At 36.9% G+C, this 72,089-nt stretch overlaps 4 protein-coding genes and 1 non-coding gene across 11 annotated transcripts in view; all 5 read left to right on the forward strand.

The window, feature by feature from the left end:
- LOC148575851 (U1 small nuclear ribonucleoprotein 70 kDa-like) overlaps nucleotides 1-5,051 on the forward strand; it is a 5,799-nt gene extending 748 nt beyond the window's left edge. For both annotated transcript variants that reach the window (XM_016329484.3, XM_016329491.3), the window contains exons 4-11: nucleotides 21-100; nucleotides 1,091-1,166; nucleotides 1,251-1,315; nucleotides 1,403-1,465; nucleotides 2,772-2,853; nucleotides 2,929-3,088; nucleotides 3,633-3,701; nucleotides 3,911-5,051. In XM_016329484.3, coding sequence (XP_016184970.1) covers nucleotides 21-100; nucleotides 1,091-1,166; nucleotides 1,251-1,315; nucleotides 1,403-1,465; nucleotides 2,772-2,853; nucleotides 2,929-3,088; nucleotides 3,633-3,701; nucleotides 3,911-4,598 — 1,283 coding nt within the window. In that variant the 3' untranslated portion in view covers nucleotides 4,599-5,051. The remainder of the gene's footprint in view (nucleotides 1-20; nucleotides 101-1,090; nucleotides 1,167-1,250; nucleotides 1,316-1,402; nucleotides 1,466-2,771; nucleotides 2,854-2,928; nucleotides 3,089-3,632; nucleotides 3,702-3,910) is intronic.
- Nucleotides 5,052-8,758: 3,707 nt separating this feature from the next.
- LOC148575852 (uncharacterized) lies at nucleotides 8,759-9,574 on the forward strand. The gene is made up of 2 exons (XM_088502585.1): nucleotides 8,759-9,302; nucleotides 9,363-9,574. Exons 1-2 carry the CDS (start codon nucleotides 8,759-8,761, stop codon nucleotides 9,572-9,574), a joined length of 756 nt encoding a protein of 251 aa, XP_088358711.1.
- Nucleotides 9,575-30,897: 21,323 nt separating this feature from the next.
- Nucleotides 30,898-31,005, forward strand: LOC148575853 (small nucleolar RNA R71). Its single transcript, XR_015903182.1, has one exon. It is a non-coding gene; the product is annotated as a small nucleolar RNA R71 (small nucleolar RNA).
- Nucleotides 31,006-51,799: 20,794 nt separating this feature from the next.
- Nucleotides 51,800-57,826, forward strand: LOC107626594 (U1 small nuclear ribonucleoprotein 70 kDa). Of its 2 annotated transcripts, none has more exons than XM_016329508.3 (11): nucleotides 51,800-52,099; nucleotides 52,313-52,422; nucleotides 52,607-52,721; nucleotides 52,808-52,887; nucleotides 53,890-53,965; nucleotides 54,057-54,121; nucleotides 54,209-54,271; nucleotides 55,541-55,622; nucleotides 55,699-55,861; nucleotides 56,391-56,459; nucleotides 56,670-57,826. In XM_016329508.3, exons 2-11 carry the CDS (start codon nucleotides 52,321-52,323, stop codon nucleotides 57,346-57,348), a joined length of 1,494 nt encoding a protein of 497 aa, XP_016184994.1. In that variant the 5' UTR covers nucleotides 51,800-52,099; nucleotides 52,313-52,320; the 3' UTR covers nucleotides 57,349-57,826. The 2 variants fall into 2 exon arrangements, with proteins under 2 accessions (XP_016184994.1, XP_016184988.1); XM_016329502.3 differs by having other exon boundaries at nucleotides 51,818-52,099; nucleotides 52,284-52,422.
- A 4,265-nt stretch (nucleotides 57,827-62,091) lies between these two features.
- Nucleotides 62,092-69,625, forward strand: EMB506 (Ankyrin repeat family protein). 5 transcript variants are annotated; one of them, XM_016329517.3, is made up of 9 exons: nucleotides 62,121-62,521; nucleotides 63,748-63,819; nucleotides 65,634-66,044; nucleotides 66,519-66,598; nucleotides 66,679-66,777; nucleotides 66,854-66,952; nucleotides 67,043-67,141; nucleotides 67,234-67,332; nucleotides 69,009-69,625. In XM_016329517.3, the coding sequence occupies exons 3-9, from the start codon at nucleotides 65,645-65,647 to the stop codon at nucleotides 69,111-69,113; spliced, it is 981 nt and encodes a 326-aa protein (XP_016185003.1). In that variant the 5' UTR covers nucleotides 62,121-62,521; nucleotides 63,748-63,819; nucleotides 65,634-65,644; the 3' UTR covers nucleotides 69,114-69,625. The 5 variants fall into 5 exon arrangements, with proteins under 5 accessions (XP_016185007.1, XP_016185003.1, XP_088357298.1 ...); XM_088501171.1 differs by having other exon boundaries at nucleotides 62,383-62,521; nucleotides 66,679-66,781; nucleotides 66,858-66,952; XM_088501173.1 differs by having other exon boundaries at nucleotides 62,389-62,521; nucleotides 63,748-63,796; nucleotides 66,679-66,781; nucleotides 66,858-66,952.
- The last annotated feature ends 2,464 nt before the right edge of the window (nucleotides 69,626-72,089 follow it).

Below are 72,089 nucleotides of genomic sequence, written 5' to 3' on the forward strand. Positions count from 1 at the left end.
TTTATTTTATTTTTCACAAGGGATGGCGCAATTTGTGAGTAAGTTCGCAGAGCCTGCCGATCCGGAATATGCTCCTCCTAAACCAGTAGTCGAGACTCCTGTAATGTTCTGTTCTATTGAACTAATGAATTCTGATCAATATTATTGTGTTGTACATAATTTCATGTTCTTGGGTGGTTGTTGCACCTGGTATGTATGGACGGTTTTATGCAATGAGTTTCTGTTTAGTTTTCTTTTATTACTGGTGTGTTTGAAGTTGATTTCTGTTTTGTGTTAGTTTGCCTTGCCAAGAAGTGTTGTCTAATGCTCGAGACAATCTCTTCTGTTACTATTATTTTGTAACTAATCTGTATCCTGAGTCTTGTTTAATCAATTAATCCACTATCTGGTCATGATCTACAAGTTTTTTTAATTTAGGTTATGCAATGCATTTTGCAAGACTTCGAAATATGTTTGTTAGATATATAGTCATTCTTGTGTCTTTACGTAAGAATTTAAGCATTTGGAATAAGTGGTTTTATGAATGATGAGATGATATAATATCTTCTATGACCAAATGTCTAGAGTTCAATCCTTATTATCACAAAAGATTGAATTTCAGCATAAGGCAAAAATGGGCCTATGCTGATTCACCCTTCAAAATTCAAAAGAGGCTCTTGCGTGAGGGGGCGTATTAAATATATAACTATTCGTGTGCTTTGTCCTCTTCTAGTTGTAGCAAATTGGTGTCTTGCATGGTGATGTTCCGAAACAGCATTTGCTTGCATCATAAATGTTAGGAACAAAAATTAGCAAGGCTTGAAGCCTTGAATACTGCAACAACTTAATAACAAAAAGCATACCCTATCAATTTCTGTCTTGGCATGCTTCTTTAGTTCATATTTATATATAAACAAGTGACTGATGATTATTATAATGTTTAGTGGTTTGACATTATATAATGCATGCTTATTGAATATCCATTGTTTTTGTTTATAGAACTTGAATGTCCAAATTGGAGACTTCAAGTCGTAGAATACTTTAAATGTCATTATATATTTTTCCAGAGCGTAATGTGTGATAGGTACTTGATTGATTTTGATGAACTCAGGCGCAAAGAAGAGAAAGGGTACACAAGCTAAGACTAGAGAAAGGAGCAGCAAAGGCTGCTGAGGAGCTTGAGAAATGTGATGATTTTACACTGTCTTGACTATGTTAATTTTGTTGATTTGTATTCTTTGAACATTGCTCTTATATCTGCTTCTTTGCAGATGATCCACACAACGACCCAAATGTATCAGGAGATCCATACAAAACTTTGTTCGTGGCCAGACTTGTAAGTTATATTTTCCAGTGTAGTATCCTTGTGGAAATTTTTGCTTAGCCATAATTGCCATATCTCACTAGCTCTCTCTTCTAACAGAGTTATGAGACCACTGAGAGCAGAATCAAAAGGGAGTTTGAGTCATATGGTGCAATCAAACGGGTAGGTATTTTTCAGTATCCCCAAAGGGATTTGGTAAGAGTAGCAAATGTTTTGGATTCTCAATTTATTTTTCTTTCTCTTTTTTTTTTCTTGTTTTATATCTTCTGTTTGACAATTTTGTATGTTATGAACTTTGAAAAATCTAATTTTAGATTCACAATTTCTATATGCAAGTATATAATATAGAATTCCTAATTAACTTTGAGTAGGATATCTTTCACAACCGTTTTCTCTCTTTTGAAGAAGCTATTTCTTGCAATTAAAGTTGTCTTGTGAGTTTTGGCAATTTGTGTAATGAATTTAATCAGTTATACATTATTTTTAGCCTATTCTGCCCATGTCCAAATTTCAAGCCTTCAGTGGTATAAATATGCATCTATCTGACTTAATTTGTCATTGCTGAGGTACTTTGGAACGATAACAACATTCGGCCAAAGTTTTGTTGAACCCTTTTTTCTTTCTTTCTTTTTTCTTTCTATTTATTATTATTATTTTTTTTGGGTGGTTTCCTTAGTTCTTTTCTACTTGGCCCCCCTGTTAATATATGTGGATAGGTATCTTCTTAGTTCCTGATGCTTGGGGGTATATAGAAATTACTTTAGCAGCAACTAAGTATCATCCTTGGTAAGGGTTGGTCATTGTCTTCTACAAATGGTAAACTATTTTAAAACTCCAACCAACTTCATTTCAAGCACTTCGTCCTGCTTTCCTGCACGGTATTTTAGTTGAGCAGAGCAATGATGCAAATTTGAGCCTTTGGCCTTGTTTTCGAGCTTGAAAAGGAGACTGACAACTTCTGTTCTTTCCCTGCACTGGGTAAAAATATGTCGGGAGTATTGTAATCTCTTCCTCTTTTGTTTAAGCTCTTAGCCTATTTTTGATGTTGCTAAAACTTTCTTTTTGGCTTTAAAGGCAATGAAAACCAAATCAGCTGTTGAGAAGATGTCATGGTATTTTCTATATTACCCACGGTTGTTTTATTTTATCAATTTTAAAATAAATATCCCTGGTAAGGGGATGCTAGTCAACTACTTGTTAATTGGCCCCCCCAAAAGATCAGTTTATCTGCAACTATTCCTGGTGGTGATGCATCTTGCGATGGGAGCTTTGTGATTCAAAGGTGAGCACGGCTAATTAGGCAATGTGCCAGTCTGCCGTGCCATTTAGGATTATAACGTTAGTCTTTCATTTAGTTGTAATTTAATTAATTTGTAGGTGAGGGAGCATCATTTTACTATTTTCTTTAGATCTGAATGCCAGAAAGCTGTCTTACTGTTTTTCTTCTTTCCGGTTTCTTGCGATTTAGGTTCGATTGGTTACTGACACTGTGACAAATAAGCCCAGGGGTTATGCATTCATTGAATACCTTCACACAAGAGACATGAAAGGTTCATACTGGTTTTATGCTATCGATCTGTCATTATTGTTGATATTACATTTCATTGACACTGTTAATTATACAGCTGCTTATAAACAAGCTGATGGTCGAAAAATTGAGGGCAGAAGGGTGCTTGTGGATGTTGAACGTGGGAGGACTGTTCCCAATTGGCGACCTCGCCGTCTGGGTGGTGGGCTTGGCACTACTAGAATGGGGGTTGAAGTTAATCAACATGACTCTGGACGGTAAATGGTCTAATAAGACAGCATTCATTGTTTATTTTTTCACCTCTTTGGGCTTCTTTAAGTGTCCTGATATAGAATATCAACCAGTGTAAGGTGTTTCAACTTTTCTTAGTTATAAATTTAGCGGGTATTGTATTTGATAGAAACTGTCTGCAGTTGCCACTATGAAAATCCTCCCCTGGCCAGACATTGGAATTCTATGATTTTCTAGCTTGGAATTTTTTGTCTTTCTTCACATGGTTACATATCTGAATAGACTTCCAAGTAAAATTTCTATCTGACAGTACCCATAATTAGCCATTCCTCCTCAAGAAGTATAAGTCGACTCTTTTCCTGAAATTAAAAGATCTAAGCAACTCAAGAAATTTTCTGTAGTTAATATTTTTTGCTGACTTTTGTATTGCCATACCTGATAAGTTACACTATTTTGAACTTGTGAAAACCCGAGATTTCAAATAATCATACTTGGCCTGTCTTTTTTTTAATGTCACTTTTTATATATCCTTGTTGAAGTGAAACCCTAATATAAACTTTATTTGTTCAGGGATCAGCTGCAGTCAGGACCTTCTCGTTCTGAAGAACCTAGAGTGCGTGAGGATCGACATGGTGATCGGTAAGAGTTTCAGTAGTGTTTTGCTATGTTTCTGCTTTATTCCTATCCTTTTGCTTTTGGCATTTGATAAATTACTGCTGATCACACATTATCTTTTTGGTAAGGCAAGGATGCTGTTGTTTCTTGGCATATTTTTTAAAAATTCTTAAGTTCAAAATTTTTATACCCCATTTAAATTAACTGCAAGTCTGCTACTTGCTGATGTTTAGGGACAGAGAAAAGTCGCGTGAAAGAGGTAAGGACAGAGATAGAGAACAGGAGCGGTCGCGTGAACACTCTAGTGATAGGGGAAGGGATCGTGATTATAGAGATGATAGGCACCACAAAGACCGGGATAGGCATAGGGACAGAGATAGGGAGAGAGAGAGAGATCGTGGGCGTGATCGAGATAGAGGTCGGGATCGTGATCGTGGTCGGGATCGTGATAGAGATAGAGATAGAGATCGCGACCGGGGTCGTGAGCATGATCGTCATCGTGACAGGGATAGGGATTATGAAGTTGGGGAAACTGATAGGGGACAGTCACATGACAAGGAAACAGACTATGATCATGAATTGAAACATGATATAGATCATCATAGTGAAAGAGATCGTGACTACGAACCTGAGGATGATCGTGGGTGGTCCAATCAATCTGCACATGGACATAGGCATGCAGATCCTGACCATAATCCTGATTCCTATGACCACTACGAGCATCATCAAAGACGCGGGCATTATGATGATGGGGATGATCGCGGTAACCATTACAGTCGATATCCCGATCATGATAGGATGGAAGATGACTATCCCACTGAGAGGGCAACATCTGAATCCCGTGAAAGGGAGAGAAATCGAGATGTGGACCGTGAATACCATCGATCAGTGAGGTCCCATTCTAGGGAGTACGATTACTAGGAATTTGAGCGTCATGCATCACAACTTTACTGGTAATATTCATTGCTTTCAGTTCAGTGGCCCTTTTAGCTAGTTATGGTTACTTGGTGTCCATCTGGTTGCCCTGGTTGGCTTCTTTGCAACTATTGATGGATTAAAGCTTGGAATGATTTAAACACATCAGAAGAACATGTGCTGCTTTTATCCATATGTATTTTGTTAATTTTCTTGTCTTAGATTGAAAGCTTTACAACTGCTGCCTTGATTTCCAAGTGTCTTGTTGAAGTGGACTTCAAAATATTAGTACTTGTTGCTTTTATTTTTGTTCAGACATTTTAAGAAAGCCTAGTTTTATTTCAGTTTTTGTGGGAACAGTTGTTTGAAATTTTTATTTTGGCACTTGTCTGTAGACATGCTTATTGCTATATTCAGTTAACTGCATCAATTTGCTAATGTATGGAACCTAAGAGCTAAGATGTTGCTTAAATTATGTTGTCAATTACCAGAGACGATAATGACTAACGATAGTTTTGTAAAGTTTTCAACCGGTTTAACTTAAAAGCAATATTAAAGCTACCAATTTATGTATGGTTTGGGACAATTGGCAGTCTGTTCTGTCTATCTTGATTTTAGTTCCCAAACATGAGTAATGACCCGTGCAAAGTTTAATCCCGTAGTTCAAATGACAAACTAATTCAAACATATAATTTAATTTAAGGTGAAAATTTAAGTGCAGTTAATATTATTTAAAGTTTGAATATTTTTATCCCACGATTTTCAACTATAAAATTTACATTAACTGCACGATTTTTTGCATTATTTTAATGAATATTACTTGATGATTTGAAAAATGAAGATACGACAATTTTGATGACTTCTGAAAAATAATGCAAAATAGTTGGAGATAGTCACACTTTTATCAACTATTGAAAAAAAGGTAAAAGCTAATATAATAAACTGAAGAATGCAAAACTAAAGAAAAATGGAGAAAATAATGGGTTAAAATTAAGTCAAAATCCTTATATAAAAAAATGATATTAATAAACTAAGTAATGAAAAATATATTTGGATAACGAATAACAAATTTATGAGTCAAAATCAAACAAGGGAATATTAAAAAAAAATTCTTAAAAGCACAATTGGCTTTTCAATACAAAATTTTTTTCAAACATATCATAATCCAAAATAAAAAAATAAAAAGAAAATAATGCATTTTACTTATTGATATGGTCGTTACACCTACAGAACTCGGCATCACACGTCACACCTCGGCCATAAATACACATTACAAATACGGTTTTCATGAGCAATAACTCGGCAAAACCGACGTTATGGATCAAAACCGCCGAATAAAGGACGACATAATGACCAGATACGTTATCAATCCTCACCAAGACAGACGTTGAGGAGAAGCCGTTACTGATGAAGAACTGATCATATAAAATCAAGGTAGAAGTATCTTTTTCAGACACTTCCGACTTGAATCTCATACTGACTTAAGCATTGGAGTGCCTTTGCAGGTACACTCCCCCCCCCCTTTTCTTCTTCATTTTCCACACTTACGCAAGTTGAAAGGAAAAGCTCGGAACATACGAGTTAGCAGTGCAGCCTTCCAAAGATATAGCTCGCTGACGTTCCGTACGAGGAACCGACCTATTCTACAGGCAAGAACAACTGGCGCCCACCGTGGGGCCGAAGAGATAAATTTTTTCCTCTTCTGGTCTCGATTCCTCCGCCTATACCTATGGCTGACGCGCTACCTCCTACCCCATCCGAACTTCTCCGAATGGTGACCGAGCTGCAACAAGCAAATCAACGTATGGCAGAAGAAAATCAGAGAATGGCCGCTCAGATCACCGAATTGAACAATGGCCGAATTGAAAATAACAACAATCGTCAACCTCAGCCAGAGGATGCCGAACATTACTCCAACCCTACTCATGTATCTGAGACCATTCAAGTCGAGGATGCCCAGCCATGGGACGAAAATGAGGAACCAGACGAGCTCGTAGGCCCTTTCACGGCAGACGTGATGAATTTCGAATTACCACGGCGATTCACTTTGCCATTGACCCTCACACCTTACGATGGGCTCGGAGACCCAAAGAAGTTCATCAAGAAATTCCAATCAATAATGATCGTCAATGGTGCATCTGATACTGTTTTGTGTCGTTGTTTTCCAAATTATTTGGACGGCCCTGCACTTGATTGGCTTTGTGCTTTGCCTGTAGGTTCAATTTCGCGATTCCAACCGCTGACCAAGCTATTCAAGGATCATTTCGCTGGCTCCGCAATTTATCTGCATGACTCGGATTATCTGAACACAATTAAGCAAGGACCAAATGAAAGCCTGAAAGACTATATGACTCGTTTCACGAAGGTCGCCATAAGCATCCCTGATCTCGACCCTGAAGTTCACCTCCATGCCATCAAAAGCGGACTTCGACCTGGGAAATTCCAAGAGACGATCGCCGTATCCAAACCAAAAACACTCGCTGAGTTTCGAGAGAAGGCAAAAGGCCAGATTGATATAGAAGAGCTAAGACAAGCTCGGAAACCCGACAAAACAAACTACAGAGACGAGGAAAAAGCGCACAACAGTAAGAAAAATTTTAAACTAACCCTTCGTTTTGATTCTTATACACAGTTCAACGCTAAACGGGAGGACATAATCAAAGAGATCCTGAACTCCAAATTAATCAAACCACCAAGAAAAGCGGGGACATATCAGGATACAAAACATGTTGACAAATCTAAGTACTGTGCCTTCCATCAGAAGCACAGCCACACGACCGACGAATGTGTCATCGCCAAAGACCTCTTGGAACGTTTGGCTCGGCAAGGGCACCTTGACAAGTATATTGGGGGACACATTCAAAAACGTACTCCAACCTCGGCAGGCAACACTCCATCCGACCAACCAAACCGAGGAAAAGACAAGCCATCCTCGACCCAATATGACCAACCACGAGGTATCATCAATTGTATTTCAGGAGGAGGTGCTAGTGGAGGCTCATCCAACTCGGCCAAGAAAAGATCTTTCCGAACAATATACTCGGTAGAAGGGATACAGCAGGACCACCAGCTAATCCCTCAATTCCCCCAAATGACGTTCACACAAGCAGATTTCAAATCCAATATTTAAAATTTGGACGACCCCCGTGGTCATTACGAATACAATAAGAGAGAACCCACTCCTTCCCTTCCTCTTTGACTGACTGAATAGGGTTCGCTCTTCTCTCGATGTTCATTGGCCTTTATGATCTCGGCTCATGATTCAATTGCCATGTATTTAGCTATTGAGCCTCAAAGTTTATGTTTTTATGTGATGGCAGCATCAAAAAGAAAGTCTGAATTTTCCACGGAAGCCGGCCTTTACTTGATTGATAGGAAAGTTACCCTTGGCTATCTTACGAAGAGCCTAACTCTATCATAAAAAAAATTGACACTAAGCGAAGAATGCAGACTGGACCAAACCAATGGCACTTCTGGAAAGGTTCCTTTGATAGAAGATCGGTACTTGAAGTCAGAAAGATCCACGAGTCAATCGATTGCACCATGTCGAGATTTTCTTTCACCCAAAAATGGCAGCAGTAGTCATCAAAAGATTAAATCAATAGCTGTTGGAATAGTGGTAGCGGTGTGACTGTGACTTTCTTCTTGAAAAGACTGCTTTCCTTGGCTAAAAGGTAGTGAGTGCATTGATGCAGAGAAGTTGGAATAGAGTCAGTGTGCCACGAGCCCCTTTTTTTCACCTTGAATTGGTCAAAGCCAATAATCTGATAAATAGAAGGCAGAGAGATCAGAAAGATACGCGGACGACTTGACTATAGTATAGGTCGGATGTTTCAAAAAAAAAGAGAAGTAACCGGGCTATTACACCAACAAGGAAATGGGACCTTACTAAGACGATAGGCGAGGACCTTGAATCAATCAAGCAATGACTTTCTTCGAGAAAGAAGAGAAGGCAATAGCTAGATTTCTTTCTGTTGTGCGCTATACGCCTAAACCATATCATCAATCAGTTTATGGGCACGCCTCTTTTTTTTTTGGGAGAGTATGCCAATATGATCTTAATGAGGTGCGGGGCTTTGCATCTGACATTCGTTGGGCTTCCCTCTTCCTCCGGGCTTTCACGCCTTAGGCCAACAACTCTAATCACTGACTGACAAATCCCCAGCATGGGAGCGGATTACCCAAAAAATTTGGGAGATCTACTAGTAAAAAAGGTACTCTTAGATCCAGGGAGCAGCGCCGACGTTCTGTTTTACTCTACATTCCAGAAAATGAAGCTAAGCGACAACAACCTGCAGCCAACAGGAGGAGACCTTGTCGGTTTCTCAGGTGAACGAGTCCCAATACTGGGATCAGTGTGGTTGAGAACCACACTGGGTGAGTACCCTCTATCTAAAACATATGATATTCAATACTTAGTAGTGGATTGCTTCATCCCATACAACCTTATCCTTGGCCGACCTTTCCTAAATAAGTTCGGTGCAATAGTATCCACAGTTCACCTTTGTGTCAAGTTTTCTGTGCAGGACAAACATATCGTAACCATTCATGGGGATCACAAAGAATCACGACATTGCTATAACATCGGAATGAAATTTCAAAACGGACCAAAGCAACCTCAAATCAACAACGTTCTCGGCACAGCTAGCAGCTCGGAGCTCGCCGATCTAGATCATAGAGCAGACTTCCTAGAGCGACCTACACCAACAGGTGAGCTATGAAAAATACATTTCAACAAAGATCCTAACAAATACACCTTTGTTGGTACAGCAATAAGCAAGGACAAACTACCTGCGATAGAAAATTTTTTACAAGCAAATGCCGACCTATTTGCCTGGACGCCCTCCGATATGCCCGGCATCGACCCTAAGATCATTAGCCACAAGCTTGCTATCAACCCTTCTGTCCGACCAATTCCACAAAAGAAACCTCGGCGAAGAAAAGAAACGAGCATCATTGGAAGAAACTCAGAAGCTGATTAATGCCAACTTCATCAGAGAGATCAGATTCACTACTTGGCTCGCCAATGTCGTTATGGTAAGGAAACAAAATGGTAAGTGGCGCATGTGCGTCGATTTTACTGATTTAAACAAAGCATGCCCAAAGGATTCTTATCCTTTACCATCCATTGACTCTTTGGTGGATAACGCCTCTGGCTATGCCACCCTAAGTTTCATGAACGCTTATTCGGGTTATAATCAGATACTTATGCACCCTTCTGACCAAAATAAAACGGCATTCATCACTGAATTTGGTAACTATTATTATAAAGTTATGCCTTTTGGACTAAAGAATGCAGGAGCAACCTATCAGCGCCTCATGGATAAAATCTTCGCTAAACAAATCGGTCGCAACATAGACGTCTACGTTGATGACATGGTCGCCAAGACCAAAGTCGGCCACAGTCACATCGACGACCTAACCGAGATCTTCGGCCAGATCCGATCCTACAACATGCGCTTGAATCCCGAAAAGTGTGCTTTCGCCGTTGAAGGTGGCAAATTCCTCGGCTTCTTACTCACAAGTAGAGGTATCGAAGCAAACCCTGACAAGTGCCGAGCTGTTTTGGAGATGGCGAGCCCAAAGACATTAAAAGAAGTTCAACGCTTAACAGGAAGACTTGCTGCCCTAGCAAGATTCATCCCATGCTTAGCCTTAAAATCTATTCCTTTTTTTTCAAACCATGAAAAAGAAAGCTATTTTTCAATGGAATGACGATTGTGAGCGTGCTTTTGCTAACCTGAAAACAACTCTCTCACAACCGCCAATTCTACAAAAACCCTTGCAAGGGAAAGATTTATATTTGTATTTAGCAGTTACTGACTGGGCAATAAGCTCTGCTCTTGTTACAGAAAGGGACAAAACTCAACATCCAATTTACTTCGTCAGCAAAACGCTACAAAACGATGAAATCAACTATCCGAGGATAGAAAAATTAGCATTAGCATTGCTATTTTCGGTAAGACGACTCCGACCTTACTTTCAGAGCCACGTCATCCATGTTCGAACCGACCACCCATTACGTCAGGTGCTACAAAAACCAGAAATTTCGGGTAGACTTGTAAAATGGTCGGTAGAACTATCCGAATTCGATATCAGATACCAAGCCAGAGGACCAATCAAGTCCCAATTCCTTGCCGATTTCATAGCAGAATTAATAATGCCCACTGAAGACGACCACAAAATACAATGGACATTACATGTTGATGGTTCATCTAACATTCAAGGGTGTGGAGCAGGAATTCGACTGGAGGGGAGTGATGGATTTATCCTAGAACATTCTATACATCTATCCTTTAAAGCCAGCAACAACCAAACGGAATATGAAGCCCTCATCGCTGGCCTTCGACTTTGTTTAAATCTCCAAATCTCCAGTATTAAGGTATATTGTGACTCGCTTATGGTAGTACAGCAGGTAAATGACCTATTCCAGGTAAGAGATCCGCTTCTTTCTAGATATCTTAAACTCGTCAAAGATTTAAGTTCTAAGTTCACTGAATTTGAAATAAATCACATACCACGAGAACAAAATCACAGAGCAAACATTCTTTCTAAACTCGGCAGCACACAATCCGACTTATCTATGTTACACCAATCCACAATAACATCTCCAAGTGTTACTCTAACTGATGTTGTGAGTGTTACACAGGAAACAGATTGGCAGACACCTTTTATACATTATCTGCAAACAAGAAGCATACCAGAAAATATCGAAAATACGAAACAATTTCGTCGACAGGATTCCTTTTTCACTTTAATAAATGGCTCCCTATATCGCCGAGGATATTCCAGACCACTTCTGAAATGCCTCAACAAAAGTGAGGCAGAAATAGCATTAGCCGAAGCTCATGAAGGAATCTGCGGAACCCACACAGGAGCTCGAAGTTTGGCCTCCAAAATCCTCCGAGCAGGCTTGTTCTGGCCATCCATCAAAGAAGATACCAACAATAAAGTAAAGACATGCAACAGTTGCCAAAAGCATGCGCCATTAATACACACCCCAGCCGAACAGTTACATTACTCAGACATCAGCTGGCCCTTCAACCACTGGGGGCTCGACATCCTCGGCCCATTCCCAGTAGCACCAGGTCAGGTAAAATTTCTTGTTGTTGCAATTGACTACTTCTCAAAATGGGTAGAAGCCCAACCTTTAGCTAAGATTACTTCACAACATATGACATCTTTCATTTGGAAGAACATTATTTGTCATTTTGGTCTCCCAAGACATATCATTACTGATAATGGTTGCCAGTTTGTCGATCAGAAATTTAAATCTTTTTTGCAGAACCTCAACATCAATCATCACTTCTCATCCGTTGAACATCCACAAACTAACGGCCTCGCTGAAGCAGCGAACAAGGTCATATTACATGCTTTAAAAAAAAAGTTGGATAACGCCAAAGGCCTTTGGGCCGAACTCATATCAGAAGTCCTTTGGGGGTATAACACTACACCTCAATCATCAACGAAAGAAACCCCATTCAGGCTCGTTTACGGATCTGAAGCAATGATCCCTTTAGAAATTTCACAAGGCTCGGTCCGTACACAGATTTTCGACCACGAAGAAGCTCGGCGAGCCGAGTTAGACATCATCGAAGAAGTCAGAGATATGACAAGTATCCGACTCCATGCGGCACAGCAAGCCATAGCTCGGCGGCATAATAAGCTTGTCAGAAACATATCATTTGAACAAGGAGACTTAGTCCTCTGGAAGACAGAATCAGCTCGGAAACCTCCACACCACGGAAAACTCGCCGCAAATTGGGACGGGCCCTACCGAATATCCAAGGTACCCGGCAAAGGAGCATACACATTGGAATCCATAGATGGCACTAGCTTACCTAATACCTGGAATGTTTCTTCTTTAAAGAAATTCTATAGTTAAAAGTCAGGGTCAGGCTAGTACTTTTTTTCCTACTACCAAGATTTTTCCCAAAACAAAGGGTTTTGCTTGGAGAGGTTTTAATGAGGCTAGCCTACCTGCACCTTTGTAAATAAAGGTTCACAATCAAACCAAATACTTTCTAGATATTCACTATTATTTATCAATCAGTAAACCGAGTTAACAATTCGAAAAGCTTTTCAAAAAGGAAACAAGCATTTCCACCAAACAATACTTACAGCTCGGCAAACCATTTCACATCTTAACAAGATGTCCCTATCAACAAATCTACTCTTGTTTTCCATGCATACAACTTACAAAAAGGAAATTACCAAAACAAGGATTATAACTTAATCCATCTCAAAATACAGCACCATTTTTTTCCTCAAAAGCAAACAAATCCACAACACAAAATGTTTCAACATACAAATTCTAAACAAAATAGAAACACACAGTTCGTTTCAAACATAACTAAGTATTCTCAGCCTCATCCTCCACAACACCATCATCATCAACTAGTTTACCATCTCTGACAATCTTCCCATGATCCATCTCAGAAAAATCAACTTTAGGAGCCATAAATTTTGCCTGAATTGAAGCCCTCTCAAATCCTTCAACAAACGAATCCAAGATTTCATTTTGCTTTTTTTGTTCCATATCTTTCAACTAAGCAGTAACCTCAATTAGCCGAGTCTCCGCACTAGCCAAGTCGGCCTCCTTTCTCTTTAAGTCCTCCACATCCTTAGCATAGCTGTCTTTTGTTTCTTTTAGTAGTTTCTCAACATCACCCAATTTAATTTGCAACTCGGAAACTGTACCTTTACTCTGAGATAACTGCTCCTTCAAATCCTCAACCTCCTCTCTCTGCATTGCTAACTTCTTATATTTCACTTCTTGACTACGACCTAAGCTCGCCATATGAAACCCAACCACCTATAGGTTAAAACAACAACCTAATACAAAATTAGAATCACATACAACTCCAAAATAGCAATTAAAAACGAAAAACATTTACTTGCATATACTGCCCGACGGCTATTTCCCCAACCTCATTAGCCAATGAAACATCGACCGATGATTGGCAGATATCATCGGCCACAGACATATACGGAAAATTACCTCCCCAAACCAATAACCCACCACTACATTCAGAAACTTCATGAAGTTTCTTCTGGTTCATCAGAAATGCACGAATTTCTTCCAACGAAACGTCATCCCCCCTTTGACTAGATTCTTCGGATAGGTCAACAACTTCACCTTTCCTCTTCTTCGCAAGAACTTTCCTCCGACCAGTTACAGGCTTGCTGACTTCCGCGGCAACAGTAGTCTTCTCCTTATTAGATGAGGACACTTCTTTTTCCAGATTCTTATTCTTGAACCTGGACCTTAAGGAAGCAGCTGAGACACCAGGATACTTACCTCCTGTACAAAAACACAAAAACAAAGTCAGCAACATTTCAAGCGAAGATAAAGCAAACAAAATAACAAAACTCACCCAAATATTCTATATCCGAATCCCTATTTTCCTCCCACTTTAAAATTTCAAACATAGATATCAAATCCTTCCGATCAACTTGCTCCACGAAAAACTCAATAATGCACACATTCCTCGGAGTTATCACCTCGGGGGCCGAGTATATTTTGAGGCTCCGAACACCACCACAGTGGAAACCTCTCCGCTACAAACTCGTCCATGTAAAAAGGAAACTGCTTCTCCACACTCCTCACTTTCAAATACATCTCTTTGAAATCTTTAAAGGAAGATTTATACAACTTGAAAATGCCAAACCCAGGAGTACTGTTTAGATTAATCCACCCCCTTTCGAAACCCCTTTAGCTTGAAACAAGGAAAAAAAACAAATCCACAGAAGGCCTTTCCTCAAGGATTTCCATTAATATCTCAAAACACCTCAAGAACGCCCACCCATTAGGATGCAATTGCGAAGCAGCACAATTTAGCTGCTTCAGAATCTGGCACTCATATTCTGTGAAAGGCAACTTAACCCTCAACTCCTCCAAAACGCAACTATGCATGTAGAAGTACTCAAACCCCTGACCCCGGTGATAAACCCTATCTTCCACACTACATGGCAACAACTCCACTTGCACCCCAGACCCAACCCTCACAACCTTACCAGCATCAATCTCCTTAACAGCAGTCTCATCACAAAATAAAGATACCCGAGACTTAACATCTTCACTAACCCAATCATAAGACCAATCAATACTTTCCTTTTTATCCTTCTCAAAACTCATAAGCAAACCCAGACAATGAAAACAAAAGAAGAAGAAGAAAATGAGAAATCAGTAAAGGATACAAAGAACATGCATACCTATTTTACTCATACTGTTTCCAAAGAAGCAAGACCAAGGGTCAGGGGTAACCAAATTGAAACTTAACCCTCAAAACTCAATCACATCAAACGGTACAGATTGTGTTGGAAACGTAAAAAGCCATTTAATAAACACAACATCTTTCTCTCTCCTCACTAATGGCTTGACACGACTCCCCACTTTCCTCACTAACATTCTTTTTAATGAAGAACGTTGAACTGGGGGCTCCATAACTAATCAATCTAACCGAGTTATAACTCATCAAAAAGCTCAACCTGCTTCATTAAAAATTTTTCAGGCTAAACTTGGGGGCTGTGATATGGTCGTTACACCTACAGAACTCGGCATCACACGTCACACATCGGCCATAAATACACATTACAAATACGGTCTTCATGAGTAATAACTCGGCGAAACCGATGTTATGGATCAAAACCGCCGAATAAAGGACGACATAATGACCAGATACGTTATCAATCCTCACCAAGACAGACGTTGAGGAGAAGCTGTTACTCATGAAGAACCGATCATATAAAAGCAAGGTAAAAGTATCTTTTTCAGACACTTCCGACTTGAATCTCATACTGACTTAAGCATTGGAGTGCCTTTGCAGGTACACTCCCCCCTCTCTTCTTCTTCATTTTCCACACTTATGCAAGTTGAAAGAAAACGCTCGGAACATACGAGTTAGCAGTGCAGCCTTCCGAAGATATAGCTCGGCTGATGTTTCGTACGAGGAGCCGACCTATTCTACAGGCAAGAACACTTATTAAGAAAAATGTTCTCTTATATATATATACATATATATATATATATATAGATATATATATACATATATATATATATATATATATATATATATATATATATATATATATATATATATACACACACATTGGTCAAGATATTTACAACAAAAAAAAGAATGACAAAAAAACGAGTAAAACTTAAGGAACAAATACTTTGGTAGAAAACTAAAATGAAAGAAAAATTTTGATCAAGGGAACAACTATATTCAATAGTTAAAAAATATAGAACAGATGATAAGAGTAAAAAAGTTTAATACTATTAAATATTCAAAGAATTAGATTAGTTAAAAATATATACAATTATAGAAGGGTAAAGTATTAAATCGGTCCTTACGTTTGAATCTAATTTTGTTTTGGTCTAAGATTTAAAGTGTCCTATTTAAATCCAAAAAAAATTTATTTAGCTTCAATATGGTCCTTTTGTGAAGTCAATATTAAATAATTAACGTCACTGTTCCACCAAACCTTAATGTCCATTCCTAAAAAAGAGGTACAAAAGGCACAGGATCAGTCACGGATACATCACCATGAGCCACTGGCCTTAGTTCAAGCACATGAAGAACATCTTCGAAAATACACTTTTTGTGGAAAAGTTCGCCGGTAGTGATGAGGACAAGGTCATCGTCATCTTTACCGCGGAAAACTCCCCTCAACCGAAGAATTTGGTTATATAACTTTTCCATATAGTTTCGTTAATTATTTAATATTTACTTCACGGCAGGACTATATTAAAACTAAATGAAACTTTTTTATTTCAAATAAGACACTTTAAATTTTAGGGACTAAAACAAAATTATACCTAAACATAGAGGATCAATATAATACTTAAAAAATTTTTAATGCGAAATAACAGTTTCCATTTCAAATAAAGAATTAAAACATTACGACATTTCTTTATATATACGAGTACACGTATTTTAATACTGTTAATACCTTAACAAAATTTTAAGCATAGTGATGTTGAACATCAATAAAATATAAGTAAACGAAATTTCATGTTAATTACAAACCATATTAACTGATTACATAAGAAAGGGATAAGTATGGTTTTGGTCCCTAAAGTTTAGCGCTAAAATCGAAACCGTCTCTCATCTAATTTTCGATTTAAAATCGTCCTTAACGTTTTTTTTCGTATTAAAATCATCATTTTTAATAAATTTTTTATATTATTCCTAAACTACCCCCTATTTTAATAAAAAGTTATAAAATTTAAAAAAAAAATAAAAAAAAAACGTGTTGTTGGGGGGAGGGGAAACGCGTCGGGGAAGGGGAGGGGGAGGAAAAGGGTAAGGGGGAGGGGAGGGGAGGGGAGGGAAAGGGGAAAGGGGAAGCCAGCCCCTCACCGCCGCGCCCAGCCCTCACCGCCGCGCCCAGCGCCTCACCGCCAGCTGCGCCCAACCCTCACTGCCTCACCGTCCAGCCCTCATCTCTTCGCCCAACCCTCACTGTCGCGCCAGCCACCCACGAGAGGAGAGAGATCGGACAAAGAGAGACACGAAGAGGGATAAGGACTCGCGTTGCTGCTTCTTGCCGCCTAGCCGCTGAGGGAAGCCAGCGCCACCGTCGCCGCTGCTCCTCGCCGCCTCGCCGCCTCGTCGCTTCAGCTTCTTGCGGTTATGGGTTCTGATGATGAGTTTGCCGGTGGTCCTGCTTGGCCTTCTGCATCTGCTTCTTTGTGCTTTGAATTTCTGATTTGGCTTTGTGCTTTTCTGTTGAATTTGTTGATTTGGCTGTGTTAATTTGTTGCTTTCTGTTTCTGCTTGTGTTAAATTTGTGCTTGAATTTGTTGATTTTCTGTTTCTACTTCTCTGTGTGGAGGTGGAGGTGGAGGTGGGGGATGGGGGGAAGGGAAGACGGGGAGGGGGAGGGGACGTGGGGGTGGGGTTGAGGGTGGGGGGAAGGGAACGGGGAGGGGGAGGGGACGCGGGGTGGGGGAGGGGGAGGGGGAGGGGGAAGGGGAAAGGGGGCTATGGGGACGGCGGCGGCGTTGGTGGTGGTGTTGGTGGTGGTGGTGGTACTAGTGGTGGTGTTGGTGGTGGTGTTGGTGGAGGTTGTGGCGGTGGTGTTGGTGTTGGTGTTGGTGGTGGTGGTGGTGGAGCATGTAATTGTGTTGGTAGTGGTGAGGGTATTTTTGTCCAAAAAAATAAAAAGGACGATTTTAATACGAAAAAAACGTTAAGGATGATTCTAAATCGAAAATTAGACGAGGGACGATTTTAATTCTGGCTGAAAATCTTTGGGACTAAAACTATACTTAACCCAAAAAAAAAATATTATTTCAAAGTTGACACATAAATTACATTTTTTTAATCAAAAAGCAGTTATTATGTCTAAAATGATTTTCGCATAAAAAAAATACATGATTAAATAGCATTTTCCAATCAACATCATACTAATAAATGAGAAGTAACCTGTAAAGAATTGAAAAATATTTTTCATTGAAATACAGAATCATTCATCACAAAGTTGACCGGTATGTAGTTGTTGAATTTGCTGTAGGATGTTGCTATTTTATGTTACAAACGTATTATTATTGCTTAAAAACTTTTTTTCCACAACATTTATTAATGCTAGATACAATGTGGTGATATTTTTAAATAACTAAACACTATCAAAATAAGACATCGTTAATTTTATAATTTAGTAACAATTTTTTTGTCGACACTTATCAATAACGGTGTAAAGTAAACAAAATTCTCAAATCCAGAAAAAAAATATTCAATACATAATAATAAAAAAAGTTAACAACGGTTACAACAAAAGAATATGACAATAAACAGTAGATATTTTAAGAGAATAAACCATAAGTCTAATAACATTTTTACGTCGAAGCATATAATCATTTTAAGAGAATAAACCAAAATAAAACATTCTCTTGACCTGCTAGGTCTGCATCTAACATCAACAATATATGTAAAACCAGCTTCATCAACTATTTCTAGTTTTCTACGGTATTAGTAGGGGTGGCAAAGTGGCTTGGGCGTTTCAATCTGTTTCGTTCCGTTTAGACCCGCCCCATCAACTAATATGGGTTTAAAATACTAGCTCGTCTCATTTTACGATGGATTGGCAGGTTGACGAGCTAGCTCCGCTTGACTATTTTTTAAAAAAAATAAATTTTATTAAAATTAACAAAAAATTAAATACAAATAAAAAATAGTCAAATTATAATATAATTTTTTTGCTTTCTTTTTTTTTCAATTTTTAACTTCAATAAAATTGTTCAAAATAATATTTGTCAATAGAACCATTTTTATTTTAAAAAATAAGTCACATAGTTTGAGCACATATACGAAATTATAAAATAAAATAAATAAAGTTAATAACTAAAAGAAGAAAAAAACAAAAAAAATAAAAAATAAAAATCTCCGCCCCGCCAAAACCCGCAAATTTGGCGAATTTTTTTTAATTTGATGGATTCTAAATCGTAGTCCGATCCGCCTTTTTTAGCAGATTCGGCGAGTCGGTCCGACGGATTCGACCAATTTTACCACCCGTATCAGGTTTATGACAAAATGTAGTTTTCATAAAACCAATTGGTAAAGTCTATAGTTAAATATATATGAGATTTAAATAAAAAATTGATCATAATATATGATTAATGATGCTCGGAAACTTGTCTCTCAACAAATTTCCCTTCGGCAAGTATACCGAATTGTCGTCAAGTAAAAACTCACAATAGAGTGAGGTCGAATCCCACAGGGATTGATTGGTCAAGCAACTTTAATTAGAGGAATGTTCTAGTTGAGCTGAGCAGAATTTGAGTTGAGTAATTGCAGAAAGTTAAATGGCGGGGAAGTAAATAACAGAAAATGTAAGTATTGGAAATAAATGACAGAATGTAAACGGCATAAGGTAATTGCAGAATCTTAAATGGGGATTTGGGGAGAAGAGCAGAAAAATAAATGGCAGAAAATAAAGAGAATGGCTAAGATCAGAAATGGGAGATTCATTGGGCTTAGGAGATGTTGCATTCTCCGGATCAAGTTCATTCTCATCTCTTCCTCAATCAATGCATTCATTGATCTCCTTGGCAATCTTAAGTGATTGGATTCCAATTCCTTGGCAACCCAATCTCTCTAAGCTTGAACAATTGCCCAATTCCTTGATTTAATTGCTCATGGGAAGAGATGAAGTTTGGTCACTGATTATACCACATGCATTCCCAAATCAAAGTGTTGGTAGGATTATATGTCACTATATCCATCCAAACCCCAATTTGGTCCAATATGAGAAAGCAATTCTAGCATGATCTCATCATCTATTTTCCAAGGCTCAGAGGAGATCCAATTATGGAGAGTTTCTTTTCCAAGACAACTAACCAATTGGATTAAGATCGAAAGCTTTCTAGTAAAATCAAGAGAAAAAAAAGAAGAAGAATAATGAAAACTATTATTGATCCATCAAATTACAACAGAGCTCTCTAACCCAATGAAAGGGGTTTAGTTGTTCATAGCTCTGGAAATGGAAGATGATAAAGAAGAATGCATTCTAAAAATTAAACTAGAAGTTGCAGAGAAAGTAAAATATACAAAGTGTAGTTCTCAAATTCCGGATCCCCTTTTTCAATTCAAAACTATCCCTCTATATACTACTCTTCAGCTCTTCTAGTTAGCTCTTCAAGTCTTGGATATGGGCCTTTGATCTTTAGTTGAAGCAGTTGCAGTCTTTAGTGGGCTCAGCTTTGCTTGCAAAGAAAGTGTGAGTTAGGCATGATGGGAAGTTAGTTAGGACGTTAGTGGTGTTAACGTTAAGTGTAAACTTGGGTTCGAAAGCGTTAGTGACGATAACTTTGTCACTAACGTTCCAAATTAGTTGATCCACGTTAACTTCAACGTTAGTTGTACTAACGTAACCACTAACGTGGCCTCTTAGCCCTTCGCAAGCGTTATTGGCACTCACTTTTACCAATGACGTTGCTCTTTGTCCCTCTCTTCCACGTTAATGGTCCACGTTAGTGTAATACACTAACGTGGCCCTTAACGTGGGCATGCCAAGGCTCGAGAGCGTTAGTGACACTTACCTTTGTCACTAACACTTTAAAACGCCCATTCTTTTCACGTTAGTGCCTCACATTAAGGGTCTTAACGTGACCACTAACGTGGGTGTGTTTGCCATCTCCAACGTTAGTGACAAAAGTGAGTGTCACTAACGTTGGCCTATCATTCATTGCTCCACGTTACCCTTCACGTTAGTGGTCTTAACGTGACCACTAACATGGGCAACCTAGGCTTGGTCTAGCGTTAGTGACAAAGGTGAGTGTCACTAATGCTTGCGACTTCCTCTTTACTCCACGTTAGAGTTCACGTTAATTAGATTAACGTGACTCTTAACGTGGCTTAGTGTGACCTTTTGGAACGTTAGTGGTGTTCACTTTTACCACTAACGTTGGAGCTCCCCCTTTCTTCCACGTTAGTTCCCACGTTAGTGTAACTAACGTGGTAACTAACGTGGGTTGTGATGGCTTTCGAAGGCGTTATTGGTGGTAACGTTACCATTAACGTTACAAGCTCGCTCCCATTCCACGTTAGTGGTCACGTTAGTGAAGCTAACGTGGCTCTTCTTTACTTCCTTTGTCCTGAAATCAAACAAATCAGGTGCATCAAAGCTTTGTTTCAAGTCATGAGATCATGCATCATCCATATTATCATTCAATTCATGCATAATTCTCATGAAATCATGTAAAGTTCACAATGTTTGCTTGAATCAAGATGTAAGTGTATATTCACCCAAAACTTGCTTATTTACTAAGAAAATGTATGAAACTATCCTAAAATAGTAAAGAAAAGGGTCAGTGAAACTGGCCAAAATGCCCTGGCATCAATTAATACAAAACTTCACTAAAAAACTAACAAAAAAAATAACATGGAGATTATGAGAATCACATATAGGCTGTGTTTGTTTACAGAGACAGGACAGTGAGACAGAGACATAGAGACACAAAATCGTGTTTGGCAGAGGAGACATGGACAGAGACAATATGTCCAGAGACACTGAATTAGTGTATTTTGTGTCCATCCTGACAGGAAGGACATGGAGATACTAACAAGGGACACAACTTATTTTTTATTTTTTCTTTCATTATTCTTGTTAATTTTTCATAATTATATTTTTTATTATTATATTTTTCATCTCAAATTTTTTGAATGAAAAAAAATGAGAATAAATTAGATTTTTATAATTTGTTCTAGTTTATTACCAAACAGAATACAATAACACAAAATTTTGTGTCTCTGTCCATCAGTGTCTTGTTCTGTCTTGTTCTCAGTGTCTTATCCTGTCTTGTTCTCAGAAACAAACGCAGCCATATAAGAACATATTCGTCAGATTGATATTTTGATATCTTTCTCTTTATCACAAATTCTTCTCGTTTGAAAAGAAGATTAAGAAGATACCTCGAAGGATGCATGGATAAGTACGACAAAAAAATACGCAGTGCATGAAAGTCAATGACAAAATTGCTAAGTATGTTGTTGTATTTAGAAAACATGGCTTCTAATGTACGACAAAAAAATGGGTAATTAGTTGCCATAGTAGCTAACTGAACCTTGTAGAAGACACATTCTAAAGTAGAACACAACCTCAGGTTATAGTTAAGTGGAAACATTGTAAAGAAATCCTCATTCTCCATTGACTTTGCTGGTAAATTTTCTTCGTTGCAAATACGGCAACAAAAGTCCCAACAGTTAACAATACTCGAGAAGTAACAATCTTGATCTAACAAACCTTTCGGTTCACTAACACCCATCACAATAAAGAAATAACATTGCGCTCCATATTCGACATTAAAGAATATGATTTCTTAATGTTATAACAACTTATGCTGTCTAATTCATCTGTGATTATGCCATCCAAATAAGTTTTTTCTAGCTTTAACAAAAAATGTTAATTGTCCAATGAAATCAAGAAATATGACTTCGAGAGAAGTTCATGTTTAAAATCGTTGTAAAAAATTCTAGGAAGTGAAACAGCGGCCTGGAAATAATTATTAAATCGACAACATTAACAAAATTAGTTTATATGTAGAAAGAGTATATATAAAAAACCAATCAATGTAAAAGACGGAATACAAAAAACAACTTACAACATCTGGGTCTAAGGAGAAAACAAAACTTCTAGCATTTAAACCCAGAGAAGCTTGCATTATGCCACCCATTGAATGATGTAACATCCTAATATTCAAATTCTTATGCTCGAGTCATAAGTCAATGATAATAAAGTGGTACGACTCTCAAGGTAGATTTATAATACATATATATAATTAAAAAGAACTATTATTAAATGAGAAGCCTGAAAATGAATAAAATGAAACGCAATCGCAATCTCTCTCGTATCAAAGAAAAAGAAACATGCACTCTAAAAGCGGGTAAAATAACTAAAACAGTAAAGGATAAATAAAATAAAGGCAGAATATATATAATAAGGTATATATGATAGCCACTAGCCACAACCTACGAAGTTTAGGTCGACTAGGGTTACAGAATTTAAAACAGTTAACAACAGTATTTCTTATCTTTCCCAAAGATACATCACAGCCTCTATAGGCAAATTCCCAAAATATATAATTACATACATCATAAAAGGTTTTAATAAATAAGGGGAGAGAATCTAAGCAAAATGTAAAACAGAAATCAAACTTCGCCGCCTCCTAAATGAATCACAGCTCACTGCTGAGCACCTAGACCTACATCTGGAAAAAACAGAGAGTATATACGAAATGAGAACCTCCGACCCATGGGTTTCCAGTACGGTAAAAGTGCTGAATAAATACAATGTATTATAATAGGAACTCACTAAGCATCTTAAACTTTCTTTCATCAATTATTCACCATAGGTCCTCACTAATTCATGAATTAGGCAACTATCATAGGGGATGCTAAGTCTAATTCAATTTCTCATCTTTCCCAACTTTTCAAACTTTTCAACTTCCAATTTAGAACAAAACTATAAAAACTAGACCCAGTTCCAACCCTCAATATCAACCAACACCAACATGAGGGACCTCTCGGTTGAGCAAATACAAACAATACAAACAAGTAATACACAAGTAAGGCAAGTAAGGCAAGTAGCATTTTGTTATATAACATATTCAATTAGGCAAACTAATACCATCATACAAACCCAAACAAATCAAACAATACAAATGATGTATGTCTGCCCTATGGCCAATGAGTTTATCTGTCGGTTATACAGGCAACCCGACATGTCCGGTAGCGAATCTTGGACAGTCCTAACTTGTGCGCATCTACCAAGAGAAATTCACATCTCTTAGAGGAATAATATCTGAAAATGTCTAAGTGTCTGGCCATATCTTGCGATGCAGGGTTAACAGAGTCTCCACCACATCTCGGAGCAAGCGGAATCACTTCACTGTATTTACCTAGGCAGGTGTATTCGAAACTCAGATCAAATATCATTATCAAAGTATCAAATCCTGGAGCAAGCAGAATCACTCCACTGCATCTACCTAGAAAATCACATTTCAGTCTCAGTCATTTATCACTATCTCTCACTATCATAGTCCTCCTCATTATATCTCAATCATAATAAATCATCTTTACTAGTCATCCTCTTAATCATTCGCTTCATATCATAATCATAATCACATTCAACATTAATTCCATCATCAGCTCACCCTCAATCTCATCCTCATCACGCATCACTTCATGTCTTATTCAGTTTTTTCTCAATTTCACTAACTCAACTCTTTAGATTCGGTCTCTAACTCTTCCATCCTTAATTACACCGGCTCTATGCTCTTATCGGGGATTATAAAGGTTTTAAAAGGCTAAAGAATGGTTAAGAACATAAAAATTCAAGTTTTGAAAATCTGGGTTGTCATGCATACGATGCCTCATGCGAACGCGAGAAATTTGGATAAAGGAGGACGCTCGCGTACGCATGCCATACCAGAATGTGAAAAAGTTGCTATGGTCCAGAAAATCAGTTTTTAGCCCAAATTTCAAACATTCATATCTTTTTTCACAAAATTCATTTTTCAACCATTCTTGAACCGTTGGAAAGATTGAACAAATTTTCATAAAAATATAGTTTTGTAAAATTTTCAACTCCAAGGACCGAATTTGAAGTTGGCCAAAAATCAATTTTTACCAAAAGGCAAAATTTGCCAATTTTCCGAAGATTCACAAGCCTCTTCAATCTCAACTCAACCTAATGACCTCTAACCAATCCAATTCATTCATTCACCATCATTTATACTTAAACCTATGTAATTCACACATTTCAATCCTAAACCATTCAAATTTACAACTCAAATATCCATTTCGGCCTCAAACCATCAATTTCAAAATTCAACCTCAATTATAACTATTCAACAACTTACCGGGCTTACCTTCAGGGCTTCCGGCTCAATTCCACGGCCTCCGACCAACATTTATTAATTCAATATAATGCACATATATAAAATCATTATCCAATATAAATTTCATTCATACATTCACTATACAGACTAAGTCATTCAATCAAACCATTCAAGCTTAATTCTAGGGGCATCTGGTGCACGAAATTGTGATCTCCAGGCTCGAACAAATCCTGGTAATGGCTCCAAAGCTTGGTGCTCTGATCTTAATTCATAATTGTCACAACTTCGATACAACTAACCAGCAAGTGCACTGGGTCGTCCAAGTAATACCTTACGTGAGTAAGGGTCGAATCCCACGGAGATTGTTGGTATGAAGCAAGCTATGGTCACCTTGTAAATCTCAGTCAGGCAGATATAAAGTGATAATGGTGTTTTCGAATATTAATTAATAAAAGAGGGATAGAGATACTTATGTAGATTCATTGGCAGGAATTTCAGATAAGCGAATGGAGATGCTTTTCGTTCCTCTGAACCTCTGCTTTCCTGCTATCTTCATCCAATCAGTCTCACTCCTTTCCATGGCTGGCTTTATGTGATACATCACCACTGTCAATGGCTACTTTCGGTCATCTCACGGGAAAATGATCCAATGCCCTGTCACGGCACGGCTAATCGTCTGGAGGCATCACCCTTGTCAATGGCTTCATCTTATCCTCTCAGTGAATAATATGCTCACGCACCCTGTCACGGCACGGCTATTCATCTGTCGGTTCTCGATCATGCTGGAATAGGATTTACTATCCTTTTGCGTCTGTCACTAACGCCCTGCAATCGCGAGTTAGGAGCTCGTCACAGTCATTCAATCATTGAATCCTACTCGGAATACCACAGACAAGGTTTAGACCTTCCGGATTCTCTTGAATGCCGCCATCATTCTAGCTTACGCCACGAAGATTCTGGTTAGGAGATCTAAGAGATATTCATTCTAGCTTAATTCATGTAGAACGGAAGTGTTTGTCAGGCACGCGTTCATAAGGGAGAAGGATGACGAGCGTCACACATAATCATCACCTTCATCACGTTCTTGGGTGCGAATAGATATCTTAGAAGAGAAATAAGAAGAATTGAATAGAAAACAGTAGTACTTGCATTAATCTTTGAGGAACAGCAGAGCTCCACACCTTAATCTATGGAGTGCAGAAACTCTACCGTTGAAAATACATAAGTGAGAGGTCCAGGCATGGCCGAGATGGCCAGCCCCCTAAACGAGATCACAGGATCAAAATACAATCCAGGATGTCAAATACAATAGTAAGAGGTCCTATTTATAATAAACTAGTTACTAGGGTTTACATGAGTAAGTAATTGATGAATAAATCCACTTCCGGGGCCCACTTGGTGTGTGTTTGGGCTGAGCCTGAGTGTTGCACTTGCAGAGGCCATTTGTGGAGTTGAACGCCAGTTTCTGTGCCAGTTTGGGCGTTCAACTCTGGTTTTGGATCCTTTTCTGGCGCTGGACGCCAGATTCAGCCAGTTTACGTCGTCAATTCTTGGCCAAAGTATGGACTATTATATATTGATGGAAAGCCCTGGATGTCTACTTTCCAACGCAATTGGAAGCGTGCCATTTTGAGTTCTGTAGCTCCAGAAAATCCACTTTGAGTGCAGGGAGGTCAGAATCCAACAGCATCAGCAGTCCTTCTTCAACCTCTGAATCAGATTTTTGCTCAAGTCCCTCAATTTCAGCCAGAAAATACCTGAAATCACAGAAAAACACACAAACTCATAGTAAAGTCCAGAAATGTGAATTTAACATAAAAACTAATGAAAACATCCCTAAAAGTAACTAGATCCTACTAAAAACATACTAAAAACAATGTCAAAAAGCGTATAAATTATCCGCTCATCACAACACCAAACTTAAATTGTTGCTTGTCCCCAAGCAACTGAAAATCAAAATAGGATAAAAAGAATAGAATATACTATAAATTCCAAACTATCAATGAAACAGAGCTTCAATCATATGAGCGGGACTTATAGCTTTTTGCCTCTTGAATAGTTTTGGCATCTCACTTTATCCATTGAAGTTTAGAATGATTGGCATCTATAGGAACTTCAGATTTCGAATAGTGTTATTGACTCTCCTAGTTCAGTATGATGATTCTTGAACACAGCTTCTTTATGAGTCTTGGCTGTGGCCCTAAGCACTTTGTTTTCCAGTATTACCACCGGATACATAAATGCCACAGACACATAATTGGGTGAACCTTTTTAGATTGTGACTCAGCTTTGCTAAAGTCCCCAATTAGAGGTGTCCAGGGTTCTTAAGCACACTCTTTTTTTTGCTTTGGACCTTGACTTTAACCGCTCAGTCTCAAGTTTTCACTTGACACCTACACGCCACAAGCACATGGTTAGGGACAGCTTGGTTTAGCCGCTTAGACCAGGATTTTATTCCTTTAGGCCCTCCTATCCACTGATGCTCAAAGCCTTGGGATCCTTTTTAATTGCCCTTGCCTTTTGGTTTTAAGGGTTATTGGCTTTTTTCTCTTGCCTCTTGGTTTTAAGAGCTTTGGCTTTTTCTGCTTGCTTTTTCTTTTTCTTTCTATTTTTTTTTCACCTTTTTTTTTTTTGCAAGCTTTGTTCTTTGCTGCTTTTTCTTGCTTCAAGAATCATTTTTATGATTTTTCAGATTATCAAATAACATGTCTCCTAGTCATCATTCTTTCAAGAGCCAACATATTTAACATTCTTAAACAACAACTTCAAAAGACATATGCACTGTTCAAGCATACATTCAGAAAACAAGAAGCATTGTCACCACATTAATATAATTAAACTAAGTTCAAGGATAAATTCGAAACTCATGTAGTTCTTGTTCTTTTGAATTAAAATATTTTTTTATTTTAAGAGAGGTGATGGATTCATAGGACATTCATAACTTTAAGACAAAGTTACTAACTACTAATGATCATGTAATGAAGACACAAACATAGATAAGCACATAACATAGAAAACGAAAAATAGAAGAAGTAAGAACAAGGAATGAGTCCACCTTAGTGATGTCTTTGAGCTCTTCTATGTCTCTTCCTTGTCTTTGTTGCTCCTCCTTCATTGCTTTTAGATCTTCTCTGATTTCATGAAGGATGATGGAGTGCTCTTGATGTTCCACCCTTAGTTGCTTCCAATAATTGTGTGGAAGAAAATGTATCCCCTGAGGTATCTCAGGGATTTCTTGATTTGCAGTCAAATGTTCTACCACTGAGCTATAGACCCTTGATGGAAGCTTTTGTCTTCCCTTTCCTCTTTCTAGAGGTTTCTCTGGCCTTAGGTGCAATCAATGGTTATGGAAAAAACAAAAAGCTATGCTTTTACCACACCAAACTTAGAATGTTGCTCGCCCTCGAGCAAAAGAAGAAAGAATAGAAGAATAAGAAGAAGATATGGAGGAGAGGGAGAGGGTGATGTGTTTCGGCCAAGAAGGGTATAGAGGGGTTGTGTTGTGTGAATTTGATGAAGAATGGAGGTCTTTATATAGGGAATGGAGGGGGGGTTAAGGTTCGGCCATATGGGTGGGTTTGGGTGGGAAATTGGTTTTGAATTTTGAAGGTAGGTGGAGTTTATGAGGTAGGTTTATTGGGAAGAGTGGGTGGATGTGAGTGGTGAAGAGGTGATGGGGAAGAGAGTTTGAGGTGATTGGTGAAGGGTTTTTGGGTAAGAGTGTTTATGGGGTTGTGTGAAAGAGAGTGGTGAGAAGAAGTGAGTGGAGGTAGGTGGGGATCCTGTGGGGTCCACAGATCCTGAGTGGATCCTGTGGGGTCCACAGATCCTGAGGTGTCAAGGCATTTACATCCCTGCACCCATTAGGCATGTAAAAATGCCTTTGTACCCAACTCTGGGCGTTCAGCGCCAGGTTGGTGGCCATTTTGGGCGTTCAACGCCCATCTGTGTGCCATTTCTGGCGTTGAACGCCAGAACCATGCCTGTTCTGGCGTTCAGTGCCCAGAAGCTGCCCATTTTGGGCGTTCAGCGCCAGAACCATGCTCTGTTCTGGCATTTGAACGCCAGACAGATGCTCCTCTAGGGTGTGATTTTTCTTCTGCTGTTTTTGATTCCGTTTTCAATTTTTATATTTATTTTGTGACTCCACATGATCATGAACCTAAGAAAACATGAAAAACAATAAAAATAAGAATTAGATAAACATTGGGTTGCCTCCCAACAAGCGCTTCTTTAATGTCAATAGCTTGACAGTGGGCTCTCATGGAGCCTCACAGATGTGCAGAGCTTTGTTGAGACTTTCCAACACCAAACTTAGAGTTTGGATATGGGAGTTCAACACCAAACTTAGAGTTTGGTTGTGGCCTCCCAACACCAAACTTAGAGTTTGACTGTGGGGGGCTCTGGTTGACTCTGCTTTGAGAGAAGCTTTTCATGCTTCCTCTCCATGGTTGCAGAGGGAGATCCTTGAGTTTTGAATACAAGGGAGTTCTCATTCCATTGAAGGACTATTTCACCTTTGTCAACATCAATCACAACTCTTGCTGTGGCCAGGAAAGGTCTTCCTAGGATGATGGATTCATCCTCTTCCTTTCCAGTATCCAGGACTATGAAATCAGTAGGTATGTAAAGGCCCTCAACCTTTACTAATACATCTTCTACTTGTCCATAAGCCTGTCTTCTTGAGCTGTCTGCCATCTCTAGTGAGATTTTAGCAGCTTGCACCCCATAGATTCCCAATTTCTCTATTACAGAGAGGGGCATGAGGTTTATCCCTGAACCAAGGTCACACAGAGCCTTAAAGATCATGGTGCCTATGGTACAAGGGATTATGAACTTTCCAGGATCCTGTCTCTTCTGAGGCAATGTCAGTTGATCCAGATCACTTAGTTCATTGATGAACAAGGGAGGTTCAACTTCCCAAGTATCAATGCCAAACAATTTGGCATTCAGCTTCATGATTGCACCAAGGAACTTGGCAGTTTGCTCTTCAGTGACATCCTCATTCTCTTCAGAAGAGGAATACTCATCAGAGCTCATGAAGGGTATAAGGAGGTTCAATGGAATCTCTATGGTCTCTAGGTGAGCCTCAGAGTCCTTTGGTTCCCCAGAGGGAAGCTCCTTATTGATCACTGGACGTCCCAGGAGGTCCTCCTCCTTGGGATTCACGTCCTCTCCTCTCCTCAGAGGTTCGGCCATGGCGCTTATGTCAATGGCCTTGCACTCTCCCTTTGGATTTTCTTCTGTATTGCTTGGGAGAGTACTAGGAGGGATATCAGTGATCCTTTTACTCAGCTGGCCCACTTGTGCTTCCAGATTTCTAATGGAAGACCTTGTTTCATTCATGAAACTTACAGTGGCCTTAGATAGATCAGAGACTAGATTTGCTAAATTAGAAGCGTTTTGGTCAGAGTTCTCTGTCTGTTGCTGAGTTGATGATGGAAAAGGCTTGCTATTGCTAAACCTGTTTCTTCCACCATTATTAAAGCCTTGTTGGGGCTTTTGATCCTTCCATGAGAAATTTGGATGATTTCTCCATGTTGAGTTATAGGTGTTTCCATAAGGTTCACCTAAGTAATTTACCTCTGCTATTGCAGGGTTCTCAGGATCATAAGCTTCTTCTTCAGAAGATGCCTCTTGAGTACTGTTGGATGCAGCTTGCATTCCATGCAGACTCTGGGAGATCATATTTATTTGCTGAGTCAATATTTTATTCTGAGCCAATATGGCATTCAGAGTATCAACCTCAAGAACTCCCTTCTTCATAGGCGTCCCATTGCTTACAGGATTCCTTTCAGAAGTGTACATGAACTGGTTATTAGCAACCATGTCAATGAGTTCTTGAGCTTCTGCAGGCGTTTTCTTTAGGTGAATGGATCCACCTGCAGAGGTGTCCAGTGACATCTTTGATAGCTCAGATAAACCATCATAGAATATATCTAGGATGGTCCATTCTGAAAGCATGTCAGAAGGACACTTTTTGGTCAACTGTTTGTATCTTTCCCAAGCTTCATAGAGGGATTCACCTTCTTTCTGTCTGAAGGTTTGAACATCAGCTCTAAGCTTGCTCAGCTTTTGAGGAGGAAAGTACTTGGCTAAGAAAGCCGTGACCAGCTTATCCCAAGAGTTCAGGCTGTCTTTAGGTTGAGAATCCAACCATAATCTAGCTCTATCTCTTACAGCAAAAGGGAAAAGCATGAGCCTGTAGACTTCAGGATCTATTCCATTAGTCTTAACAGTATCACATATCTGCAAGAATTCAGTTAAGAACTGAAAAGGATCTTCAGATGGAAGTCCATGAAACTTGCAGTTCTGCTGCATCAGAGAAACTAATTGAGGTTTCAGCTCAAAGTTGTTTGCTCCAATGGCAGGAATGGAGATGCTTCTTCCATGTAAATTGGAATTAGGTGCAGTAAAGTCACCAAGCATCTTCCTTACATTATTATTATTTTCGGCTGCCATCTCCTCTGCCTGTTCGAAAATTTCTGAAAGGTTATCTCTGGATTGTTGTATTTTAGCTTCTCTTAATTTTCTCTTCAGAGTTCTTTCAGGTTCTGGATCTGCTTCCACAAGAATGTTCTTATCCTTGCTCCTGCTCATATGACAAGGAAGAATGGACAGGAAAATGATAATAATAATAGAGATCCTTTATACCACAGTATAGGGATCCCTTTGTGAGTGGAAGAAAAGAGGGAGATAAAGGATGTGATGTAAAGGAAGAAACACAACTGTACCAATGGAAGAGATGTGAGATGAGATGTTAGGATATGAATGAATAAATAGAATGAGATGAGGGAGGGATAATTTTCGAAAATTATTTTGAAAAAGAGTTAGTGGTTTTTGAAAAATGGTTTTTGAAAAATATTTAGTAATTTTCGAAAATCAAGTTTTAAAAATTAAAATAATTAATAAATTAAAAAGAAATTTTGAAAAAGGGGAGAGATATTTTCGAAAAATGAGAGAGAGAGAATTAGTTAGGTGGTTTTGAAAAAGTTAAGAAACAAACAAAAAGTTAGTTAGTTAGTTGAAACAAATTTTTGAAAAGATAAGAAGTTAGGAAGTTAGAAAAGATATTTTGAAAAGATATTTTTGAAAAAGATAAGATAAGAAGATATTTTTGAAAAGATATGATAAAATTAGTTTTGAAAAAGATTTGATTTTTAAAATCACAATTAATGACTTGATTCATAAGAAATCACAAGATATGATTCTAGAACTTAAAGTTTGAATCTTTCTTAACAAGCAAGTAACAAACTTCAAATTTTTTAATCAAAACATTAATTGATTAGTTATTTTCGAAAATTTTTATATAAAAATAAGAAAAAGATTTTTGAAAAATATTTTTGGAATTTTCGAAAATAACTAAGAATTTTGAAAAAGATTTGATTTTTGAAAAAGGTTTTGAAAAAAAGATAAGATTTTCAAATTGAAAATTTGATTTGACTCATAAGAAACAATTTGAATTTAAAATTTTTTGAAAAAGTCAACTCAAATTTTCGAATTTGATGAGAGAAAAAGGGAAAGATATTTTTTTGATTTTTGAATTTTTATGATGCAAGAGAAAAACACTAAAAAGATGCAATGCATGAAATTTTTAGATCAAAACATGTGATGCATGCAAGAATGCTATGAATGTCAAGATGAACACCAAGAACACTTTGAATGTCATGATGAACATCAAGAACATATTTTTGAAAAAAATTTAATGCAAAGAAAACATGCAAGACACCAAACTTAGAATTCTTTAATGCTTACGCACTAAGAATTCAAGAATGCATATGATAAACATGAAAAGACACAAAACAAAAAATCATCAAGATCAAACAAGAAGAACTACCAAGAACAACTTGAAGATCATGAAGAACACTATGAATGCATGATATTTTCGAAAAATGCAAGATGCATATGCAAGTGACACCAAACTTATAATGTGACTCAAGACTCAAACAAGAAACAGAAAAATATTTTTGATTTTTATGATTTTCTGATTTTTTTGGATTTTTATTTTATATTTTTCAAAAATTAAAAGAAAAATAAGGATTCCAAAATTTTTAATATGAATTCCAGGAATCTTGCCATGTTAGTCTAAAGCTTCAGTCCAGGAATTAGACATGGCTCACTAGCCAGCCAAGCTTTCAATGAAAGCTCCGGTCCAAAACACTAGACATGGCCAATGGTCAGCCAAGTTTCAGCAGATATGGATACTTTTCATGTATAGAATAACTAAGTGTGTGAGAATCTCTTCATTTGTGATGGTAAGTTGAAACCCCAGTCCAAAAATTAGACATGGCTTACAGCCAGCCAGGATTCAACAAATCATCATGAAACACTAGAATTCATTCTTAAAAATCTTGAATAAATTTTTGAAAACATTTTTATCTTTTTTTTTTTCGAAAACAGATGAAAAATTTTTTTTTGAAATATTTTTGAAAAATTTTTGAAAATAAAATAAAAAGAAAATTACCTAATCTGAGCAACAAGATGAACCGTCAGTTGTCCAAACTCGAACAATCCCCGGCAACGGCGCCAAAAACTTGGTGCACGAAATTGTGATCTCCAGGCTCGAACAAATCCTGGTAATGGCTCCAAAGCTTGGTGCTCTGATCTTAATTCATAATTGTCACAACTTCGATACAACTAACCAGCAAGTGCACTGGGTCGTCCAAGTAATACCTTACGTGAGTAAGGGTCGAATCCCACGGAGATTGTTGGTATGAAGCAAGCTATGGTCACCTTGTAAATCTCAGTCAGGCAGATATAAAGTGATAATGGTGTTTTCGAATATTAATTAATAAAAGAGGGATAGAGATACTTATGTAGATTCATTGGCAGGAATTTCAGATAAGCGAATGGAGATGCTTTTCGTTCCTCTGAACCTCTGCTTTCCTGCTATCTTCATCCAATCAGTCTCACTCCTTTCCATGGCTGGCTTTATGTGATACATCACCACTGTCAATGGCTACTTTCGGTCATCTCACGGGAAAATGATCCAATGCCCTGTCACGGCACGGCTAATCGTCTGGAGGCATCACCCTTGTCAATGGCTTCATCTTATCCTCTCAGTGAATAATATGCTCACGCACCCTGTCACGGCACGGCTATTCATCTGTCGGTTCTCGATCATGCTGGAATAGGATTTACTATCCTTTTGCGTCTGTCACTAACGCCCTGCAATCGCGAGTTAGGAGCTCGTCACAGTCATTCAATCATTGAATCCTACTCGGAATACCACAGACAAGGTTTAGACCTTCCGGATTCTCTTGAATGCCGCCATCATTCTAGCTTACGCCACGAAGATTCTGGTTAGGAGATCTAAGAGATATTCATTCTAGCTTAATTCATGTAGAACGGAAGTGTTTGTCAGGCACGCGTTCATAAGGGAGAAGGATGACGAGCGTCACACATAATCATCACCTTCATCACGTTCTTGGGTGCGAATAGATATCTTAGAAGAGAAATAAGAAGAATTGAATAGAAAACAGTAGTACTTGCATTAATCTTTGAGGAACAGCAGAGCTCCACACCTTAATCTATGGAGTGCAGAAACTCTACCGTTGAAAATACATAAGTGAGAGGTCCAGGCATGGCCGAGATGGCCAGCCCCCTAAACGAGATCACAGGATCAAAATACAATCCAGGATGTCAAATACAATAGTAAGAGGTCCTATTTATAATAAACTAGTTACTAGGGTTTACATGAGTAAGTAATTGATGAATAAATCCACTTCCGGGGCCCACTTGGTGTGTGTTTGGGCTGAGCCTGAGTGTTGCACGTGCAGAGGCCATTTGTGGAGTTGAACGCCAGTTTCTGTGCCAGTTTGGGCGTTCAACTCTGGTTTTGGATCCTTTTCTGGCGCTGGACGCCAGATTCAGCCAGTTTACGTCGTCAATTCTTGGCCAAAGTATAAACTATTATATATTGATGGAAAGCCCTGGATGTCTACTTTCCAACGCAATTGGAAGCGCGCCATTTTGAGTTTTGTAGCTCCAGAAAATCCACTTTGAGTGCAGGGAGGTCAGAATCCAACAGCATCAGCAGTCCTTCTTCAACCTCTGAATCAGATTTTTGCTCAAGTCCCTCAATTTCAGCCAGAAAATACCTGAAATCACAGAAAAACACACAAACTCATAGTAAAGTCCAGAAATGTGAATTTAACATAAAAACTAATGAAAACATCCCTAAAAGTAACTAGATCCTACTAAAAACATACTAAAAACAATGTCAAAAAGCGTATAAATTATCCGCTCATCAGCATCTAACCTATAAATTCTCATCACACCACACGGTACTTAAATAAAACTTAAACCATACCTTTAATGACGGCAGTTCACACCCAACACTTGAATTTTCCACTCCAAGACTCACTCCAAAAAGTTCCACAAGCAAATCTAAGTCCTCAAAGTGTGCCAAATTCACCCAACAACACTAACATAACCAATTTCACATATACATTAATCTAGGATTCATGAGATTTGATAAATCAAAAGAATTTGGGGATTTCTTACCTTAACCTATGAAAATGATTGATGAAAATCATCAATAGCTCATAATAAAGTACCCCTAAATAACCAAAATCACAAGATTTTCTCAAAACCCAAACCAAAACACAAATTCAGAAAGAAAAAATAAAACTGGGTCAAGGACAATGAGATACTCACCAAAATAGTTTGATAGAATCGAAGAAGGTGAGGAGAGCAATGCGTGGCTGCAAACGGCTCGTCAATTGGAGAACCGGAGATGAAGTTATGGTGGATTTAGTGTTTATGGAACTTAGGTTTTTCTCTTCTTCTTCCCTCTCTTCAATTTCAGCATAAACACAATGAATGAGAGTTGTGTTGTGCTGAATGGTTATTAGTTATGGCTTATATATGCTGTGTTTGGACCCAACTTGGGACTGATTCACATATATGGCCCGTTTGGCCCAATTTTGTACCAAAACTTTTAATATTAGTGTTTTAGTGCGTTTTAATTATTTTTACCATCCCAATTACAAATTTTAACTTTTTAATCTCACTCATAATTAATTTTCTCAACTACAGTACTAGACAGATCTCAGCCAGTACCGCTAATCAAATTTTCAGTGCGCATTTTTATGCAGAAAACTGTTTTTCGACTCAGAAAAATCCACTAAGTCCAAATATCATATTTAAATTGTCAAATTTCGATTGCTATATTTTTTAACCATTTTCGTTCATATTTAATTAATTACTTAATTAATTACGGTTTGATCGAGTTTTACATCCTACCCACCTTATTTAAAATTTTGTCTTCAAAATTTGGTCCACAAAAAGAAAACAAAACTTGGGCTAAATCATCATTGAAAGTTTCCTCAAATTCAACCAAACTCGCACCATTCATCTTACCATTTAACGTCAATTTAAATACTTAATCACCTTCCTCATTCTCTTGCACAACTCATAAACTTAACTGAATTTCAAGTCTACGCCGTACTACCTTGTCTTACTCTTAACTTCCTCTAGATCTTTCTTAATAGCTAATCAAACATCACGTTCATCTTTCCATTTATAAAACCTTTCATAACTCCCAATCAAAATCATAACTTAAAATCTCCAAAACTCTTTAAATCCTTACTAAAGTTGACGGAACGGAACCTCTCCTAAGTCGAATTTCACCACTCTCAATATATTCACGACACAAACTTGGCATTTCAACTTCAACACAACTCAACATTTCAATCCAACATCTCGGATTCATCATTCAAAACCAATTATTTCTAATTTTCAACCTAAAACCAAAATCAACGTGATCTAATATCGTAATAATTGTCCCTCAAACACAACATCTTGCACTCACTTCTTATCCAAATCCAATTATACACCTACACTCATTTCCACAACTATTTCAGAATCAATATGATCTCACAGCCACATTCAAACTCAATTATCCGGAACTAATCATTTGCATTAATCTGCTAACCTTTCAAATATTCAAAACCTAAAGTATTTCTAATCACCTTTTATAGCTCCTATTTGCAACTATCCTGTGTTAATACTTCCACAAGCTTCCAATGCGTTACTTTGATCATTAGCCACCAAGAATCCAATCATGCATTCACGTCATATTTCCTAATCGGATCACAAAAATCTAGGCTCACTTCTAAGCTTTCTCAAACCAATCCCAATTAATGCTTAAGTTCATCCTAAAACTTCAATCACAATTTAGGACACTAGCTCATTTTTAGGTTTAAATCACAAGCTGGTTAAAATCCTTAATCAAAATAATTACATTATTTAAGACCTCAACACAAATCAGGGTACCTACTTAGGTTATTCCTCTTTGGCTACATTAAGTTCAACCATGTCAAATCCTCATTCTTTTCAACAACCAATTTCACATATCCCACATCTCATAAAGTTCTCACTCTCAACCAAACACTATCTTGCACCAACTTCTATCAATACACAATTTACAATATATGCACATGCAAGTCGAAATTAACTCTATTACTACTCATCATTACAATGAATTATTACTCTATGGCTTATCTAGGACAGTCTCACCATGACCTTCTAGTGTTAAAGTCCACTTTTTAAACATCGTCAACATTCAAACATCATTTCCAAATCACATCCTCATCATTCAAAGCTTATAACATCAGTTTTATAACAATAGTCATTATCCCATTTCTACACAACTATACAAATTCACAAACTTTCATTTCAAGTTCAAATTCAAGGTATACTAATGCTATCTACAAGCCTTCTCTCTTTTCATTAATCAATTCTCAATCAATTCAAACCTAAAAATCATACTCTCTACTTTTTTCTATTTCTACCTTGCCTCAACACCCAACCATTTACCAAATACCCAATGTTATCCTAAGTCACCATATAATTTGCTACCAAATCTAAATTCAATTGCAAATTTTAGCGTCTTCAATCGTAAATTAGCAACTTATCAATTGTACAATGCGGTTAACACATTACCACCAATCTCTTATTTACCTCTGACCAAAGTGTCAGACCCAACAGCATTCTCCATCGTTATAATATACACGTGTCCTTGCTGTTGGGCCCTACTAGCACTCCGATTAGCCTTCTCAAGATATTTTCAATACATATGACCAGCTCCTCCACAACTGCAGCATAGTCCCAATCCAGCTTTATATAGAGTTCCCGGGTGATAGCTCCCACACCTCCTGCAAGTCAATTCATTCGGAGGTTGACGCCCATATCACCTTCCTTAATGATTGTTATTATTTTTCCTTCGGAAATTATTCTGGGCTTGCTGAGGTTGTTGATTGTAACCTTCTCTCTTGAATAATTAGTCAATAAATTAATTATTAGTCAAAAAAACTAGCAAATTAAATTTTATTGATCTATTGTGGTAAAAATATTAAAAATACGAATTTCGGCATAAATTTTAAAGAATTTAGCCCAAAATCGGGACAACGGGCCAAATCAGTTGAACTGGGTCCACATTGGGCCCAAGGCCCAATCCAAACACCACTTTAATGAAGTGGCTTCAGCCACCTTTTCCTCTCATTATGAAACTCATGCTGGAAACTTGGAAGGGGAGAAGAAGAGGAACTCTAAATCCTAACATTGTCTGTATTGTATGTCTATGCAACAGAGAGATCCCTAAGAGTAACGAGGGTTGTTCCACCGGAGTTTTGGAGGGTTGGAGGAGAGTGATATTGAGGTGTTAAATTATATTTGGACTAAAAGAGAGTGAGATTGAGGTGTTAAGTTATATTTGGACTAGAACCTAAGTACCTTAGGTAGTTTACCTTGTTTCTGGTTTAATTTATAACTAAGCTTTAAATATGAGTATCAGAGTTCTAGAATCGCCTCTGGCTTTTCCGGGACCTTATATCTTATGTACGTTGGCACCTTTACCATACTGAAAACCTCCGATTCTCATTTTATACATATGTTGTCATTTTTCAGATGCAGGTCGAGAGGCACCTCGCTAGGCGTATGGAGTTTCTAAGCAAGCGAAGTTTAGCTTTGGGATGTTATATTTTGGACTGTTGGTTATGTATTTATGTTTATAGACTCTCCTATGTATATATAACTTGTGTTTGATCTTCCTAGAGGCTATTTTGGAAAAACAGGAGTTTGGTTTTCTATATTTTGGGATATTTGGGATATGTACATATATATATACTCCGGCTAGTCTTGGCTTCGCAGGTCGAGTCTGGAGTTTGATATTCTGTATTCTTGGTACTTTACTCTTTGTATTTATGGTTTATCCTTTCTGTTTATCCGGTTTTAAGTTTTCGATTGTGTTGCGCCTTTCTTTTTACAGTTTTGCTTTAACCTTACTTCAAGGCTCCTAGTTACGAATTCTTCAACTATATCTATGTGTGTGTATATGTATATATATATTATTTTTAGAGGTCGTAATACCTCACCACCTCTGTTTTACGACTTAAGCGTAAGACTCTGTGTGATAGGGTATTACAAGACTCATGAATCTCATTTAATATTTTTTGCTGAACTAACAGCTGTGATATTAATTAATGGGTTGCTCTACTATACAGATTCAACTTAGTACAGATATACAGAAATTTCTTTTGGGAGAACTACTTTGTGATACATGGACTTTTTGTTCCCTTTGAGGGAGCAACTTGGCAGATCACATTTGGCTTGAGGGTTTAGCTGAAGTAGGTGAGCCATTAGTGAGTTTTGGGTCACCATTGATGGGCCTTTTGTTGTAATTGGGTTCCCTTGGGCCTTTTGTATTATAAAAGAATAAATATAATAAAATAATATAAAATTATTTGTTTGAGATTTTAATGGACCTATATGGATGGGTGAAGGAAATAATGAGAGTATTGATGTGTGGTTGTATTGAGGACGATAACCAAAAGACAGCAACTTCCTGCGCACTGAATCCTCATTCTCCTCAAAGTCTCAAACTAAGCTCATTTTTTTTGTCATGGGTTAGGGTTGGAAAGGACCAACCCGACCCAAAAACATACACATATACCATCCATTAATTCAAACACTACCGGTACACCCACTTTCCCCTCTTATAATTCAACCGAACTTAATCCTTATGAAGAATGCCCCTGACACTATACTGATTATACTCAACTGCCGGAGGGTCTTGTACTGCTGGAGGGTCTTGTTCTTTGTTGCTATGGAGTCGGTTGATTGAGGTGTTGTGGTTGGAGTGGATACACGCATTACAATTGGGTGGAGGATGCCGCAAGAATGTTGTTGCTGCTCCGCCGCCTCTTTACTACCGGTTGCTGCGCCTTGGCCCTGGTGTAGCAGTCGCAGATCCTTGCCCATTGTCGACAACATCTTCACTGCTTGCCTTTGTTGGTTCTCTCTCCAATCGGATCTGCTTCCGACTACGTTTGTCGAGGAGAATACGCCGCTATTTCTCTGAACTGTTGTCCCTTTTCGCTGAAGCATCTCCCACCATTTTGCTCGCCGTCCATGACCGCCAATGTCTTGTTCCTTGAGCTCGTTGCCCCATCGTCTTTTCTTCGTCTCCTCAGCCACACTTTTGTTGTCGTCGCGATCAATTGCTTCTACCGTCGTCTAGTCGTCGCTGTGCTCGAAGTCTCGAACCCGTTTATGCATTCACCAATGGCAGCTCCTTTCTTGATCTCTGAGTCCGTCGTCTGGATGTACCTCTGCTGAGTAGCGCGTTTGCCGCCGTCTGGCGCCTCGTTGCCATCCTCCATCGCTCTGAACCACCTTGGGTCATAACAACAATTATTAAGTACACATCAATTTGAGATAATAAATTAAAAAATAGGATCTATAAAAATTGTTGTGTATATACATATGCTCCCATAAATGAGAACTCCAACTCCCCATGTTCTTTTTCAGATTGCCAAAACCACACATAAAATACAAGCATTGAAAGATCCATTCACCGGCTCAACAAAAGTGTCTAGTAGGCATCCATTAACGAGCCAAATACAATCCCATTAACCTGTCATGTCATTCTCAGCTTGGCTTGCCCTTTGGTCAACATCCAGCCATTACATACCCCTGCAGCAACCTCTGTAAGCTACTTCCCTCATTACCAGCATAAATCCACGTGCTTGTATGACATTTGTTTTAGAAAAATATTTATAAAAAAACATCTGTATACTATAATTGTCCTTAATTAGTTGTTTGAAAATTACAATATATGACCGATTGCAGCTTGCAGGTAATACTTTAGAACTTTCCGCTATCATCACATTTCATATGCGACTCAAAATTAATTCATTCAAATAGCAGATTACATTGAATGAAAGTAATTCAATTTAAATTACTGAGAGACAAAAACACATGCATTAAGAATATGAATACAATGAAATGAAAAAAAAATTGAAAATACCAGCAAAAAAATAGCATAAAAAATACAAGAATAAAGAAGAAGATGCTACATGTCCACATTAGCAGTCAAATGCCCAAGTTTTAAAATCTTAAATGTTGCTATTACAATTTAGTTGTCCAATAATATTGTTACTTAAGCATTTCTTTGAAGTGAAAAAAAATTACACAATTCACTAAAATAATAGCATTGGGTGTTAATATAATTTTATTAATACTCTCTCCTTTTTCCAAACAATTCTTAGTATTTTTTATTACTTCATTTCAATTTTCTTTTGGAAAAACGGAAGTATTTTATGAATCAAATAATTTAAGAATTTTTTTTCTAATAAACAAGATAGAAGCGCAGAACGAAATTTATAAAAACCCTGTCATTGTGCATTTCAATTTTAGATTTTGGTTAGAAAAAATTAGGGTTATAAACTAAGAAACAAAATTCAATATACGAAGGTTGCCACATCTTCATTTTGATGTACGGTTTGCTACCTCAACTGATTCTATTAAAGAGAAGACTCTTTTTCACGCTTAGACATTTTTGTACGTAGCATTTTAAAATATTTTGAGAGTGTTTTTTTATTATAAAAATTAAAATTATTTTTGTCATCGTTTTAAAAAAAGTCTTTGATAGTTTACTCAAAAATAAATTTGTAAAAAAAAATCAAAGTAATTATTTAATCTGTTCTAAAATTTTTAAAATTAAATATTTTAATTTTTAATTTTTAAAATGCATAAAAAAATAGTTCCAATGTTTATCTTAATTAGACAAATTAGTCCTTAGTATTAAGTACAAAACAATTTTCAAAGAATTTAAAAAATCTCAAAACATTCACCGACAAATTTTAAAAATTGACGGATTTAAAAATAGAGTTTTTGGGAATAAACACCCACACTTTATAGGATATTGTCTTTACTATAAAAATAATATTTAACTTAAAAATTAGAATACTGCTAACTTACATTTATGTCAAACTTACGTTTTGTTGTGTTTGCCGTAAGCACAATGTGAATACATGGAGTACAGTTTATCATTTATAGTAATTATTGTCATAATTGTTCATTATATTAGCATTTGTGATATTATTCACTGATTTAGAATATTAAAACGTCAATATTAGTGATTGTGATAATTGTTCATTAGATAAGCATTTGTGATTATTGTTCACACATTTCAAATATTAAAACTTGTCAAAATAGGTAGTTGTGACAATTGTATACTATGTTAGCTTGATGATTATCCACTAATTTAGAGTTGAAATCAAATTAACAATGCTAAGAGTTGTGATTATTGTTTAATGATTTACTATATTAAAAATTAGCAACACAAATTGAAGGATTAATGCTCAATCAAATGTTAAAAGTTGGAACTTCTAACCAAACAATAGAGGAAATTCATGTTTCTAAGTCATCCCCCTAACTATATGCATGACTTTTATATTTTGGATATTTTGTTCATCGAGATGACTATTTTAAAATTCTTTTAAAGATTGTTTAAGATTTTTTACAATATTTGTAGATTATTTATATTTCACATGAAGATTGATCTGTTCAGTTTGCACACATGGATATTTAATGGCTACATATGTGAGTTAACATTTTATGTTAGTAGGGGTAACAATACTATTCAAATTTGTGGGTATTCAACCCTATCCTATGTGTTTGGGGTGGATTTTTAGTTGGACGGGATCTTAAGCGAGGTCGAGTTTAGGTAATACCAACCCCTATTCGTCCTGGTATGTAAAATAATTAGTAAAATGATTAATAATATTGTCTCGTATTTAAGTTTTTACTTTAATTTATATTATGTATGTGGTGATGGTTATATAAATTTTGAAATTTAATTTTATTTGTTGGATTTTAATTATAGGGGTAGATAGGAGCGTGGCGGGTACCCTCGGGAGCGAAATGTAATATCCTACCATGTAGAGCTTTATGCTTAGGTCGTAAAACAGATGTGATGAGGTATTACGACCGCTAATTAATATATATATATATATAGTTGAAGAATTCGTAACTAGGAGTCTTGAAGTAAGGTTAAAGCAAAACCGTAAAAAGAAAAGCGCAACACACTCAAAAATGTAAAACCGGATAAACAGAAAGGATAAACCATAAATACAAGGAGTAGAGTACCAAGAATACATAATATCAAGCTCCAAACTCGACCTGCGAAACTAAGGCTGGCCGGAGTATATCATATACATATATACATATCCCAAATATCCCAAAATACAGAAAACCAAACTCCTGTTTCTCCAAAATAGTCTCTAGGATGATCAAACACAAGTTATATATATACATAGGAGAGTCTATAAACATAAATACATAACCAATAGTCGAAAATATAAAATCCCAAAGCTAAACTTCACTTGCTCAGAAACTCCAGATGCCTAACGAGGTGCCTCTCGACCTGCATCTAAAAAATAACAATATATGTATGGAGTGAGAATCGGAGGTTCTCAGTATGGTAAAGGTGCCAACGTACATAAGATATAAGGTCCTGAGAAAGCCAGAAGCGATCCTAGAACTCTGACACTCAGATTTAAAGCTTAAAGTTATAAATTAAACTAAAAACAAGGTAAACTACCTAAGGTACTTAGATTCTAGTCCAAATATAACTTAACACCTCAATCTCATTCTCTTCTAGTCCAAATATAACTTAACACCTCAATCTCACTCTCCTCTAACCCTCCAAAACTCCAGTGGAACAACCCTCGTCACTCCTCCACCAAATGAGGGATCTCTCAGTTGCATAAACATACAATATAGACAAGAAAAACACATATAGAATGCAGTTACAGCAGGTAGAACATGTAGCAATTAGACATAGTTAATCAAATAGGCACTTCCAAGTAATGTAAACTCAAACAAAACAAACAAATGTATATGATATATGCCTGCCCTATGGCTGATGAGTCTCATCTGTCGGTTATAAAGCCAAACCCGACATGTCCGGTAGCTAACCCTGGACAGAATGCCAAATATGGAGTAGGTGGGACAACGCCGCAACCCTTGCGTCTTACCCGCGTACCCAGAGCAAGGGACAACCTCACCACTGCCTCTTACCCAGGCAGTATTACAGTTCTCAACCTGGAGCAAGCGGCGACAGAACTCAACCCTTGCATCTTACTCAAAACCTCGAACTCTTACTCGGAGCAAGTGGATAACACCACTGCATCTTATCCGGAGTCTTAACTTATACCCGGAGCAAGTGGACAACGCCATCGCCTCTTATCCGGTCACATATATTTCATTATTATTCAATTCATTCAGATAGCATACTTTAAAATCATTCCTCATAATCATTTGGTCAAATTCAAACATCATCACTCCTTCATTATCAGCATCATATTTATTAGCCACTCTATATTTAACATCACCGACCATTTATTCATTCGGTTATCACTTCGTAAAATTCCTTCCGAATGTCTCCTTCATTTATTTAGCAGACTCACCCTCATTCTAAGGTTTAAAGGCTCACTAATATACCTTAAACAAGTGTAAGGGAGGTTTGAAAAGTTAAAAAATTGATTTAGTATGCAAAAATTCCACTTTTAGCAAAAACAGGGGCCTCGCGTACGCGAGAGGGCAAAACAGAAGGAACTTCTCGCGTAGCGTGTACCGCCCGCGTACACGAGCATTCGATTTAACAAGTCCGCGTCTGCGAGACTATATTCACGTACGCAAGATCCAAGCAGTGAGTGAACCTCGCGTTGCGTGTGCATGCTCGCGTACGTGACTCCTTCTTTTTCTAAAAAAGCTGCTAAGTTGCAGAATTTCCAAAATTTGACACCAAACTTCAAACATGCATAACTCTTTCGTTTTAAATAATTTTTCATTCGTTCTTCAAATGACATAAACTTCATGGACCCAATTTTCATTTGAAATAAGTTTGACAAAATTTGGGGGTTTGAAAGCCGAATTATGACCTGTCGAAGTTGGTCAAAAATCAAGTTTTACCAAAAAAAATTCCAAAACCTCTTTTTCTTTCCAAATTTTCAATTTCAATACAAAGTTTTATAATCAAAACAATACCGAAACTCCCCCAAACATACACATATTCCTCCCAACCACCTCACCTCACATCAATACCCAATTTTTCTTTCCTCAATCATTCGACAATTCCATATACATACATTCAACAATTTTACTCACCCAATCAAACAATCAACTATATTTCATACACATCAATCTATTATCATTACAACCATCGTCGAACCACACATTTTCATAATAATCTCAACATTACTACCAAAATTACTAAACATTAACAAGTTCTCACAATTCAACTTATCATATGGTCATTAGCTTAAGTTTTCACGTTACATTATACGTTATCTACGAGAAACCAAAATCATACATTGGCCGATTCCTCCCTAATGCCAAAGCACCTCAAATTTCTCCGTCTATCAAGTGTTCAAAGCCCCGAATCCTCACCGAACGAAAATTCAACCTCCACGATTTGTTTTTTAGTCACTGATATCAGCAAATTTATCTCCAAAACATATATCTCACTCTAATTCCACATAAATACCACAAAATCAAAATAGGGTTTGCTAATTTAACAATTTCACGAGGGTTAGAGGTTTTTCACCTTACCAACAAAAAGTTGGGACAAGACCCGGCAAGTCCACAAAGCTAGTTCGATCCTAAACACTAAGATTCAACAAAATCTCAACACAATTGCTCAAGATTTTCGAAAATGAAGGGGTGAGCAGTTGGAAGAGAAACTAAGACTTATCTTACAAATTGTTTGGTGATTTTTGTAGAGCTCGACACGGTGATCGTGCTGCCGCAAACAGTGCTTCGGATTTTCAACTTATTTGGCTCGTTGGTCCGATTTTGAGTCAAATTCTTTAAAATTAGTCACAAAATTTGTATTTTTAATATTTTTACCACAATAAATTAATAAAATTTAATTTCTAATTCTTTTTATTCATAATTAATTTATTGACTAATTATTCACTAATTACGTGGGATTTACACGAAATACGGTTCAACTTTTTACTACATGTGAATAGAAATGGAACGAATTCTATGAGAATTATTGTAGAGCCAGGCGAGGTCGGGTAGGATAAAAACCTACCCCTACCTACTTCATTGCCACTCCTACATGTTGGCTGTCACTATTAGTGACTAACAATTCAAATTAGATTAGGACTATATTTATCTAACAATAGTATGACTATTTTGTATATTTTGCAATGAGTAAATAACCATTTCTAACCACTAACGATTCAATTTCACAACCTCTCTTCCTCTTCCTCTTTTTTTTCCACCACTGTACTCACCTTCAACTTGGCAAAGCCCAGCTTTATCGTCCTTCATCAACTCACCCACAACCATCCCAGCTTCATTGCCTCCATCTTCTACTTTGGCAATTTCATCATTATTTGGTTCGCCACCAAACGCTACCCCCATCGACTCCAAAGCCTCCCTCCGCTTCCTATCATCTATGCCTCCATCTCCTCAATGGCTCTGATGTCACCGTTTGAGGGTCTAGTATGACCAATCGCGATGCCTCCTCTACAACGCTCGAAGACAGTAGCAATTCGCTAATTTCAACCGGAAGCCACATCCCTCTACGACAGTCGTTCGACCACCCCACTGATATACTTGTCTTTTCTCAAAATCTCAATTTCGGTAAGATTTGAATATTTGGCTCTTACTCTTTTATCCATTAGAATAATAGGAATTTAATTCTATATTAAAATGATAGCATACTAGAATAAAATTAAGATTTTAAATTTTGGTGTGAATGTTGTGTGTAACTTTGTTTTGGTATTGTAATAATGCAACTTATAAGAGGACATTGTAGTTATTGGATCAATTTTATGTGGCACACTGATAACAAAAGAAATGGACTTAATAGAGTTTACTAATAATGGTGTTAAAAATGGGTGTTACGATAGCGGTAAAAAAAGAAGAAGAAAGATGGTGAGATTGAGTGAAAATGATGAAGAAATGTTAGAAAGTATAATTTAAAAACTTTAAATAATTTTTGAGATTTTGATTAATTTTGTCAATTAAAATCTATTATTCATAGATATAACATTAATTTTATTTTTTCATGAATTAGTTTTTTTTATTTGAAGTTTGATATTAAAAATCGAGGGATTGATTTGGATAATTTGTCAAAAAAAAATTAGAGTAAAAGACAAATAGGTCCCTGACCTTTTTAAACGCGGACGTTTTTGTCCCTCAAGATTGAAAAATACAATTAAATCCCTCACCTTTTAAAATGGCTGACAATTATACCCCTTCGTCGAATTGGGGCTCAAAACGGCAACGGAGGATGCTGACGTGGAGGGGTAGAGTATGACGTGTCTGTTTTACCTGATGATGTGGAACCCATGGCCGCTGATGGTGCGATCGTCCATGACGAGTGAGGGGGGTTCTTCATGCACAAGACCTGGAGGGGGATCTTCATGCGCTGTTGCAGGAGGATGTGATCGAGATGGGATTACGCCAAAGTGCTTCTGTGGCGTATATGCCATTCTTTACAAGTCAAGAACAGCAACTAATCCCAATAGAATATTTCTCGGGTGTCCATTCTTCAAGGTAAGTGACTATTTTGTCAATAGTTGGATGAGACTGTAATGTGTCTAATTGGGTGATTCTCTGAAAATTTGCTCCATATTAAAGAAGGGTACTGCCGATACTTTGTCTGCCTTGATGAACACTTGAAAAAAATTAGGGCCATGGAGGTGCAAGCATTGGGTGCTGTGGATGATGTTGGGGGAGTAGATGTTGAAGATCAACTGCTCCAAAGTCAGGAATTGGAAAAAAAAAATGGAAGAGTTGGAGAGGAAACTGTTATGTATTGAGAAGAAAAAAAACATGAGTTTGTGGCATATTACTTTGATTAGTGTAGTTGTTGTTATTGTTGCTGTATGTTTCTTAAAGTGCTGAAGATGATTTGATGTACATGGTGATGTTGTAATGAAAATTGTCATTGCTGGCTATTTAATAGGAAGTCTATGTTGGACTAAATCCACTTTTCTATGAAGTTTGAACAAGTAAAAAATACTACAAATCACCTATTATATAAGGTAGTAATTCTGCATAGATTATAACTAAAATAGAAACAACAATGTATATGACTTAATCCCAAATATAACAGCATAAGTTTGCCACAAAATAACAAAACATCTGGTTAGCATGTAAACAAGTTTGCCAAACTATGATAAGTAGACAGTATTGTTCAATTCATACTAATGACTAGGACCAAAAATAGAAATTCATTTAGTTGTGTTCAGTTCTTCTGATTGTTGGATCCAAGAGTTGGGATGAACTTGAAAATTCCTGTGGTCCCACTGTCAGCTACTTTCAAGGTCTCCTTTGATGGTGTCTCACTGGTGCTGGTGCTTTGAGTATGGGGTGTATCTGGGGGTGGATTTGGTGGTGAATTTGAAGGTGGATTTGCACTTGTTCGGGACCTGAAAATTATTTGCTTGTGTATAAATTTAGAGGCAGCAGGTGAGATTTTGGGTTGCCCAATTCTTGGCAGTTGGGATGAAGCCCTGAATGGAGTTTGGACTGGAGCAAATGGTATTGTTGCTGCAGCTACTTGAGTAGTGAGTGGTGCAGCAACTGATGCAGACCCTGATGCTGCTACCTAAATTTTTGTGTTGGTTAGTAGTCCAGCAGCATTCTGGCTGATAACATTATTCTGCAAAAGTAACCGAGATATTCAATTGTTTAAATTCAGGGACAAGAATAAAGTGATTGGCATTATGAGTGTATACTGGAGACTTTTCGTGCACAGCACTAGTCTCAGCAAAATTTTCACCCTATGTCTAGTTTTGATCCTATGCAACATAGATCCAGCAAGGTAACCCAATAGACAAATTAGTCCTTAAGAAAGAGATATAATGACATCATAACCACTGACAAAATTTAAAATTCACAAATTTATCCTAATGCATAACAGGGATACTTACCTCTGGTTGATGGGCTGATTGTGAAAGGGGAAGCAGCACCAAGGCTTGTGTGTTTTCAACAGTCTTAGCTTTTTTCCTTTTTGGTTTCCAGGTTGGGTTGCTTGGTGCTCCCTTACAGGTCTTATAGTTATGGCCTTTCTCATTGCACTTGTTACACGTAACTTGAAAGCTTCTCTTAAACTTGTCCCCCTGAATATGAGCCTCAACAAGGTCCTTGTTGCAATTGTGTACCTTTGGCCTCCTAATAGGTCGCTTGATGGGTGGTGGAGCAGGCCTGAGCTGGTCAGTGGCAGTCTAAAATTTCTCACTAGGAATTGGTTTTATGCAATGTGCATATGTCTTATGAATGGATTCCATACACAACCAGAGATGCACATAATCATCTGGCTGGTCATGCCCCTTTCTGATTGTAGCAACAGTGTGAATGCATGGCATGCCTGAATCCAAAATAATTCAAATATTACCTAGCATTATATAAGAACAGATATAAAGAAAATCTTTCAAAATAAACCATGTACCGGTCAATTGCCAAACATTGCATGAACATGTATGTTTGATCAAATCCACATCCACTTTGGTCTTTTTTCTGCTGACTTCAAATTTTTTTCTTTCGTTATCTCCCACCCACTCAGCAATTCACCTGTTGCTGGGTTTTATCCACCTCTGTAACTTTTTTCCTAGACTAGTGCAAGCTTTCCAATATGGTGCTCTAACAGCCTAATATGTTTGGTCATTCTCCTCATTAGGTAGCACCTGATTTTTTTACACATAGTCAAAATTGGCTTCATTCTGTACTTAACCACTTTTGCATTAAATACTTCGCACATGTTATTAGTTAGGTTATCCACCTTGGGTCCATGGCTAAAAAAAGCCTTAATCCAAGTGGCTGGTTCAAATTTCATCAGATACTCCCATGCTGCCTTATTCACCCCCTTCAACTTCTCCATGGTCTTTTTGAACTCTGGTTTCGTTGTGCACCTAGCACACTCCCATACTATGTCTCTAATGTGCATATCTTTGAACCTATTTATGAAATTCTTCCACATGTGCATGACACAGTTCCGATGATGTGCTCTCGACATTACCTCCTTTAGAGTTGGTAGCAGACCCTGCAAACACATAACGTTGCAAACACATAATATTGCAAAGACATAAATGCAGTAATTAATATGCTACACTATTATGCTAACATAATTTATCGAAAAAATAAACAGATTAAAAGTCTAACCTTTTGTTGGTCGGACATAAAGTTCCAACCAAATTGACTGGCATCACCCAGATCTTTCTAGAGCAGTGTGAGAAATCATTTCCATGATTCCTTCGTCTCTGATCTTACAACTCCATATGTTACTACGTAAAATCGGTTATTCGCATCCTGTGCCACTGTTGACAGTAGTTGGCCTCCGTGGTATGTCTTCAGAAAAGCTCCATCTAGATGGATGAAAGGCCTACATCAGTCTTAAAGCCTTGCTTACAACTCTCAAAGCAGATATATATTTTGTCAAAGACAGGGAGGGATTGAGGGATAGGCCTCACATCAACTCTTGCAGTCGAGCCGGGGTTACTCTTAATGATCTCCATCATCAGACACAGTTTCAGACACAACTGGGGGAGGTTTATATAGTTCGTCCTCCCCACTATCATCCCCATCATCTTCTGTGGATGATGATGACTGAAGCTCCCTCATGATACTATTAACATCAATGTGATCATTAAATTCTTCTGCCCCCGTTTCTGCATCAGCATCTTCTTCTACTATTTGTGGCTCATCCACGGGGTGGTCGAAGTAAATGTAAAATTCATAGATACTTGAATTCCTCATCTTGTTCTCTCGCATCTCATTTATTCCTGCATCCCCTCTCAGAATGTGTAGTCCAGACTCAATGTCACTGCTTGTTGGATCATACCAATAAACTACCATGTATGATGCATAGCCCAGACCTTTGAATAATGTCACTAAATCCCTAAAATTCACGAAATCCAAGTCCATCTTCGGAAATTTTTCAACTTTTTCACCAATATACTCAAGATTTCCACCGGATACTCTACCAAAATAGCCTCCGTGATGAAAAACAGGTATCACATATATATCATCCATCTGTATTATCCACAACAACATAAATCAGACATTAAACCCTAGATCAAGTACCTCAAAATTAGTAATCAGTAAACTTCACATAACTTTTTTATCATTCTTCTACTAGAAATAAAACATGCAATCACCCCTAAGCCCAATCCCATGCATTATATTGTCACAAACATTTGAACAACAACATACGTATACATGCGACTATTATCCTTACCTCTGTAAAAGATGGCTGCTTCTTACCAAGCGAAGCTTGCTATTCCCTTTGCCAGCCACCATGTCTACTAAGCACACCACCACCACCACCATCCATGTCATCAGGTAAAACGGACACGTCATTCTCTACCCCTTTACGTCAGTATCTTCCGTTGTCGTTTTGAGTTCCGACTGAACGGATGGGTATAATTGTCAGCCATTTTAAAAGACGAGAAATTTAATTGTATTTTTCAATCCTGAGAGACAAAAATATTCGTATTCAAAAAGGTCAGCAACCTATTTATCTTTTTACTAAAAAAAAATTTTAGACACTAGTTTGTAGACAATTTATGTATTTAGGTATAGGTATCACTCAGAAAGTCGAAAACATTAATAATCCTTTCCTTCTCATCCTTCGTTTCGTCAAGCTTTCCGTTCGTCCGGATGGTCACCGCCGCTTTCTCTCTCCGTTTGTGAAAGGCGAGTTCGAGGCTGACTTTGACTGGGTTCTTCACACCTCTTTTTGTTCTCTCTTTCTTGGTCTCTATCCGCTCTATCTTGTTTGTTATCTCTCAGTCCGTTCGATCTCCTTGCCTCGTGGTTCGCCCTCCTTGCCGCGTCGTTTGCACGTCAGGTAGCAATATGTTTGTTGATTGTTGATTGCTGATTATTGATTATGATTCTGAATTTGCCTCTAAATTCGTTGGATAGAATTCGCGTGCTGCTTAATTTGTCTCTAGATTTGTTAGAGACTGAGAGTTAGATATACATCAGCAATAATATTTTTATTTTTTAATTTTTAAATGTTACTGTAACAGGTGAATTGTAAAACTCCGTTTCTTTTCAGCTTCAGCCATGGGAGACTACAGCAATGATCCTCTCATGCGCAACCAAAACGCCGCCGTTCAGGCCCGCACCAAAGCCCAGAACCGCGCCAACGTCCTTCAGCTCAAGCTGGTAAACTCTTCCATCAATATTTACCTTGCCCTATTTTTCTATGTTGAAGACCTTTTTAGAGATAATGAAATTCGTTTTCCCAATGCCCTCGCTTTCTACACGTGACTGAGTCTGGATATGATTTCTTGGTTACGGAATTTTTTTTGTACCATTTTTAAGTTTTAATTATTTCTTTATTACGCAGATTGGACAGAGCCACCCAACTGGTCTCACAGCGAATCTATTGAAGCTTTTTGAGCCTAGGCCTCCTTTAGAGTATAAGCCTCCTCCGGAGAAAAGAAAATGTCCACCATTAACTGGTGCTTAATCTTTCTTTGGTGGCATGTTTTTTATATTTGTGCGTTAGTTGTTTATTCTACTTTATTTTACTTTTTTTTTCCTCAAGGGATGGCGCAATTTGTGAGTAAGTTCGCAGAGCCTGACGATCCGGAATATGCTCCACCTAAACCAGTAGTCGAGACTCCTGTAATGTTCTGTTCTATTTAACTAATGAATTCTGATCAATATTATTGTGTTGTACATAATTTCATGTTCTTGGGTGGTTGTTGCACCTGGTATGTTGATGGACGGTTTTATGCAATGAGTTTTTGTTGAATTTTCTTTTATTACTGGTGTATCTGAAGGTGTATTCTGTTTTATGTTAGTTTGCCTTACCAAGAAGTGTTGTTTAATGTTTGAGACAATATCTTGCTATTATTTTGTAGCTAATCTGTATCTTGAGTCTTGTTTGATCAATTAATCCACTGTCAGGTCATGATTGCCAAGTTCTGTAATATTTGGGTTTGCTTTGCATTTTGCCAGACTTTGAAATATGTTTGTTAGATATATAGTCATTCATATGTCTTTACCTAACAACTGAAGCTTTTGGACAAGAGTTTCATGAATCATAACATGGTATCAGAGCTTTTATTTTCAAAGGTCTAGAGTTGGATCATTGATACCCCTAAAGGTAGAATTTTAGCAAAAGACTAAATGAACCTATGCTAATTCACGCTTTAAGCCCAAAAGTGGCTTTAGCGTGAGTGGGCATGTTAGATATATATCTATTTATGTGTCTCGACCTAACAACTTAAGCTTTTGCGATAAAAGATTTCATGAGTTGTGCCGATGATATTTAGACCTTCCTCTGCTTTGTCCTCTTTCAGTTGTAGCACTTGGTTTCTTGTATGATGATCTGAAACAGCATTTGCTTGCATCATAAATGTTGTTAGTAAATTAGCAAAGCTTGAATACTGCTAGAGCTTAATCGTAAAAACCAATATATATATGAACAACTGACTGATCCTTATTATAATGTTTAGTGATTTGGCATGTTATAATGGATACCTATTGAATATCCATTGTTTTTGTTTGTAGACATTGAATGCCCAATTTGGAGATCCAAGTCATAGAATACTTTAAATGTCATTATTTATATTTTCCAGAGCATAACGTGTGATTGGTACTTGATTCATTTTGATGACTCAGTCACAAAGAAGAGCAAGGATACACAAGCTAAGATTAGAGAAGGGAGCAGCAAAGGCTGCTGAGGAGCTAGAGAAATGTGATGATTCATATACTAATACTATCTTGACTATGTTAATATTGCTGATTTGTATTCTTTGAACACCGTTCTTATATCTGCTTCTCTGCAGATGATCCACACAGCGATCCAAATGTATCGGGAGATCCATACAAAACTTTGTTCGTGGCCAGACTTGTAAGTTATATTTTCCAATGTAGTGTCCTTATGGAAATTTTACGTAGCGATAGCTTGCCATATCTCACTAGCTCTCTCTTCTAACAGAGTTACGAGACCACTGAGAGCAGAATCAAAAGGGAGTTTGAGTCATATGGTGCAATCAAACGGGTAGGTATTTTTCAGTATCCCCAAAGGGATTCGGTAAGAGTGGCATAGATTTTGGCTTCTCTATTTTCCTTATTTTTATTGTTTTATGTCTTCTATTTGGCAATTTTATATGTTATGAACCTTGAAAAATGTAATTTCAGATTCACAATTTCTATATGTGAGTATATATTATTAAATACAAAAATTCCTAATTAACTTTTAGTGAGTTATCTTTTCATAACTGTTTTCTCTTTCTTCTGAAGAGCTAATTCTTAAATTAAAGTTGTCTTGTGAGTTGTGACTATTTATCTTGTAATGAATTTAATCAGCTATACATAATTTTTAGCCCATTCTGTCCATGTCCAAATTTCAAGCCTTCAGTTGTGTAAATATGAATCTACCCGACTTAATTTGTAATCGCTGAGGTAGTTTGTATGGTAACAACATTTGGTGGCACCACCAAATTTTGGTTGATTCCCTGTATTTTTTATTTTGGTTGGTTTCTTTAGTTCTTTGAATATATGTGGATAGGATATCTTCTTAGTTCCTGAGGCTTGGGGGTATATAGAAATTACTTTAGCAGCAACTTAGTATCTTGCCACACATCCTTGGTAAGGGTTGATTATTGGTTTCTGCAAATGGTAAACTATTTTAAAACTCCAACCAACTTCATTTCAAGCTCTTCCTCCTGCTTTCCTGCATGGTGTTTTAGTCGAGCAGAGCAATGTTGCAAAATTGAGCCTTTTGCCTTGTTTTCAAGCATGAAAAGGAGACTGACAACTTCTGTTCTTTCCCTGCACTGGATAAAAATATGTCGGGAGTATTGTAATCTCTTCCTCTTTTGTTTAAGCTCTTAGCCTATTTTTGATGCTGCTAAAACTTTATTTTTGGCTTTAAAGGCAATGAAAACCAAAACAGCTGTTGAGAAGATGTCATGGTATTTTCTATATTACCCATAGTTGTTTTATTTTATTAATTTTAAAATAAAATCCCTGGTAAGGGGACACTAGTCAACTACTTGTTAATTGGCCCCCCAAACATCAGTTTATCTGCAACTATTCCTGGTGGTGATGCATCTCGCGATGGGAGCTGTGTGATTCAAAGGTGAGCACGGCTAATTAGGCAATGTGCCAGTCTGCCGTGCCATTTAGGATTAAAATATTAGTCTTCCATTTAGTTGTAATTTAATTAATTTGTAGGTGAGGGAGCATCTGTTTTACTATTTTCCTTAGATCTGAATACCATAATGTTCTCTTAAGTTTTTCCTCTTTCCAATTTCTTGCAATTTAGGTTCGATTGGTTACTGACACGGTGACAAATAAGCCCAAGGGTTATGCATTCATTGAATACCTTCACACAAGAGACATGAAAGGTTGATACTGGTTTTATGCTACGATCTGTCATTATTTTTTGTATTACATTTTATTCACACTTTGGTAACTATACAGCTGCTTATAAACAAGCTGATGGTAGAAAAATTGAGGGCAGAAGGGTGCTTGTGGATGTTGAACGTGGGAGGACTGTTCCCAATTGGCGACCTCGCCGTCTAGGTGGTGGGCTTGGCACTACTAGAATGGGGGGTGAAGAAGTTAATCAACATCACTCTGGGAGGTAAATGGTCTAATTGCTACCCTCTAATAAAACTTCATTCTTTCCTTATTTTTACACTTGTTTGGGCTTCTCTGAATGTCCTCATATAGAATAATAACAATTGAAACTGTTAAAGTTGATGAATATTTTCACATTATTTGATTGTGCTTATGGTGCTTCATGTTTTCTTAGGTATAAATTTAGTTGGTATTGTATTTGACAGAAAGTGTCTGCAGTTGCCACTATGAAAATGATCCTCTGGCCAACTTTGGAATTATGTGATTTTCTAGCATGGAATTTTTTGTCATTCTTCACATGGTTGTATATATGAATAGAGCTCAAGTAAAATGTCTATCTGCCACTATCCATCATGAGCCATTCCTTCTCAAGAAGTATAAGTCAACTCTTCTCCTGAAATAAAAGATTTAAGCGACTCAAGAAATTATCTTCAATTAATATTTTTTCTTGACTTTTGTATTCCCTAGTTGACTAGTAACACTATTTTATATCCCAGTTGAAGGGAAATCCTAATGTAACCTTATTTGTTCAGGGATCAGCTGCAGTCAGGACCTTCTCGTTCTGAGGAACCTAGAGTGCGTGAGGATCGGCACGGTGATCGGTAACAGTTACAGTAGTGTTTTGCTATGTTTCTGCTTCACTCCTATCTTGTTTTTGGCATTCAATAAATCACTGCTGATCCCACATTATCTTTTTGGTAAAAAGGGAAGGATGCTGTTGTTTCTAGGCATAGATTTTAAAAAATTCTTTCATCCAAAGTTTTTATAATCCATTTAAATTAACTGCTAGTCTGCTACTTGCTGATATTTAGGGACAGAGAAAAGTCACGGGAAAGAGGTAAGGACAGAGATAGGGATCGGGAACGGTCACGTGAACACTCTAGTGATAGGGGAAGGGATCGTGATTATAGAGATGATAGGCACCACAGAGACCGGGATAGGCATAGGGACAGGGATAGGGACAGGGACAGAGAGAGAGACCGTGGACGTGATCGAGATAGAGGACGTGACCGTGATCGTGGTCGGGATCGAGATCGCGACCGGGATCGTGAACATGATCGTCATCGTGACAGGGATAGGGATTATGAAGTCGGGGAAACCGATAGGGGACGCTCACATGACAGGGAAACTGATTATGATCATCATGAATTCAAACATGATAAAGACCGTCATGGTGAGAGAGATCGCGACTATGAACCTGAGGATGATCGTGGGTGGTACAATCAATCTGCACATGGACATAGGCATGCAGATCCTGACCATAATCCTGATTCCTATGACCACTATGAACGTCATCGAGGACGAGTGCAATATGATTATGGTGATGATCAAGGTAAAGATTACAATCAGTATCCTGATCATGATAGGATGGAAGATGACTGTCCCACTGAGAGGGCAACATCTGAACCCCATGAAAGGGAGAGAAATCGAGATATGGACCGTGAATACCGACGCTCAGAGAGGTCCCATTCTCGGGAGTACGATTACTAGGAATTTGAGCGTAATACATCTCAACTTCACTGGTGATATTCATTGCTTTTCAATTCAGTGTTCCTCTTAGCTAGTTATGGTTACTTGGTGTAGATCTGGTTCCACTGGTTAGCTTTGCAACTACTGATGGATTCAGGCATGGAATGATTAAAACACAACAGAACTGTTGTTGCTTTTTATCCATACGTGTTTTTGTTAATTTTCTTGTCTTAGATTGAAAGCTTTACAGCTGCTGCTTTGATTTTCAAGCGTCTTGTGGAAGTGGACGTTAAAATATTAGCACTTGTTGGTTTTGTTTTGGTCAGACATTTTTAGAATCCCTAGTTTTATTTCAGTTTTTGTGGTGGGAACGGTTGTTTGAATTGCTTATTGACACTCATCTGTAGACATGTTTGTTGCTGTATTTCAGTTAATTGCATCAGTTTGCTAATGTAATGAAGGAGCATAAGGTGTTGCTTATGCTTAAATTACATTGTCAGTGCTATTGGCACTTTGGCAGTCTATTTTGTCTAACTTGACTTTAATGCCTAAACTACACTTATACGAAGTGGCCATTATTACTTAATTTTGTTTAGTAGTATTTTTTCTCAACGATCTATTTAATACAGAAAAGAAAAAGGAAAAAAAGATGATAAAGTTCACAAACATAATAGCATTCATTGTATAACTATTAAAACACTAGTAATTTGTTGTTTCGGGAAACTCTTATTAGTTTTCTTTTTCTTCAGTTTTTATTAATTCAAAAAACTTCCTAATTTAACTTTTTTCTTTTCTGATAAACGACGAGGTAGAAGTGCGGATGAAAAAAAATTAACGAAAATATAAATTAAAACCATAAAAAAGAATTAAAATTGTTTAAGTTATATTTAAATAATCCTATAGTGGATATTTAAATCAGTCTTTAACCAAGATTGAAATAAAAAATAATTATATTAATGTTTTATATATTCATTCGTAATATTATATGGCGAAGTCATTTGAGTAATTAAGTTAGTCTAATAACTTAAAGATTAACAACAAAAAATTTTAGTTGAAGAAAAAATAAAGAGAGAAGTATAAGAAAAAGAAAGTTAGGTTGGATTTTATTACAAAAATTTGTTCATATAACTAATTTACATTCTTTTTCTTCAGTTTGGACTTTGGATATTTCTTTTTTCGAAAAGCATACTGATACTCCTAACTTTTATTTAAAAAAAAAAAATCAATGAATATAAAATTTTACCTTTAATGAATAAAATCTTATTTTGGGTAAAAAAAATAATTAAAATTTAATTCTTCTAAAGATATTTTTTATATTAATTGTTAATCAAAGACAACAAGAAGTCTTTCAATTTTTTATATTAATTATTGATAATTGAGTGCCGTTAGATAACAGTTAAGAGCTTATTTAGGTGTCATTAAATTATTGAAAAAATATTTTTTTAGCGTGTTTAACAAATTTTTAATAATAAAAATAAAAACACCAGAAAAATAAAAAATAGTTTTTTTAGAAGTCATAATTTATATCTTTTTCAAAAAAAATTTATTTAAAATTTTTTATCATAATAAATAAAAAATAATTTTATATAGTTGTACTCAAACATAATTAATAAATAAATAAATATTTTTATGTAAGATATTCAAACATAAAAAATTATTTTTACTTTTTTAAAAGACTTTTTGAAAAAAGATAACTCGAAAAAAGATATTTTCTTAAATACTCATCCAAATAAGCTCTTAATCAAATATCTCAAATTATTTTAACAATTTTTAATTAACAACTTTACCTAAAGACTATATCTAAATTTTCAAAAGAGAAAGTTTAGGAACAACGTTTTTTCTGAACAAAGTAAATAATAGTTAAAAAGAGACAAATTAATTTTAATTTTAAAAATCAATTTTTGAATTAATTAGATTTAAACATAATTTTAAATTTTTGGGTAAAGTATATTTTTTGTCCCTGAAATTTGACAAAAGTTTTAAAAATACTCTTAAGTTTTATTTTGTTTCAATTGTCCCAAAAATTTTTGATTTGCATCAAATATACCTTCGACGGCTAAATTTTGAAAAAATTTAAGACCAATCTAACAATAATGCATAAAAATTATGCTTGATTTGCTTGTGTTGAAAGTTGTTCTTATGAAATTGTTGTTGAATTGGTCTTAAATTTTTTGAAAAATTAGCTATCAAGGATATATTTGATGCAAATCGAAAACTTTTGGGACAAAATTGAAACAAAATAAAACTTAGGGATATTTTTGAAACTTTTGTCAATTTTTAGTGACAAAAAAAATACTTTACCCTAATTTTTTTTATTTTTGATTTTTTTTTTCAAACAATGTCACCTTCCATCTCTTCGCATCGTTCTCCCATTTCCTCTAACCGCCTGCCGTTCATACCTCCGCCGCAATGTGCCGCCGACCCGCCTACACAGATCTCCTCCGCCACCGGAAGGAGAGCCGTCGCGAGGTGCCCGTTCGTCCACGAGTGCGAACCCGGCCGCGAGTGCCGTTGTATCGTGTTACACATGCAGCCGTCGCAACCGCTTTCTTGCAATCTTGTGCCATCGTCGCCGCTGTATCGCGACCCCGGTGCCTCCCACGGTTGCTGTCTCGTTATTTATTTCTTATCAACTAAGTCAGATGTTCATTTTACTATGTATGCAGATGGTTCTTTTCATTCTAAAGTGGATGTTTATTTGGGTATACCATTGATATTTTACTTAATTTGTTTGATTCTGCATACACATGCTCCGTAGGTTTCTTTTGTTATGTGGTTTGGATTAGATTTAGTTTAATTTTGCTTGAATTCAAGTTGGGTTTGCGTTACGCCATAAACATGGAGCACGGATGGTATTTTGGTCAACTTGTTAGTTGTTTCTTATCAACTAAGGTGGATGTTCATTTTACTTTGTATGCGGATAGTTCTTTTCAATAAGATGTGGATGTTTATTTGGGTCATACCATTTGGGTGAACAAAGCAAAGCGGCACACGATGGAAGTGGCGAAGACACGACGTAGCGGCGTGGAAGCAAGGACAGAGGTGCAGCGCTGGAGCAGCGGCAGGGCTTCGAAATGTGCAGAGCAGTGGTGCACGAAGGATGGAGAGAAGACGCGACTACACGGAGGTGACACATCAGCAATGGTGCGGCAACCGAGCAACGGGAGAACTACGATTCTCCTCGGCGAGCTAGCGATAACGGACGAGGGCAGCATTGGGAAGCTTCGTTTCCGACGATAGGGAAGGTGGCAGTGAGGTGATGCGGTGACAAAACAGGATTAACATTAGGGGCAGGTTAAAATAGGGTTTAGGTTAGGAAAGAAGGTAAAATGAAAAAGTAAAATTGGAAACACGATGGAGTAATTACATTGGATGTTGTTTTCATGTTTAGTGGGTGTAAGATGTATCTCATTGTTTACGTTGTTTACAATCCCTGTTGTCTATCTAGCGGAATTGTTTTCACAAATAGCTTTTCATGTATTAATTGGGCAACCAAGAGATTAAACTTCTATGTATGGGTGTTCAAGACTCGACTCGGTCCGAAATCCGACCCAGACCTAAGGCATATTTTGCCGTTTCTACTTGATGTTATTTTTGGGTCGGGTTCGGAATTATGTTTTGGATCGCCAGGTTTGGTCCAAAGTTATTTTTTACAATAATATATATATATATATATATATATATATATATATTAGAGTAAAATTAATAATGTCATATTATATTTTTATATTTTAATTTATACTTTTTATATTATACGGTGTTATTTTTGTTTTAAAATAATTTATTTTGATATAAATATAATATAGTATTTGTTAAATTTAATTTTTAAAAATAAATTTTATTACTTTATTATATAAAATTTATAAATTTATATACTAATTTTACATTGGGTAGATTCCGATTTAATTTGATTTATTTCGGATCACTTTCATATCGAGTCAAAATAGATCTAGTAGCCTTAGGACCGAATCCAAATCTACTCGGTCTGGTCCGGTCCGGCCCAAGAACACAGTTATATAGTTGCATGAAAATTGGGACGCCGAATTGCTTTTGTCAAAATTTGAGGGTAATTTAGGATTTTAATAATAAAATCCTAATCCCCATTTTATGAGGGGAACCTATGATGCACGAACACTGATACAGATACGGGACATGATACGACACGGAACACGCGAAAACATGAATTTTAAAATCTTATAAGACACAGAGACACGGCATTTATATAAAACATAAAGTATTTTTTAGTTAAATTATAATGATATTTTGATATTAAAATATAAAATAATTTTTTAATTATTTTTAATATCTTTTTTAATTATTAAAAATATTAAAAATATTTTTTATTTTAATAAATAATAATAAATATTATTTCTAAACTCATTTCAAGAAGACATGTTAAGAATAAGGCTAGACAAGTGTGTTCGGGAAAGAATTTTTTATTTTTTATTAAGATACGGTTGGACACGGCAAACACGCGTGTCAAATGAGTATCGTATTCGAAATGTGTCCGACACGCGGACACGATAACTCAGCAAAGTGTATGTGCTTCGTAGATAAGAACACTATTCTCTCCAATGTTCTGGAAACGGAGCCAGACCAACCGGTTCGATCGGATTAATTGAGAATCGGTCACTTAGCCAATTTTATTAAGGTATAAAACCGCCTTGTAAAAGCCGGTCAGAGGACTGATCGAACCGGCGGTTAATCGGTGAACCTCGGGGATCGGCCGGGTTTTTTGCATGGTCTCCGGTTCGGTGCATCAATGAAAAACGACGGAAGAAGAACGAAGAAATACCCCATCCCCTTTCTCTCACTTCTGAAACCTAATCCTAAGCCCAGCCAGCCACCGTCACCGTCCCTCATCGCCGAACTCTTCTCCTCCGGTATAGGGTGCTGTCGCCGCCGGCCGGGACAAAGCGTGGGTGCCGTCTCACTCTTCTCATCGCAGAACACTTCGTAGTTCTCATCGCTCCTCTTCTCGTCGCCGTCGCACGAGGACGCGTTGATCCGGTGGCGTTGCCGTCGCGAAGGTTGATCGGTCAGTCATCGTCTTTTCGAGCTCTCTCTCTCTCTCTGTCTGAAGCCAGCATCCCTCCTCGAGCTGTCTGTTGCTCTGTGTCCGTGCTCACTTTCCTTTCTCCGTTGCCGTCACTTCCCACTCATCGCCGTCACTTGCCTTCCTCCTTCACCGGCAGTAAGCACTGCTGCTTCAATTTATTTTTGCTTGTTTTGTATTTTGTTTGGTTTTCCGATTTCTGATTGAGTTTGTTAATTTCCTTATTTTGCGTTACTGAATTTCTGAGTTTGTAAGCCTCCATTCCTCCACTGCTTCTTCAGTTTCATTTTTGGGAGTTAATTGCTGTCTTTCTGGGTTAATTGTTGTTTTCAGAGTTAATTTTCTTCGTTGTTCATTGTTATTAACAGGGCTGGATTGTTGTTATTTTGTTAATTATTGTTGATTATTGATAAATTTCTGAGTTATTTTTGTGCTATTGTTCTAATTCTGAGTTAATTTATTAGTTGTTGGCTTGTTCGTGAGTAAAATTAGTTAAACTTAAAAACTTGTTTGTTATTGTTGTTTCTTCTGGTGGCGGATAAGTGTTATCCTTTATGTGCTTCACTGCATTGTTAAGTTTTGTTATATTGATTCTGATTTCTGAGTTGTTGGTTACTGATTTTTCTGATTCTGACTTGTTGATGGTGCTTTGCTCGGAGTGAGTGTGTCAATATGTAATTGAGATACTTGTGCTCTTCAATTGGATCCGGCTCTGATTGATGCTGGAAGAAGAGTTTTCAGTTGAAATCCCGGATGAGAAAACTGATAAGCTTGTTTGCTGCGCCAATATTGCGAAATACATAGCCTCATCTAAAGCCAACCAGAAAATTGTTGAAAAGCCCTGGAATTTCACTCTGTTATTTTCTTGGGGATGTGGCATTCTAAGTTATATGAACCTGTGTTAAGTTTGCTTAGTAGCATATATGACTTGATGTTAGTTTCCTTAATAGTGTACTTTATATGGTAATGCCTTAATTAGTCTGAAGAATACCAAATAATTGATCTTAGCTAATATTGAACACTTGTGTTAGTTTACTTTGTGATGAGGAGCATATATGTGCATTTTGATTTTTTTTTAATTATAAACTTTGATGTTTGAAGTTGTTTGTGAACTTCTAATGATAAATTATAGATAATTTATTATGTGAAATTGTGAAATTTTGAATTTTATTAGTTTACAATTCATTGAATTTAAATATTTGAAATTATATAAAATTTTTAATAATTTTATTTTATATTTAATTAAACCGGTTGAACTCCGGTTGAACTACTAAACCATTGAACCAGTCACTCCACTAGTTCATTGACCGGTTCGGTTCTCACAACCTTGATTCTCTCTCACTCTCGTTCTATCTGCTTTCTAGCTTTTGCTCGCGGAAGCACTAACGGCTTCTGGCCACAGCATCGCCGGAGGTGATCCTCTTCCTCCGCTCTTGGTTTGTCTTCCAACTTTTATCATTTTGTTCGATAAATGTTTTATCTTTTTTTCTTTTCTGTGTTCATCGTTCTTTCTTCTTTTGATTGATGAACCACTCCTTCTTCTTCTTAACCTTTGTTAAAGTTTTAATTTTACCCTCGAAGTTTAAACTGTTTCAATTTCTTTTGAGCAATCCTTCAAATTGATTCTTGAGTTCTCTATATGATACACATTTCTAGTTTCGATGGCAACTAATGGCGATATAGGCAGAATATTAGGCACTGGTGGGATTCTACGCTGCATGATATTATTGGAGTTCAAGAATGCATATCTAAGCTAAGCAGGATTTGACATGAATTAAAAGATATTATGGATGGGTTCAAAAGATAGACACATGTATGCGTAACATGTTTATGATGTTGGTAGGATTTGTTCTCTGTACTTTCTTGAATCATGTGTAGCTATAGAAGAGTAGTTCTTTTATGCTAAAATTTAAAATATTTTCCAACTAATATGGTATTTTAGATATGCTTCTTGTGCATTTCTTGATAATTCAAGTTTGTATCGTCAGTGAACTATATAATTGATCAGTGACAACTGTTGAGTGAAAGAAATAAAGTGAAAGGCATATGAAACTTTCTCCAAATCCTAAATTTACTGAAAAACATATTTCTAAAGTGGAATGAATTTATCAAACTTTACTATGAGATTTCTTAATAGCAACCAACTATCACAACTCACAAGCACATGAATTTCTTCTCTACATATCCCCAATAGAACTCAGTCAATAGACCGCATATCATTAGTCTTTCAGTTTAGCTCTAACTTTCTGGGCATAAATCTTGGGGCTTCCTTTATTCTCATTTGATAATTAATCTTGAACCCAAACTCAGAGCATCAGGGAGAAAGTCTTTTGTAACTGGTCATGATGCTATGTAATCGATAAGCATAATTCCCATCAAGAAAATCACATAACAAACCTTGAAAGCTATGTTTCCTACCACTACTTGAATTTCCATTTGTTCTGCTCAGTGATAAAGTCACTAAATCACTCAGGGTGCATTTGAAAGAGAGACTGAGAGACAGAGATGGGGAGACAGAAACTGAGAGACAGAGACTTAATTAAGTTTTTGTATTGTGTTTGGTTTAAAGTGTATAAGACTGAGTTATGTTTTAGTATCCTATTTGGTTTAAGATATATATGGAGAGAGAAGTCCTAATTTGTTTTAAAAAACGGGTAGAATACTAGAATTAGGATTTAAAAAATTAAATGAGTATTTTAAAAAAAAAAGGTGTTATTAAAGTTTCACTTCCCATCCCCAAAGTTCTCTATGTCCCTAGTTTCTGGAGCTACTGAAAGGACTGAAATTTTGTGTCCTACGATGAAATTTTAGTTCCAGTGTTCGGCTACCAAATATGATATTGAGTCCAGTCTCCCAGTCTTAATCTCAGTCTCTGCAAACAAACACAGCCTTAGTGACTTGACTAGAAGCAATATCAGAGGTAACAGAGAAGGGTTGTGCACCGCTGCGGCGCTGCCGGAAGAGAAGGAAGGTGAAGGCCCAAAGAGCCTGACATCATTGTTGGGAAGAGTAGCCATAGCAGAAGGAGCTGAATTTCTGGAAAGAAATGGATATAATGAAAAGGGATAAACATGCTTATACATTCAGATAAACAGGCTGGTCCACATATGCTGATGTGGCACAAAATGATGGGAGAGAGCAAGACCTTTTTTCCCCCCTCTGAGAGCAACTTAGAAATTCTCTTATGTACATGTATGTATGCAACTTGTTTGATTTGTTTTTGTTTCTGCTGCTTTTTCCTTCTTTTCAGGAAAAACCAAAATGGGCTCTGTGGCTACACCACTTCTGACTATTCAATTTCCTGCTGCTATTACGGAAACCATCAGGAACTCCAAATTGGGTGCAAGTTTCAATAAAATCTGTAGAAGTACAGGAAAAGGAATACTCAGTTTCTCTTTTGCTGGTGGCAACCACATCGTTGGGGTTAACTTTGCAATCAAAGCAGGCAAAGGAGTATCAAATTTGAAAACTGGGCAACAAGAAGGAACTTGGGAGGAACCAGATATTGACAGTGACAGTGAATCTGATGGTGAAGATGAGGAAGCTGAGGATGAGAACCTTGGATTTGAAAGCGATTGGGAGGGGGAAGAAACAAAGACTTCAGCTACTACTGTTGCAAATATAAATTCAACTGACACAAACGAGGAACACGTTAAGAGAGGTACTCCTTTTTTGATAATTAGGTCCTAGCGTAATGTTAAAGTTCAACAGTTCACCACAAAGTTGAAAATTATATTTGACTCTAGCCTTTGTATATAACTTAAAGGGCCAATTTTCTTCTTGTTTCTCTCCTTTTATATATTTACCTTTATACAAATTGTTACCATAAGAACTTTAAGTGTAAATGTAGCTGACACTGCCTAGTGGAACAAAACTTTGTTGTTGTTATACATTTTCTTAACCATAAAAAAAGACAACAAACAAAAATTTATTTTTGTAGCTCATTTTCATGCATGTATTAATTACCGTTTTATGTATCATGTGATTGAATTGGTTTCAAACATTGCTTTACATATTTTCTCCCTCTTTAGTGTATCTGCTTGTTTCTTTTAACATGGTTGAGCTTCTACAAGTTCTTAAACATGGAAAATGTCCAACAAAATGTGCCTACAAGTAGATATTCTCATTATTGTAGAGATTGAACAGCTTTTGGACCCAGATGAAAGAGCAATATTGCAACAGAATGTGACTCCTAACTTGGAAAAAATATCAACTGTAAGTCTGTAACTTTGCATCCTTCTATCCTACTGTGCTCTTTATTTTATACCCTTAAGTTCATCTTATCATAATTTCAGGAAAAATGGATCCCTTTGCACACCCTTGCTCTGTCAATGCAGATGAGTTGCATGGATAAGCTTCTTGAAGATGGTTTTGATATTGATTTCATTAATAAGGCAAGTGTTTTATATATCGTACGAGGGTGTCCATCTTTGTATGACATTCCCCTAAACAGGTAATTTGATCAAACAGGAAGGTCTCACTGCACTTCATAAGGCAATTATAGGCAAAAAAGAAGCTGTGATAAGCCATCTTTTAAGGAAAGGTGCAAGTCCTCATGTGAAGGACAAGGTGAGGAAGAAGCTTTCTTCATGCAGCCGTCATCACATGCAAACTGCATTCTGAAGTGTGCTTTTGTGCGTGTATGTTATCTTATGTTAGGTTGGAGCTACTCCACTTCATTATGCGGTTCAAGTTGGTGCCAAGCAAACTGTGAAATTATTAATCAAGTATAATGTCGATGTCAATGTTGCAGATAATGTAAGGTTTTGTTGTTCCCAATCTTGTTTTATTCATAAAGACGTTTCTCAGTTTTACTAATTTATAAAATAATTACAATCCTAAAATTTCAGGAAGGTTGGACTCCATTGCACGTTGCCGTTCAAAGTAGAAACAGAGATATAGCAAAAATTTTGTTAGTCAATGGTGCAGATAAAACAAGGAAAACTAAGGTGATTTTATTGTTCATGACTTTGTTCCTCGACCGAATTCACTTGATTCCTAATATACTCAAAAAAATTCAGTTGGTTTTCAAAGATTCTAAATCTCAGTTTGATCCCTTCTTTTTAGGGATAAAAGAAAAATTAATATGAATATATAACAGGATTGGATCCCAAGCCTAGAAAGACGAGGAGGGTTGTTCGGTGTGCGACTGCCAACGTAAAACAATGTCGCATCCCAATATGGCCACGACGCAATGATGTCGTTGAAGCCATTTGGGTTGTGTTAGGCTTGCAATAGCCAACATAAAACAAGGTCACATCTCAAAGCATGGACACAACACAATGGCGTCTTGATCCATGTAGCTGACCCCATTTAGTGGGGAAAGGCTTTGTTAAGTAAGCAAGTATATAACAGGCCTGGAGAGGAGATTCTCCTTCCAAAACAAACACAAACAAAAGAAGCAACTTAAGATGAAGCATAGCTTTCCAGTCACTCAACAAGCTTGGTAAAAGGATAATGAGGCTTACACCAAATAGAGGATAACCGAGATCTTTAATCCTCCCATGTTCTCAGTCTTATGTTATTCTTCTTTTATCCAAAAAACAGAGGTCGTGTCAAATGTCTAATCCTATCCGCATGTCTAGCTTCTTTGAAAAGCTATTGTTGAATGTGCAAGAATTTTGCACTATATTCCAAACAGTAGCATATATGACGCCACAAAAATTTGGCCTCTTTTCTTCTCCGAAAACCAGTAAAACTAATCAATAAGAACTATTCTACCCCTACGGTTTTAGGGAATAGCCATATGTAGCCTTAGAACCTGAAAAATGTTTTATTAAGCACTCCAATTTGGTCCCTCATTGTTAATGATGGACTTCAAGTTATCCCCTTAATTTGTCTTTTGGACATCAAATTTGGTCCCAGACTTGGTGCATATATTTGCATTGTTTGATATTGGAGAATCTTAGATGTCCAGTTTAGTTTCACATGTAAAATTACGTACCAAGTCCAATGAAATTTCCACTCTATTTCTATCTTATTACAGAATATATCCTATGAATAAGCTTTAGTATGCTGTATACTTACACCACTCGATAACTTTCTATGAACAGTAAATGTTATTCTATCCAACCATATTAATGAAAAATTTCAATACATAAATCGTGTATTAAATTTCATAAAATTTAGTAATAATTTGATACTTCATCATCTCATTTTATTTTAACAGATAATATCATTTTGAAAATATAAGTGTTAATTATTAGAATACCAATATACTGAATTTCAGTTTTTTTAATTTTCGTTATGCATGATTATGAAGATTATATCACTTTACTCAATGGTTGAATTGATAAAATTCAATATCCATAAGTTATTGATTGGAGTTATGCGTACAAGACTTTGACTATTTGTGTTAATCCTTTTGGGCTATATACAGTACACTGTTAATCCTTTTGGTTGGAGTTATTAACTTATATCAGTTTTAAACTGTAGAATTTTAGTATCAAGATATTACTGCTACAGGGTAGAATTTAGTGAAGCTAGCTGTCTCTTATTAAGTTATTGAGACACTTGATTTGGCATTTCTTTAATACTGACAAATGTGCTGAAAGCATATATCAACCCTTAATGTGTGTGTGGTTCTTTTATTTATTCATTTATTTTTTCATTGCTTATGCTTCAGAATGGAAAGACAGCACTGGATCTATGCTTATGTTATGGAAAAGATTTCAAATCTTATGAGCTTGCTCAAGTAGTGAAGTTAGTTCCAGCTGACAGTGCTCTATGATGCGCGAGACGCAGTCAATCAGAATGTGATTGCGATTGAAGTTTGAGTTGCAACATATCTTCTCTTAATAACACTTAAAAATCATAGCATTCCACCATCTTTGGAGGTCCTAGATCTCTCGACCTTGTTTATGAGAGTCTCAATGAAACCTTACTAAATTGATGATTTTTGGAATATATTTGGAGCATAGCTCTAGTTGACAAAATGGTGCTGTTGCGATGCTGTCGAAAGCGAAAACCACCCACATTATGCAGAGATTGAAATGCCGATCCAGAGTGCCGAGAGAAAATTACTGAATTATCTAAGATGAGCTGTTCAAGTTCAAGCCACATTGATCTTTCTACTGGATAATTGTTTCAACTAATACTGGGCGGGGGTGAATTTTTTACTATTAATTCTAGCAACTAAAGGTTAAGTTTCTGTTCATGTAAGTATTGCCTTATTGGTAGATTGGTTATAAACTTCGAATGGGAAATTCATATTTGATTAATGATTTAATTGATTTGTTACTATGTTTTATTTGTTCAGATTTCTCGAGCTTTTTTCATTTTACTTGAAGTATTGGTATGCCTGGCAGCATATACATGCACAATACAGTTAATTTCACACTTATTCTGTTATTCACTTTATAGTGTCACTAATTGTAGCTGACAAATATAATTTGAGCAATTTTGTTTAGCCTTTGAAGGATTCGTTCTTATTGGCCAACTAAAGATATGCGATGCTTAAATCACTTGGTCCCTGGATTAAAAGATCGAGAGATCTTATCTTCTTGATGTTCTTACAGAGAAAAGTCTCAAAATGGTCCTTAAAGTTGTACTCGAGACTCAAATAGTGATACGATGGGACCAATGTCGTCCTTCTAGCACTTTTTGTCCACGAGGCGTCACTGAAAAGCTAATTTGGACTAATTTTTGATATGCTGGCAAAGGTAACGAATAGCTGACATGGCTATAGAAAGTTTTTGATGGCAATTTGGTTCCTAAACAAAATTTAAAAACTCTAATCCCCAAATTGGGGTCACCATATCCAGAATTTCTCGTCATGTGTTCTCCTGGATTGTCTTCTTTATCTCCAAGTTGAAATGATGATGGGTAGTGCGGGTAACGTGGCTGGGAGCTCGAACAACCCACACTTCAATGGAAATGTTGCTAGGAGAACCACTAGAAACAGGGAGTCGCGTTTTCCAAATTGGTGTGGACGCGGGTTGCGACCGGTTCTGCGATGATCAGGGACTGATACTAACCTAGGGAGGCCCTTCTTCGGTTGTTCTTATTTGTTGTGTTCTTGGATAAAATCTTGTCTCATTCACTTTCAGTTTTTCTTGGGTGTAGACTGTAGATAAGAGGTGGTGTAGATTGTTTCTGTGGTCAGATAAAATTCAAGAAGATGTGACAACAATTAAAGGCAGAGCAGGTCTTGACAACAAAGAATGAAAGATGAATGAGATGGAGTTGTGTTGTTTATATGCATGTTTTTAGTTATTGTAGCTATTTTGTTTGTGAAGTGGGATGAGCAATTTGGACAATTGTATCTCGATAAAAACAAATGAAAGGTGCATATACGCATTATATTCCTGTAAATATTTCTGGTTTGCAAAGAAATAAAAATGGACAGTATTTGGAATTACTCTTGCATATTAGGGGACAAAATAAAATAAAATCAAATACAAGTCAATTCAAGAAAGTTATAATTCATATTCATAATGTAGAAGACACATCTAAAAGACATTATAGAGTCAGCACAATAGTCATCAAGTATATCAAAATTGTCAAAATATAAATCTCATATATTCCCAATATTAGGATCCTAATTAAGAAAGCATACAAAGAAAATAACTTAATCAAAATAGATAGACAAAGACATAATTGTCCCTAAACATAATAATCTAAGTCATCATTTTTTGGTTTTGGGTGGCTTGAATCCATTAATAGGCACAAATCTCATGAAGTTGGCAAGCTTTGATACAATTTTTCTGTGTTGCACTTTATATGGGATTATGTAGATTAGTGTTTGTTGGTGGGGCGCTGGCTGGAAGTGTGTTGGAAGGTGGAGTGCTTGTAGGTGGGGTGCTAATAGACGGTGTGCTAGTTGGTTGGGAGGAGGCAGGTGTGGTGCTTGTTGATGGAGTGCTTCTGATTTTGGACAATTTTTTTAGGAGGGAGCTTGGTTTGCCGAACAGAAAGGGGTTGAACCTATGTATCAAACATATTAAGTGATTAATATAATTTAAAAAAGTGTTTAAGTAATAATATATATATATATAAGTAACTAATAATATGAACATCTTAAGAGTCATCAGTTTCTAACAATACAGACTGAATAAGATTAAGATGAATTTTAGTTTCAGGTTGTGACACAAGTGTGCCATCACCACCATTTATAGCAACAGTTAGAGCAGAATTATTGACCTGACTTCCATTAGCATCATTAGCAGTAGAAACTGCAGCAAATGCTTCTTCATCAACAACTTTCATACCACAATTTCTTTTGGTGTGACCTGTTTTACCAAAATAGCGACAATGTCCTTTTTTATAATTTTTTTAGAGATGTCTTCTGCTTCTTGTCCCTAATTGGCTCCTCTTCAGCATCCTTTCTTCTTTTTTTCTTAATTTGCCCTCACTTCTTAAATTTTGGTGCTTGTGGTATATTATATGGTGATCTTTTTCATTGTGCTTGACCAGGAAGTGGATTTATGTGGAAGACATATGTGTCGTTATATGCTTCCATAGTCAACCACTTGTGATAGAATTCATTTACACTTTTACCAACCCTTGCCAATGTAGCACATACATGCACACATGACATTCTTGCACAAAAATTCATTACCAATAAATAAATGATGCCAACAATAAATCACGAACAAAATGACTAATAAACATGCATAAAAGATATGCCACTTAGTTGTCAAAAACTACATGTGCATAACCTAGTTTCCAAGTCCATAGCCATATTAGTTGGCCAACCATGGACTTC

The sequence above is a fragment of the Arachis ipaensis genome, chromosome B1 (assembly GCF_059453495.1).
Source record: "Arachis ipaensis isolate K30076 ecotype BB chromosome B1, ASM5945349v1, whole genome shotgun sequence".
Classification (NCBI taxonomy): domain Eukaryota; kingdom Viridiplantae; phylum Streptophyta; class Magnoliopsida; order Fabales; family Fabaceae; genus Arachis; species Arachis ipaensis.

Bases quoted from the DNA above. Each gene is read 5' to 3' on its own strand.
- LOC148575852 (XM_088502585.1), top strand. From the start codon at position 8,759: ATGGGAGCGGATTACCCAAAAAATTTGGGAGATCTACTAGTAAAAAAG. The intron at 9,303-9,362 runs GTGAGCTATGAA...TTGTTGGTACAG, and splicing joins AGAGCGACCTACACCAACAG to CAATAAGCAAGGACAAACTA.
- EMB506 (XM_016329521.3), top strand. From the start codon at position 65,645: ATGGGCTCTGTGGCTACACCACTTCTGACTATTCAATTTCCTGCTGCT. The intron at 66,045-66,518 runs GTACTCCTTTTT...TCATTATTGTAG, and splicing joins CGAGGAACACGTTAAGAGAG to AGATTGAACAGCTTTTGGAC. The intron at 67,333-69,008 runs GTGATTTTATTG...CTTATGCTTCAG, and splicing joins ATAAAACAAGGAAAACTAAG to AATGGAAAGACAGCACTGGA.
- LOC107626594 (XM_016329508.3), top strand. From the start codon at position 52,321: ATGGGAGACTACAGCAATGATCCTCTCATGCGCAACCAAAACGCCGCC. The intron at 54,122-54,208 runs GTAAGTTATATT...CTCTTCTAACAG, and splicing joins CTTTGTTCGTGGCCAGACTT to AGTTACGAGACCACTGAGAG. The intron at 55,623-55,698 runs GTTGATACTGGT...GTAACTATACAG, and splicing joins TCACACAAGAGACATGAAAG to CTGCTTATAAACAAGCTGAT.